We start from the raw sequence: 72,089 nt of genomic DNA, 5'->3' as shown, positions 1-72,089 counted from the left end.
TATATTACATTCATGTAACTCAAATCTTAGTAATGGAATTTAAAAACACATTGAAAATGAGTTCCAATGAAAACTCCCAGAGTCCCATAAACCACGCCTCTCACCAATTTTATTGAGTAGTTTTTAAGGCTGAAATCATTCTGAGAATATTGTTTGAATCCAACTCAATTTTATTAAGTACATTTTACAGATCTGAGAAGTGACTCCAGCCCTTTCCCTTGATTGGTCAAATAAGTTGGTCACATGTTATGCAAAGCATGCTGGGAACAGCATTTTTCTAGGTTTTCAGGGAAATGTTTAAGCTTTCGGGAGCTAAAAATGCTAAATGTATCATATCAATGTGTCTGCCTTGGCAAGATGACTGTCATATGTCAGAATTTGATTTGTCAGTATTTGAGCCTAAACCCTAACCCTAACTGCTAGGCTGCTAGTTTAAGCTTGAGCTCCCTCCCCATGCTAGGCTAAAAGAGAAGAACTCATGGTAACTTTGAGGTTATTGCGTTGGTTTTCTCTTAAATGTTCTGATTATTCAATAATCACTGCTATTGCATATATCCATTATGCATCTGTATGTTGATATTGTAAAACTTGAAACAAATCATCCAGAAGAAAACCTGAAACCGAACTCTTCTTATGTAAATGTAAAAGTATTTTATTTATCTTAGCTTAATTCCATAAAAATGAGTTGAACCAACACATTTACGTTAACATTTGTTTGAGTTGGACAAACGTAAATTAATTAAGTTCATATAATTAACTTGGCTTAAGTTAATGAAAATGAGTTGGACTAATTGAACAACATGCATTGCATTGAATGTAGATTTGACTTGGGACTACATATATCCCATATATAAATTTACTCATATAAAATGGGTGGAAAAGTTTCACACATTTAAAATGTGTTCAACTGAGAGATTATTTTTTTGGGTGCATGTCATCAACATGGATCTGTCCCATATAGCGCCACCATCAGGCAGATTTTTTCAAACACATTTTTGGACACTGCTCCTACACATTTTGGCCTAAAATCACGCTGCGACCTGACGGTCGCTTATCTCCCGATTAGGGAGTCTTACTGGTAGGTGTAAAAGTGTAATAGTGTAATAGGGCAATAAGTGTAATAGTGTAATAAGTGTAATAGTGTAATAGCGCAATAAGTGTAACAATGTAATAATGTAATAAGTGTAATAGTGTAATAAGTGTAATAGTGTAACAAATGTAAAAGTGTAATAAGTGTAATAGTGTAATAAGTGTAATAGTGTAATAAGTGTAATAGTGTAATATGTGTAACAAATGTAATTGTGTAATAAGTGTAATAGTGTAATAGTGTAATAAGTGTAATAGTGTAATAGGGCAATACGTGTAATAGTGGAATACGTGTAATAATGTAATAGTGTCATAAGTGTAATAGTGTAATAGTGTAATAGTGTAATAAGTGTAATAGTGTAATAGGGCAATAAGTGTAATAGTGTAATAAGTGTAATAGTGTAATAAGTGTAATAGTGTAATTGTATAAAAGTTTAATAGTGTAATAAGCGTAATAGTGTAATAAGCGTAATAGTGTAATAAGTGTAATAGCAGCTTTAATAATTACACTATTACACTTATTACACTATTACACTTATTGCCCTATTACACTATTACACTTTTACACCTACCAGTAAGACTCCCTAATCGGGAGATAAGCGACCGTCAGGTCGCAGCGTGATTTTAGGCCAAAATGTGTAGGAGCAGTGTCCAAAAATGTGTTTGAAAAAATCTGCCTGATGGTGGCGCTATATGGGACAGATCCATGTTGATGACATGAGTATAGACATACTGTGTAGCGATTTGCGTGATTTTAGGGCAAAATTTGTAGGAGCAGTGTCCAAAAATGTGTTTGAATAAATCGGCCTGATGGTGGCGCTATATGGGACAGATCCATGTTGATGACATGAGTGTAAACATACTGTGTAGCGATTTGCGTGATTTTAGGTCAAAATCTGTAGGAGTAATGTCCAAAAATGTGTTTTAAAAAATGGCCTGAAGGTGGCGCTAAATGGGACAGATCCATGTTGATGAGATGAGTGTAGACTTACTGTGTACCGATTTGTGTGATTTTAGGGCAAAAATTGTAGGAGCAGTGTCCAAAAATGTGTTTTGCAAGAATCGACCTCATGGTGGCGCTAGAAGAGGGCCATGTGAGAATTGGTGGAGGTTGTGGTTTGGCAGGCAAGGAGTGTGTGTGCAAAATTTGGCATGGATCGGGGCAACGGTTGCGGAGATATGAGCAGGGCAAAAGTGTGACGTGACGTGACAGACACACTGACGGATAGACAGGCGGTGGAGGTTTTGATAGTAAATGCGACCTGACGGTCGCAATTACACTATTACGCTATTACACTTATTACACTATTACATTTGTCACCTATTACACTTATTACACTATTACACTTAATGCACTATTACACTTATTGCCCTATTACACTATTACACTTTTACACCTATTACACTATTACACTTATTACACTATTGCACTTATTACACTCCATAGATCTATAGAACATGGGGATGGGCCTTTAGATCTGAAAACATATGGATGACTCCATAGATCTAAAGAATGTATGGGTACATTTGTAGATCTGTAGCATATAGGGATGGGCCTTGGAATGAGCTCATAGATCTAAAAAACATATGGATGGGACCTTAGAAACATGGATTGGCCCTATAGAACATGGGGATGGATCTGTAGATCTGAAAACATATGGATGACTCCATATATCTATAGAACATGGGGATGGGCATGTAGATCTGAAAACAAAAAGATGACTCCATAGATCTATAGAACATGGGGATGGCCCTGTAGATCTGAAAACATGGATGACTCAATATATCTATAGAACATAAGGATGGGCCTGTATCTGTAAAACATATGATGACTCCATAGATCTATAGAACATGGTGTTGGGCCTGTAGATCTGTAAAACATATGTAAAACATAGGGAAGACTCTATAGAATGTATTAGTAAATCTGTAGATCTGTAGGATATAGGGATGGGCCTAGGAATGAGCCCATAGATCTGTGAAACATATGGATGGGACCTTAGAAACATGGATCTATAGAACATGGGGATGGGCCTGTAGATCTGTAAAACATATGATGACTCCATAGATCTATAGAACATGTATATCTCTTCCATAGGGACAGGGACTGGTGATGGATTTAGCTAAACTTATGGATAGGAAAGCCCAGAGAACTCACTTCTAGCAAACATGGCAACCCTAGCTGGTTGCCATGCCAACACTGCCAGAAGTGCACTTTGAGATTTGAGACTCTGAAACTTTTCAAGTTGAAACTGAAAAAGTAAGAGCAAACATGGCAACCCTGCATGGTTGCCATAAACACTGCCAGAACTGGACCTTGAAACTTGAGACTTGAAACTTTTCATGTTGAAACTGAAAAAGTAAGAAGCACAAAAAAATAATAATAATCTGAAACCGAAAAAAAATTATTTGAATCTGTAAAAATAAGATCTCAGAAAATAATACCTGAAAAAAAAAAAAAGTGAAACACTGCACAATGTCTTGGAAGAATTTCTTCAGAGATACAACACATTTTTTCAGTTTCTAAATCATTTTTCAGTCTTGCAAAAAATATTTTCAGAGATTGAAAATAACTCTCAAGGTTTTGAAACCTTAGGAGTTTACAAGGTTTCAAACATGAAACACAGAGGGAGAAAAGTGCCAAAATGCATATTCTGAAACTGTGTTTCTGATGAAGTTGACACTCTGAAAATGTGTTGGCGAAACTCTGAAAACCGATTTGAATCTCTGAAAAAATGTGTTGTATCTCTGAAGAAATTCTGCCAAGACATTGTACAGAGTTTCAAAATCATTTTTCAGAGACTCAAAAATATTTTTCAGAGATTCAATCTTTTTTTTCAGAGATTCAAAAACATTTTACAGTCTTGAAATACTACTTTCAAGGTTTGGACTATTGGCATGAATCTAATCCCATACTTACCCACAGTGCTGTCCATCCAGATTTCAGTGTGATTTGCTAAGATCTGCGGATTTCTGCCATCACCTAAATAAAAAGGAGCTTAACTCATTGACTGCCAAGGCACAAGTTTCACGAGTTATTACAGTACTCCCAGGCTGCCACAGCCCGAGTTTCCCGAGTTGGAAGCCATTTTGAAAAAAAAAAAAATTCAAAAACTTTTTTTATAAAAAAATTTCTAAAAATGCCTCAAATGTATTAGGCATGATCGCAATTGCGAAATTGCATGTTTAGCCCCATAACAAACACATCTTTCAAAATGTCAAAAATGGCTGTTTTGTCTGACTTTGAAGGCTTGTATCTCATGAATGCCTGAACGGATTTCCAAGCGGATTTTTTTGTTTGAAAGCTGTTAAAAAGTACTACACATATGGTGCATGATCTAGGCATGGGCGTGCACGATCCGTGCACTAAAAATTGATCCGTGCACTAGATATTTAGGAAGGTGGCAGTGTTTGTTTTGTCTGACTTTGAAGGCTTCTATCTCAAGAATGCCTGAACGGATTTCCAAGCGGATTTTTTTGTTTGAAAGCTGTTAAAAAGTACTACACATATGGTGCATATATGGTGCATGGGCGTGCACGATCCGTGCACTAAAAATTGATCCGTGCACTAGAAATTTAGGAACGTGGCATCCTGGTACTTGGCGGCCATCTTGAAAAGGGCATTCAATGAGTTAACAGCATTTTGTTTGTGCAGCTCAAAGCGCCAAAATGTACTTTTGAAAAGAAATCATGACTTGGCTAGGCTATAGCCTACTAAAAATAATCCACAGACCTCGTTTGTCTGAGTTTATTTTTAATTTAAGTACTCGTGCCAACTCTATCTCCAAACCTCTGCAAATAACACCAAAATGATGTAGATGGATAGCTAGCACTCTGAGTATTGGGGTATTTTAGGTGATCTATACTTCTCACTGATGTGTCAACAGCTTTAGGAGAAGATATCTGTAATTTACCTGTATAGCCTAGAATAGGGTTGTACTTGTGGACCATTTTGGGTCGCAAAATGGGGTAACTTTTTTTTTTAGAAGTAAGAATTTCAAAAATCTTTCAAAAGATTTATAACAAAAACATTTTCTTCAGAAATTAAAGTTTCATAAAAAAAAGCTGATATACAAGATACAAGTTCACAACAAGTGGCATTGTAATTTGTTGTGAGCTTAAAGATCGTCTATTTTCAAATAGGCCTACTTGAAATAGGATTCAAGCAGAACTAAGTTGGAAGCCTCCATACATTATAGTTATATAGCCACTGTATGTTACAGGAGAAGTTGAGTGAAGGTTTTTCTGCTCTGCTTGTCAGTTTGCTGTGCTCCTGTATTTGCTGACCTATGTGGGGGTTCAAACCAACGGACTGACACTGGTGATTATGGGTGAGCTGTTGACAACCAATCCAATACACAGTAACACCTCAGAGCATACTCTGTTTCTTTTTCATCTCCTTATATTAATTGGCTTAGGGGAGGACCGGCGGACTACGTCGCCACGCATGTCTCTATGACTCAGTCATAACCGTATAAGTTCCCAACGCCCAATTATGGAGTGTGTTGTCTAACCTCGGTGCATCAGGCCAAACAAATCAGTGAGCTCCATATATGGGTACAAAAGGGGCCATGGCCATATATGGGCATATACTGATGACATCAGTAATCTCCATATACAGGCATAAAAGGGACTGACAGATACAGATATCTTCATATATGGGCATATTGGGTGGATGGTGGTGCAGCATAGGTGTGACCTCTAATTCCCCCAGAGTTCTTTATATTTAAGATGTGTGGTTTATACCAATGTGGTTGCAATGGTTATTTTACCTTTATCTTGGTTTTGCAGGTGTGATTTCTGCTTTCTCCTTGCCTATACTGTACAAAAAGCAGCAGGTGAGAAATGTTGATTTGAGTAGTTGTTATTCAAACATATTGTCTTATATTATTTTATGTTTAACAATGTATTTAACACTGTTTTGGTCACAGGTACGGATAAGAAAGATGGTCCGAGCGGGAAAGGCCTTCGTAAAGAAAATCACAAATATGTAAGTTACAGCTCAGATCTGGTGAAAGAATTCAGTTTGACCTTGTGTGAATATTTTTAGCACTAGCATCTGTAGGGACAATAAGTAAGCTGCACTTGAAAATTCAGGTCAGAATAATCACAGTAAGTAGCTACACAGTAAAACGTGCTAATTTAAGTCTGTGGCAAAATGGACTCAAATGTAAGAGTCCATTTTATAGTGTAATTAACACGGACAGACTTTTATACAGTATGTGAGCCCCACAATATTTTCTTACGCATGCATGTGCAGTATGTAAGGTTTGATGTAATGTGTTGTCACTTTTTTGTTGCAGGTTTGATGGTTTGTTAAGTAAGTTCAAACGATCATCTGCCACTGACGATGAACCAGCAAGTGTACCAGCGATTGCAGCTGCCCCTAAACTGAAAGCAAAGTCAAAGTAATAGGAGTGGTGCGTACTGTACAGTACAGTATAGGTGAAGGAGCACCCACTCGTACATAAAAGGCCCACTGGAACAGGATCGGGAAAAGCTTGAGACAAAGGTTCACTAGGGCTGCTGGAGGCAAAGCAAGATGTGATTAATCTTATAGATCTTAGACTGTTTCTCAGACAGTTTGTCTACTTTATATGTTACGATTCCCTCATATAAACACACTAACAGACAGACAGACAGACAGACAGACAGACAGACAGACAGACAGACAGACAGACAGACAGACAGAAAAAAGACAATACAGCATATTCATCAATACTACACAGTGATCTGGTTTCTGAAATGGTGGCCGGAGACCTCAATACTGATCAATGGACCTGCATCAAGTACAGCTATTGCTCAGACCAGTAACATGGCCTTAAAGACCATAGAACAGCATCATAATTGCATCAACTGCATTTTGATATGCAAAGCACATGGACTGCAGGGATGGATTAAGGTGGTGGAGGTTGAACCAGAAGTGTCTTATCTAATTCCATCATTTATCAAAGTTTCACTATATATATTTTAGCTAATGACGATCGATATTAATCTTAACATGGCTTTCGGTTCTTCAGTTAACTAAAACCTTTCTTTTTATTAGGCTACCTAATGCTCCTTGTCTTAATGTTGATCACTTTGGTTTGTTGCTCAAATTAAGTTGTTTCTTATTTTTTAACCAGGTGTTATGTCAAATGTCACATTAGCGTCACATGTCAGATTTATGTACACTGTGACAAAATATTAATTAAACCCTGGCGATGGGGCTAACAAATTAGTCTTTCTGAAGATCTGGTTGCAAACTATGCCAACATGCCACATATATACGTGTTGTAATACACTCTCTGACAGATGCCATTTCAGGTGTCAGCTGATTGACTGTGTGTGTGTTACATAAAAATACAGTATCATTTATTTTGTTCAAAAGTTCTCTGGAAGGGAATAATGGTGCATCAAATAACTATATCCACGTGTAAATTCATGTGAGCTCGTGACTTGTTACATTTAAATTGTTAAATGTAATCATTTACATTTTTCTGTTATGTTGTCACTTTTAACTTTGTTTAGTATTTTTCTAGTTATTTATTAACCTGTTAATTAATTTTATTTTATGTATACTTTTCTGCTCCCCAAATAAATATTATAAAGATCTCAGCAAGACTTCTCTCTTGACTCCTGGTGATTCCAAATTGTTTATTAAAGCTAAATCAAAGGCACCTGAAAATACAGTGCCTCTGGTTGAATGTATTCTGTACACTACATACACATACAGTGCATGCTTACATACAGGTGAACTGCAATTAACATCCTGTGGTAGCCTCATATTAAAATGCTCTGCAGGCCCAGATGACCTCGGGGGGGAAACGTGTTTCAATAGAAACTGTGACTAAAGTGATATCTGCATGTCCATCTATCTATGGGAGAGACACATTCATTCGATGATCATGACCGCAATGCTTGTGCATTTATGGAAAATCAGAAGAGCAACTCTTCTCTCCAAAGGTGACTGAGAATGTCAATTCGAATCGGGATGTTAGGTTACAATGCAGAAACCCCTCATCAAAGATGAAAGCACATTGGAGAGTAGTGCAGAAAATCTGATGTGGAAGAAAGTGACATGTTCAGAATCAGATAAGTCATATTGTTCTCAAGCAGGCAAAGAGAACGGTACAGGCCTAAATACTTGATTGATCCCTACCTGTCTGCTGGCTCTGTGCTTTTCTCTTCGCAGATGAGTAAGGCTGGCTACGCGAGGCTAGGCTCTGTGAGACCTGAGGGCTGAGGGGGGAATTTTCTTTGGATGGTTGGGTCCTTCCAAATCTGGCTAGCCATCGTCAAAGAACAGTTCCTTTTCCTTTGACGATGGCGTAGCATCTTCTTTCATGTATCTTCGTCCTTAATGATTGGTTGGAGAAATTTTATTTCACAAGATTTCTTGTTACTTATGCATCAGAGAGTCTGATCTTAAGAGATTAGGGTCCTTCTGATGCCTGTTTGGGTTGCATTAGACTTGTATGAACACTAGGTGGAGCCCTTGGAAAGTGACAAAGCTCACCAACGCTGAAAGACCCAGGAGGGAAAAAGCAGTGAATCTTCAAGGATGCTTGCTTATAGTTAGATCTAAATACACATTTTCCTGGAAATTGGGTTGCCTGCCCAGTTGTCAGTTTTGATTCATCAATACATTTTGGTAGTTTTTGCATTCTGAAGATGAAAATTACATTTGTTTTTGCTTTTGAAAACAGCGAATCATTGCTTGGAACATTTATAGGTGAACAGAGCATGTCAGACATGTCTGATTAATGGTAGAATGTTTTTATCAACTGACACAAAAAGTACAAGAAGGCCTCCTGTCTTATTGATGAAGGCTTCCGTGCCTATAAGCACACTGAGATTGCTCTTGAAGGGGTCTGTTTGTTCTAGCTTCTGAACATCATCAGTTGAGCTACCACTTGATTTTACAGAGAAGTTGAGAGGTGTGATTTGGTTTTTCGTCCCTATTTTGAGAATTTAAGTCTTACATTAGCTTAGCCTAGCATTACTACTGTATTATTTCACTGTTTCAGAATGAACCAATAAGTAATTTTGTAATGCATTACATAAAACAACATTAGCATTACCACACAATGTAACATCTTGAAATTGTCTATGACTGTGAATTTGTTGGTAGGGCCTCCTGATCCTTTTAATGTACATGTAGATCCAGAAGTAAGGCTTTCTTCTTTTTGCTCATTATGTCTGTGATGAATAATACAATATAAAACCCATCTGCTTAGTGCTTTGTTATCTTAATAGTCAAGTTTAAAGCAATGTACTGGAGATATTGTTGGTTTATTGAAAGGTAGAAGAAAAAAGTACATTTCAATGTAGCTTAAAACAATCAACAATGTTTTCACACAGTGAGCTTAAGTTTCTCTATATACAGTAAGGCTACAACATAACAAAGCTACAGTATCATAAAGGCTAGTGCAAATTTTGGCAACAATATGCATGACAGACTGACAGAACAATGTTAGTTAATGAATCAAACAAGAAAACGATGGAGAAATGAAAGCAACAGATATCTACATAGAACTTCACCAACATATCAATATGGCACTTGAAATGAGCTGGCGAATCTCTCCATATGTTCACAGTAAATGCCAGACAATATATTAAAAAAAAGTATGATAAAACTAGAAATGTGCACTAAGAAGAGCTCAAATCTCTGCCAGGAGGCATGGCCTACTAGTCCAGGTGATATGTGAAAATATAACTGAAGTTTGGTACATGTGTACAGTTTGGAGCCCTGAACATTTTCAGAAATACAGCCATTGTATTAACATCTTGTCGCGGCCATTTTACTTCCCGCCATAACTTAATGATTTTGTATCATATCTCCTGAACCAAACATGATAACACAGAATAGGTGATGTCTACCCTATGTTTTGATGGTCAATGATTACAATAATACCAGTAAGACGCCTAAGGGCGAAAAGTGACCTCGCCCTAAAGGCTACAAAAAGAATGTTGTTTCATACAACTGTACATTATGCAAGTACAGTAACGGCAGGGGAAGCAGCTAAGAACATAGACAAAAATCTGAGTTATCCGTGTGCAAAAGTTGGAGTCTGTAGAACCAACCGTGTACTGTGAGACCCCAGACATGCTTACTCGGTTACTCGTTATGTGAGTCCTATGACGTCTGAAATCATACATACAATTCATTTTATGCCCATATATGGAGATGTGTCCGTGCGTGTCAGTATCTATCTCTTATTCTCCTTTTATGGGCATATTGTTTGTATCGGCAGTTCTACTGAAAAATGTTTTTGTACAACTGTACATCAGGGATCTCCATATATGGGCATACAAGGGACAAGGATGGAATAGATATCCAGGGTTTGAACTTTGATGAGGTGATGTCACAACAGTGTGATGTCACAATGTCAACGAACAAAGTGACATTGACTTTGAGACTCTGGACAAGATGTGCCGGTTTTCATAGTTGTCGCAACAATATAGCCTATACATGCTGGACAACTTTTCTGCCATAATCTACTACATCTGGCATGCTGTGTGCCACTGTGCGTAGTACGTAATTGCCTCAGTTATTAAACTGTATTCTTTTTAATTGATGCAAAGCTAAAATATAATGATTCAGATCATAGTTTGAAAATCCTATATGGCAGTTCAGTTGCGGCTGTCACAGCCTGTCAAATTCGAGGTGTACAATGTTCTTATTTTTCCCTGTGTTGCGTGTATAGCAATCAAGGCAGTTTGCACCTTCGTAACGCACTTGGCTGTCGACAGGCTTCACCTTTTGAGGGGGAAAAAATACCTTCCCCCTCACAAACACACAACTTACACAAAAGCAAAACTGATATTAAAAGGGTCAAAATTCATATTGTCGGTTAACAATTACTAATTTACATCCTTACTGGGGAACATACAGAAACCTGGAACTTGAGACCCTGAGAACATGGGAACTTAGGACCCTGCTAATATGATCCCCTCAGAACCTAGGCTAGACTTTATAATATCAGTGCGCTGCATGCAAGTTGCATAGTTTTAACACTTAATCCCTTGGCTTTGTTCATTAACCTTGAAAATAACCTGATTGTAAAAAGTACAATATTCACTATGACCGTAACAACTCAGCTTAAAAAGAATGTGCCGAACACAAATATTTACAGCAAGAAATGTAACTCCAGTCTGCATTTGTTATCACCTTAATTGCTTGTCCCCAACAAAGCTTGGTACAGTGCTCTTTTGAGGTGCTACACCAGTGATTCCTTATTTGGGGGGGATTTGATCAATGGTGGGATTTGCTCCATTCCTCTTCCTATGTGAACAACGGCAGAGGAGAAGTGTGAAGTACTCCACAATAGAAATGTGATTAACATTCTCCTCTACAATTGAACCACATAGATCAGGGGTCTTCAACGTTTTCAGGCCAAGGACCCCTTAGTTGAGAGAGAGATGAAGCAGGGATCCCAACACAACGTTTTTGTTGTCCTGTAGTAACTCTGAGGACCCCCTAGGGGTCCCGGACCCCCTGTTGAAGACCCTTGACATAGATCAAACCCCCAAAACTAAGGATGCGCTCGTGCAGACCATATTCACACGCCCACTTTGCTAACAAAATAATGTTGGTTTGTACCAGCAAACTTGCATGCTTGTGATTGTCTAGCTCTGGTACATCCCAATGATCCCATAAGCCGGAGGGACAGGAGCGTTTCAATTGACTAGCCTGGCAGGATGCTTATCCCATAGCTTGGAGGGACGATTGCTCTTAAAGTATAGAAAAATTAAGAAATTACGACAGTTGTCTTGATTGATATGAAAAGATATTTGAGAAATTAGGTCCTTAGCCTGCACAAGAAATGATGACAAACACACGCACGCAAGAAATGATGACACACGCACGCACGCACGCACGCACACAGGGCCGAAGGCATGATCTCCTGGCAGAGATAATAATAACATTTAAATTGTGATTGTGACTTTTAGCTCCCTCTCAGTATTCATGAATCACCATGGAAACCTTTCAGAGCAATTCCGTCAAATTACACATCAATACATGTTAGATAAGCTTTTATATTCCTATAGATACCGTTTAAGTTTAATAACCTGACAGTGTTATTGTCTCTGGTAGCTAGGAGGTTAGAGATCAACATACATACATTCTGAAATGTGCCAATATGCTAGCAGCTATAGAGCTATTCTCTAAGTCTACGGTATACTGCAATAATGTTAGATTAGCATAATAATGAAAATGAATGTTTGTGTTATTCCCTTATGTGTAGGGATGGAGCTCGTTATTTTTCATTGATAATAATGAGCACCTTATGGATCCTGCTCATTGAACCAGGCTTTTATCAAGCCCACTATTGAGCGTTTTCTAACAAATTCTGAACAGAACTGGTATATATTTTTATTGGCCAAATTTTGTTGTGAGACTTGTGACTGAGTTTGTGGCTGACCACCATCTATGAAGATGGCAATTGACAAAGGTAACAAATATTAACATGAAATATCATTAAAACAATCATTCATTAGTGTGCAATAAGTGTTAAATGGCTTTATATTATGAATAGTACTGTAATAATGTCTTGATCGCCTCTTGTTTAAACATGATGTCATGGGCCACTATGCTTGATAAGTCCAAAGCTTATTGATACCAGGTACTCAATACATCTGTTATGGAGTTTGTAGCGGACCCTTGTTTCGAGCTCCATCCCTATTATGTGGACCATTTTCTAGATAGCCCACTTTCTTTGTTTGTGTGTGTGTGTGTGTGTGTGTGTGTGTGTGTGTGTGTGTGTGTGTGTGTGTGTGTGTGTGCGTGTGTGTGCATGCGTGCGTGCGTGCATGCATGCCACGTGTGTGTGTGTGTGTGTGTGTGTGTGTGTGTGTGTGTGTGTGTGTGTGTGTGTGTGTGTATGTGGACTAGCTTCGAGCTGTATGGCTAATTTATAGGCTACTTACTGTGTGCTAGACAGAAATAAGGATTTTCAAATAAAAAATCATTGATTTTCAACTGAAAAAACATTTTTCAATTGACAATCAGCTATGTTTGGCCGACGATAGATGAAATATAGACATTTCATATCAATACTTACTCATCTTGGAATGCATGAGTTGGTAGGAGGCAGACGTTCTGAATACACTTCTGGAGATGTGCCAGTAAATGCAGAAATACAGGGCACTTCATATACAGAAACAAATATTAACAAAGAAAAATTAAACAGTAAATAATGGTCAAAAAGACATCAACCTGGTGATAACTCTATCAGTGTGATTTACAGCGGGGATATGTCCCACAGTGCCACCACCAGCCGGTTCATTTCCAGGAGGGCTGCGAGTCAAGTGGATTTCATGAGCTTGATATCGGTCAGAATGAATGACTGACTGACCGGTCCTTGCTTGATTGTGTGGTCAGGGCGCCTCTCTTCACCAGGGGCGCCACAACTTAGGGGGGGAAAGTGGGACTGAGTTACAAGGACCCAAGGTGGGACCGAGTGCCGTGCTGCGAGCTTGTAGATCTGCCATTTTTGAAAAGTCGTGAAAATGTGTGCAAATCTTTGAACATATGTATTTTTTAATAGAACTTTTGTGGTAACTCAAATTTTGATTCTGGAACTAAATATTTTGAGATGGGCGTCCGTGGCCAAATACATCTAATTTTGGGGGTCCTTCACATGAAAATGTTTTTGCACAAATCTTCAAATCTTTTCAAAAATAGCAGATCTACAAGCTCGCAGCGCGGCACTCGGTGCCACGCTGTGAGCTTGTAGAACTGCTATTTTTCACTAGTTAAAGCACAAGATAACGCGTAATAATAATGCGTTCCCAGTCTAAATGGGTTAAACCCCCTCCCCCTATGAAGAACTTGTACCCCGCAGTGAATCCTTGTACCCAGGGCCCAGCATGTGGTGCGACGACACCCCTGCGTCAGGGCTCGCCTCGTCACACGTAGTGCTCCCGGTGATTGATGTAAACGCGGTCCTCTCCGCTCTGATGACACACCCACTCGTGGCCGGACAGCTGATGGTGGGTGGGGCTCTGCATGGCTCCCTGCTGCTGCACATGGCCATGCGTAGGTGCTCGCTCAGCTCTCTCATACCTGCGCTCTGCCCTGCGGGTCTGCAATGCACATCACATCAAGATGATGTCACTGCAGTCGCTGCCGGTGGTATTTATAAATACTGTAGCTATTTTAAAAGAGAGTGGGCAGTCCACTCCCCATTTGCCTTTAAACAGCGTAGGAAAGCACGGGAGGAGTGATGTGTGGCAGGGCTTGATCCTTATAGGCCAGGAGGGGTTTCATCCTAGGCCAGGACTCTTTTTATACATGCACATTTATGACTTTTATTTATTATGCACTTTGACTTAGTCACATTATTTTGTTATGCAGATCAGTCATATTATGCACTTTAGGCTCTCCTCTCTCTCTCTATGAGATAACTCTTTATATTGTATAACTGCAATGATGAGCCTACACAACTAAGAATTTCACCCACCTTACTTGTAATGTGATGTGACAATAAAGATTGATTCTGAGTCGAGTTACACGTAGTTCAGGAGACAAATGCTTTAAACAGGTGAATATATTTTTTGTGGTACAGCTATTTTACAGTGCTAAATATTAGACTGAATGAAGCAACCACTTTCTGCCTAGAAAAACTGATTTGTAGGCAGGACAAATGAGCAGAAAGGAGGGTGAATAATGAGGTATTGATATACCGGATGATGGTAATTAGAGGCAGAGGCATGTGAACAACATTAGACCTCTTACTTAGACCTCATAGCTCAAAGCTTTAATGTCTGTATTGCATATCATATATTTTGGTAATTAATTGATTTTGTAAGAATATGTCAAATAATTAAATGAAAAATTAGGGAAGCTGTGGGGTTTCTTAAACACACAGTTCACTTCATTTTGGAGGGTGAAAGACTTTCTGGTGTGGTTATACATGTCTAAATTTGATCTTGAAAAGCTGGCAATCCATCTCTACCAGCTATGAACATCCTTGTGTGTACTGTAAGTGTGCTGGAGATGATTATTACCTGACACAGCCATGCTACTTGTGAGGCATGGACTCCAATAGGAATAGCAGGGGGTCTCTCCGTATAGGGAGGAGGGGGCTTGTGAGTTGGGGGGAGATCAATCCTGCAGAGACAGGAGTGAAAGGAGATTTTAGTCACTGAAATGTATATTGTGTACAGTGACATACTAGCCATATCATTTAGAAACAGGATGATCATTAGAATTGTGACCATACACATACAGTAGTAATTTAAGTAAGCAATGGGCTTACTTAAATGTGTTCCCTTACATTTTCAAAGTTGAATGCAATTGTCTTTTCTACGCTGTAAAAGCAGTATTTTCATTAAATAGCCATATTCATGTGGGAGTAGGGTTGATAGACCTGCATATACTACAGTAAATGACATAAAGTAACAATACATTGGATGAGTAATGAATGCTGCAGTTAAGATTCTTCACAGAGGGACCTCCATTTAAGTGAAGTAAGAGGTGGAGGTCAGAGTTCACTATCTCATTAGTTTAAATGGGCCGAGACCTAGATATTGACCCAAGCCATTCATAAAGTGATGTCATCATCATCATACAGTAGCTATTGATTTCCAACATTGGACATTCATTGCCCAGTAAGCCTTATATTCAGGAAGACGACATCATCATCGTGGTTCCGTTACTTTCTCACTCGATGGGATTGTGGCTTTACAGTTCATGTATTCACGACTGCACGCTGCTCCCACATCCATTATGAAATGGGCTTCCATATCTGTGTGGTGGTGACAGAGAGGGATGAGGCCAGATTGCATCCTGTCGACCCACAGGGACATCCATTCAGGGTCGCGTTTAAAGCCGAATTTTTTACGCCATAGTACGACAGTGCTGCTTGCCAAAAATAATGCATTGTGGTTGTACAGTAGATCAGTTCTTTCTGGCAGGCAGCACCGCGGCCTGATGGAGTATTAAGCTGAAAATACGAGGAATTTGAGTTGGGATTAATTACAACCCATCAGACCACTAGATGCAGGCCTCTGGACAAGTGAGGATACAGCCTCAGTACCAAAAATAGACCATTGTTAGAACCGTAGTCTTACCACCACTTTCAGGATATCTTAGAATTGCAGGCTCATTATTTTTAAATGTCAATGTAATTTCTCGAAATCCTGCTAAATGTTGTCCTTTGCTAAACTCAGTGCACACTGATATTTTTACTGGACCCTGATTTAGCCAACAGTTTCTCATATTTCACATGGAACTGGGAGGTATTGCTGGACCAGCCACGTGTGCATCTCAAACGGAATTAGAGCTTTATAATTAAGAAATAAAACACCACACATCATGATGTCAGATGTCAACATGATGTCAACATGATGTGCACTCAGGACTTAATGGGGAAAGTCATCAAATTAATTAAATAAATACTTTAGAAACTCCACCTTGCTTGTGTCACACATACAGTCAAGCACACATACAGAGAGAAACACAGGTGCACACTAACATGTAACACGCACACATTAATGTTAATCCCAGGAGGAGTCAGTGTGTGACCTAGCTCCCAGGTAAATTATTTAACCTAAAAGTTTTCTTTGCCCTGGTCCCTGACACTAACATTAACATGAGTGCAGGTCTAGCATGGAAACAAACACAGCAAAATAGGATAGGCTAAGGGCTTCGGGCTTCCTGCCAAGACAGCAATTACCTGCCACCTCTCAACCTTGTACCATAACCTTCCTGGACAATGGGCCGTACCACGCATTCCCAAACAGAAGCATCCACCCGAATCCATTCAGTTAATGTCATGATGCAATACGCCATTAATTAATAAACTGATCATTTTCTGCAGCATGAATTATTCGTGGGACTCACACTTTGTCAGTAAAGACGGGGGGAGGGGCCTTCCGGGCAGTGAGGATGACGATGGTGAAGACTGCAATGAGAAACAGAGCGAAGACCGCACCCATCACAGCTCCCACCACAGCGATGGAGTTTGACCTCTCCTGTTGAGACTGGTCTGGGGTGGAACAAAGAGGAGCAATGCATTTGAATGTCACAACAACAACAACCACCAAACAACATGACAAGCACAACACATGCTGACCTGTACGCAAGCTGTTGCGAGCAGGCCGGTAATACAAGCAGAATGGCATGGAATTTCTTCCCCATGTTTGTTTTAGTGTTTCGTGGCGGTGTGCGAGTGTTGAGCCGTAACTGACGTGTATTGCCCATGGCAGCTTGATGGCTGTGCCTGGCAGCTCTACGTTGCAATGGGGGATGGGGGAAGAGGGGGTATACAGTACTCTTCCTTCACTGGTGCTCGTGTTTAGCTTCGTCAAACTCTCCACTGAGCATTGCTCACAATACACCTCCATCTCCCATCATCCCACCTCCCTCTGTCCTCTGTATGACGAGCTCAGTGTACCATTATGTCGCTGTTAAGTTGACTTTGTCCGGACCATATGCTTGTTTTTATCCCCTGTGCTGTTGCCCCGAGAGGAGATTAGGATTAATCATGATTAACATGTATTAAAGTCACCCCCCAAAAAACAGGCTTTGGCCAATCAGGAGCCATACATCAACTGTGGCTGATGTATAATCCTTTGGGCAGGTAGTGTGTAAGACTGTGATTGTGGGGCATTGAAAGAAGCAGAGGACATAAGGTTGGGGGTGTTGGTGTGACGGTCAATTTGTGTTGCTTTAGCTGTTGAGGTGGAACAAGGGAAAAATCAATAACGCGCTGAGAGGAGAATCCTAAATAACATCTTAATTATGATGCAGAACAAGCTGGGACTTTAGAGTTGAGCCCCTGAGACCCACTCTGGGACCTACGTTTTTTTTACTCCCATGCCCTTCATACCCATATTAGCTTGTATTGGATTTAGCCGTTGTAGTTTGGTGGCAGATCACACTTTGCAGCAAGGCAGTGGAAAAACATCAGTTGGCAGGGAGAGCCTAAACTAAGCAGAGGATGCAGTCACATAGTCTTTGAAGACATTCCCTCTTTGATAACCATGACAACAAACTTTTGGTTTTGGAATGAGTCAGGCTGAATGACAAGAAGAAATATGTTACTCACGCTGCCCTACATTTTTACCTGAACAAATACACAGCCACGAAGAAATAGACACATGGGGAAAACTAGATTTTGGCTGTAGAAATGCACTGGGCGGGGGCACCCAGGGCACTGCAGGTCCGCCAATTCTTCCCCTCAACACCACATCTCTGAGTTTTTAGATCGTATTGTCACAGAGCAGGCCTTTTGTAGGAGGCAACGAGAGAGAAACACAAGGAACAGATAGTGATGTAATGGTGGGGTAGGATCAGTGTGAACCAGGCACATTTGTTTGCATAGGGAAGGTAGGTAGTCCAACACCCCCATCCCATTCTCTCTGTATTTCAAGCCTAATGTTGTGGTTGTTTTCTGAGGGTGGTAACTTAAAGCCACTGCTACTTTGATCGTTAAAATCAGAATTCCAAACAGATTGTATCAGTCTTTGCTGCCTGTGTAATTGTATCTTTCTGTTGTGTGCTTGTAGTGTAAAGTGTCCCTGGAAACTGTAATGTCACTTGGATTGACTTCTGAATGGAGGTTCAAAAGAAATCAAGGTTTTACTGATTAAAGTCATTGCTAGCCGAGAGCTGCTTTGCCCTTAGTCGTCAGAACAAGCTGGCGTGCGGCTCCAGACTGAGCATGCTCCATCTCAAGGTCACAGCAAGAACTGCTGTGGCCACAATAAGATCTATTGAAGAAACGACAGTGGTGATGGAAGCAAACTGATTGCAAACACATTTCTTGATTACTTGAAGGACTCCAGTGCTAAACAATACCAAGGTCAACTTGACATTTTTGTCTCTTTTGTTTCCCAGCTCAGCAGAGCACTGTGTAGAGCAGCGGATACAAAGGGACAAGTCCAAATCCAAAACAGTCGATTCTATCGTTTAACGTCAGGCCCCTGTGCTCGGCTCCACTAGCCCGTCTCCACTTTGTCTTTTGCAGCCAGGTAGAACCAGCAAAGCCCTTACAAGAAGACAGCCTCTGTCACCAGCCCCTGATGAGCTTGTTGCCATGGGGACAGAGTCAATGGGGCTGGAGAGCGGGGACGTTTGGGCCCAGACATAAACACTCAGCGTTTAATTTTACCAGCTGGTAGACACAGGGAGAAAGGCATGGGGTGGGTTGGGGGGGAGCGTTGGGGGTTCACAAAGGAGACGAGCTGTTTAGTGGAGAGCAAGGGGGAATCCTGTCCTGTCATGAAACAAAATCAGGACAACAGCGAGGGAGGGAGGGAAGGGGGGAAGGAAAAAAAGTGTAAGGGAGGTTCTTCATCTCTCCCGACACAAAAAAGAAAATACTGCTGAGAGAGGAGAGGAACACTCCAGAGTCGAGAGATAAATAAGTGAAGCATACAATCCAATTCCGGCAAATGAGGAAACATTATCGTTGCTGTCAGGAAGAAACCTTGTATCTCCATATTTCAACTTCGTATATTTCAACATAATGAATGGCCTACTTCGTCATACTACTCACAAAAGTAGCAAAAATATGCGGATCCGTTTTTAAATATCAATAACCAATAAAAAAGGATCAACAAGAGCTTGTGACTAAATAATTACTACATTGGATCCACTGGAACACAGGTTCTTTTTCCCCCCATTTTCAGAAAATGTACAGTTTTGGACAAACAAGGATTCCACCCGACAGCAACGATTTGGTAAAGCAGCACAAGAACTGATTCCAAGGAGTAGGTAATAATATACACCCCTTTCCTAGGGGATGGGGTGTACTGTGGGTAAAGGCTGATTGATGCCTTGATGACAAGTGTGTCTCTTATTATAATAATATTTCCAACTGAATTAGTTGTTGACGCGTCTCTCTCTCTCAGCTGAAAAGGTTATTTTTGTCTCACAACACTGTGTTGCTGAAGCATCGAGGAGGCTTTAGGGAACTGCAGATGACGTCATTTCTAGGAGCAGAGTGAGCAGGGAAACATTCAGCGTAACAGGACTCACAGGTGCTAAGGTGCTTTATTGAACAAACGTATCTGAAAACTCTTTACAAAATAACGTGCCATTGTCATTACTGATACAGCTGTGTGACATTTCTTTTTTTTTTCTCTTTTAAACTAATTCCTTATATACAAAACACAAGGAGAAAGTGCTTTAATGTGAAACTGAAGTTAACCCTTCACTCTTACGCAGTCTGATATGCAGACAAGGTTTGATCACCGAATGTGGCTACAATAAGTACAGCATTTACCATCGTTTATATTATTTTAGTTCTTAACTGCATGCATTTGTTCTTGTTCATCGGTTCAAATAATGTCGTCAAATTAATTGGCGTCATAACAATGTAGTGAAAAAACGAATTTCTTGGAAGCCAACCAAAACATGTTCCATCATTACATACCCTAAAAAAAAAGATATACAATATACAAATGAACCAAAATTAAAAAATTCTGGGTTTCTAAGGCACCAGTGTTCATGTTTCTGAACCCTAAGCAGAAGAACTTCATGAACGATAATGCCAACATGGATAATGACAAACACATGCCATGGAGCAAAATACTATTGGCAAATTCGGAATTTCATCATAGATAAAAAATCAACAGAAAGTCTATTCTGACTGTATTCTACTATCACTGAATGTCCTCCTATAATACTTCTCTTGGATCAATTCATTCTACCGTATTCAACAGTGCATCACAGATGACACAACATACATTTAACCCATTCAAGCCTAGAATTATTGAATGCTTTAACCAGTGAAAAATAGCAGATTTACAAGCTCACAGCGCGGCAAGCTTGTAGATCTGCTATTTTTCAAAAAGTCGTGAACATGTGTGCAAATATTTGAATATATGTATTTTCAAAGCGAATGTTTGTAACTCAAATTTTGCTTCTGGGTGGTCCCTGGATCTAAATATTTTGAGATGGGGGTCCGTGGCCAAATAAATATCATTTTGGGGGTCCTTCAGATGAAAAGGTTTGAGAACCACTGACATGGTAGTCTCTCAAGAGCAGACTAACTGAGCTCCATTTAAGTGAAAAGGACCTTTTCTTTGACGATGGCTGGCCAGATTGCCGACATAGAAACATAGGGTGTTTCAAAAAACCCTAGAAGGATTCAAAAGACACTTATAGAATTTTGAATTTTCACGATTTTTCAAAAATAGCAGATCTACAAGCTTGCAGCGCGGCACTCGGTGCCGCGCTGTGAGCTTGTATATCTGCTATTTTTCAATAGTTAAAGCATAAAATAATGATACACAATAATGTGTACCCGTTAAGTATTGGATGGCGACGTCTGCTTGAAAGTTACTCATCAAAATACAAAAAAAAAAAAAAAAAAAAAACTAGTGCTCTATTCACTCCTCACAAAAAGAAAACAATTGGTAGCAAAGAGTGCCTAAGAACATAACTCTAATTCCACTTTGATACCATCAGTTACTGGGATATCTAATTGTTCTAAGGAATCTTTTCTCTCTCTACTTCAGGCTAATAGAAGGCCCAGTCTGAAAAGGTGAGACGTTAGGTTTCAGTTGTCATTCATTAGCCACTACAGTCATAATACATACAATATAAACATATTTTGGCATTTTAAAATACTGTATCTGATCATACCATTATGGTTGGCACCTACTCACAAGACACTTGTGCATGTGAAAAAATAAATACTGTTGAGTTTTCTCCTCCATGCAATCTACACATTTAAAATGTGTTTTCTTTTTTTTCAGTATTACGTGAAATAAGAATCTGTATTTTCTTCTGTGGCTACCTAATCACAGAGGGCTAGAAATCAAATGTGGCTACAGACACTATCATTTCATTTGCAAGTGTAATTACAATGTGATAAATCAGATACCATATAGGCCTACTATGGTTCCTATTTTCAAATGCATCCAATTTGTGCAATTCAATAAATGAAGACAGATCTCATTGAACATGTGGATCTTTCCCTCACTACATTTACAGTATGAGGTTTAAATGAAAGGCAACCATCTACGGTATTTGTGGTAAGAAATAATTCACTGCTGGAACCCCCCCACCCCCCCCACCCCCCGACTAGGAACCTATAGGTTGAAACTATTACCGAAGGCCTAGCTAAACAGATGCTCTAGAATTTACAAATACAATAATCTGTTGCTAGCAGGTGCATATTATCTAGTGGACCACATGGGTGCTATGTAAATGAATTCATCTTCTGCAAAATATGAAACAAAACAAAAACGTACAAAGTTCTTACCCACTTAAACCCTATATACAGTAATTAATTGACGTCCATCCTTGGCCCCACTAATTCTCCCTCTACGTCAAATCTCTCACAACGTGCGTGTTGCGAGCGCGTAGATCGGCAATGTTTGCCTATATGACACGCCCAGAATAGGGATGCTAGGGTTCAAGTGTTTAAGCTAGAAAGACGTAAGAGACCGATGCGTGTTTTCCCAGTAAGTTCGTATATTAAGGCCCGACTGTGTGACAAATGATGTCTGTTACAGTAGTTCCATTGGAGTGGAGCAGCATACAGGCTGAGGCAGACCTCCTGACTGTCCCCCCCCCCCTCCCTCATCATCTCGTCTTATCTTTTCTTCTTCCCATCCCACTCTCCTGGGGGTGACAGCCTATAGGAGCTGAGGACACTGAATCACTCTTCTCTCAAGGTTCCCCGTACGTACTTTCTAGAGCATCCTTTTCCAGGACATTTCCACGACATCGCCGATCAAACTGACCAGTGGCAAATTGACTAAATGCCACATCATTGAAGCTTGTAAAGCCAAACCCCCCAAACACACACACACACACACAACCACCATTTTCTTTAACATGGTGCATTTGGCACCCGCCTACCTAAGTATTAAAACGGACCATACTGGTTATGTTGCATGTGTAGCCCATTGACAAATCACAGAATACTTTTACTTTGCCAGAAAAAGCATGCCAGTTCTCCCTGCCCCAAACATTCAGGCGATGAAACCTACATTAAAACGTATCTGCTTCTCCTGCTGATATCGTCACTGAACTCATGGGTGTCTGAATTTCATTTGTCAAACAATCTTTTCTCCAGCCGGGACTAATTTCGGGAAGACTTTTCAAATAAATGTGCAGTTTCATCGCCATTAAATATGAAACACTATGTAATGTTGACAAACAAAGGCCACATAAAGTTCATGATGTAAAGATTACCTTCCTCATGCCCGCTTTTGAAAGTTAATTTTTAACTGTACTGAAATAAATGGTAATGGAAAGGGTACAACGAGTTTTAGTCAATGGGCTAAACATACCAGTGCAATGGTACTTTAAAGCCAAAATAGACCAAACAGATCATGAGCCGACAACAGCGGGGGATTCACATTGTCAAGGGTCAGCGGACTCAGTAGTGATCTCCTCAGAACAAACACTGTTGGTCCTCATTTGCACAACTGGACTGAAAATTATCTGCATGAAGAATGCCGCTACCACACACACACGTCCCTTCTATTAAACAGTATGCTAATGGACTCAAACTTGACCGACTACAGGCCACAGCGGTGTCTCGATTACATTTTTGAGCCGAGCTCCCGACATCTGTGAGGACGGACTTCAGTCTAAAATGTGCCAACACAACAAGCAGACTACTTCCAATTCTCTTCACCCCGCTGTTTTCCCCCCGACCACTGGCTTGGTGTATTTTAAGCTTTACACAGGTGGCCGTAGACTATAATTAGAGGGTAGCACAAGATTTCTCAAGCAAATCAGTGCAAGTTTTAGCAACACACAGACATACATACATAGCAAAAGACGGTATATTCATGTAAAGAAAAAGTGTTAAAAAAAAAAAAAACATTTATACGCGATTTCAGTTGTACCAAGAATTCAAAGTAAACTGCCAATCCTTCATTAACCTGAACTAAAGCAGACAGTAGTGCATGTGTGTTGAGCTTTAGTTCCAGCATCCAACACACAAACCTGCTATTTTTACCCTTCAACACGCAGTTAGGGCATTCATTGTCTTGGGTCCGTGTAGTTTGGCAGTACACTCTGGCCACACAAAGAACTAAATGTATATACAAAAAATATCAAGTATCAACCAGGCATCTTGAAAACAGGTTAAGAACTACAGATGAAAAATATGTATAGTGTGTGGGTGTGTGCGAGGGAGAGAAAAAAGCCCCCCGCCAAATAATAGATGAATCCCTCCAGTTTCTGTGGTCGTCATCTCCTTGGTCTCACGGTATCCATCCATTTACCACCCTTAAAGTGGGAGTGGTTCAAACGTACCACTCTCTGCGGGAGATGACCGAACCGTCAGTATGGGAGACATAGTCCCCGTCAGGACCACTGTCATAGCAGTCATCCGAAACGTAGGGGGAGCTGTTGGTCAGCGGTTTCGGGGAAGGAGGAGGGTATCGGGCGTGTTTAGTCCGCTGCGGACTGGAATAGTGTAATTTGTCGTGGTGGCCGTTATGGTGATTGCTATTGTGGTGACCGCTTTCCCTCATGGCCCTGGTGTAGCCGTTGGGAGAGCACTCCTCTCCGCCGTGGTTGCCCCACTCCTCTCGGTCGTGGTCCTGGCGGGAGGAGCTGTTGCCAGCCTTGGTCGGGTGGAGCTCGTGCTGGGTGCTGGGTGCTTTCTGGAGGTCGGACGGGCCCAAGTACTGCTTGGCGTAGTAGTTGCTGTGGAAGGTGGTCTGCTGCTTGCGCAGGTAACAGATGCCTCCCAGAAACAGCAGCAGCAGCAGGAACAAGGCCCCGCCCACAGCCCCACCCACTACAGATCCCAGATTGCTCTCAGGGAGGGCTTCGAGTGTTGGGGAGCTGAAGAGGACCTGGCGCTTATCGTCCACTAAGGTGGAGGCAACGCCCGTTAGCACAGGCGCAGTAATGGTGGAGGGCATGGTGGGAGGATCTAATGGAGGGAAGGAGGGAAGGAAGTAGATGGGAGGAAAAAAAGAGGGAGAAAGGAGTTCGGGAGGGGAGGGGAGAGGAGGGAGGGATGGACAGGCAGAAGAGTAGAGAATGTCAATGCCAACTACATCAGCATTTCACTAAGAAGGGGTTGGTTGACATGAAAATACATCAACTCAACTAAACAAGAAGTAAACTACATGCTTACGATAGCCTTTGGTTTGCATTGGCAACACATATGAAATAAACAATACTTTAAGTCTCTGTGTTGATTATTTCTGCAGATCTGCACTTGGTCACCCTCAGTAGAAAGATAATTACTTTTGGTATTTATTTAGGTTTTGTTGCAGAGCACCTGTAGCTCAAAGTTGACAGAAAATTTTGTTTAGAATCATTTAATAGTTTAAAGTAATGTTTATGTAACAAAAACCAATAATCGGCATCTGAGGCATCAAAGGAGGGTGCCATTTTATATATTTTTTTAAACTCTTGTTGCAGAGAAACATCACAGTAAAGTTCAAGGTTAAACAAAAGCAAACCAAAGGCGAAAATATGTGTTATTTGTACACAATTCATAAACACATGGAAAACAATGATGAAAGGCCAGTGTTCCCTCCGAGTTGTCACGGCAAGCTCCAGATATCCACAACCATAACAGCTTAGAGGTAACACTGGATGCTAACTACAGAAGGAATTAAAAATGGAAGTTTAGTCTTAATGGTCTTGTTTAAAATTTGCATCCCTCTTACAAGTCATGTTATGCATCTTGTTGTCACAGTTATCCACCATTGCATGTTCTGCTTTCGAGTCTATGATCCATTTCAGTTGTATAATGCGGTCAACTGGATTTTGTAATAATATTTTAAAGGTGATTGCTATTTATAAACCTGGCATGGTTTTATCTCTCTGACAATGTTTCCTCTCAACTTTTTGACTTGCAGATTTGACTTATGGAGGCAGAAATGCAAAGTTGAAGAAATGTCTCACTCTTCATGATATCCCAATCATGCTATGGCACTTTGCACCATTAGAAATCACTTAATGTCTGCCACTATACTCATAAGTGCCTTAAGGAGAGCAGTTATGAGTATACACAACTGCAGATGCACAACCTGTAGTCAATGAGAATGAGGATAGGAAAAGGGGGTTCTGATGAAGGAGGAGGAGGAAGAGGAGGATATTTCTATGGAGGAAGTCTATCAAGAAAGCAGGACAAGGAATAAAAGACTTTCACTTAAAATTGTGCATGTTTGATATTGAAAAATAGCAGATCAACAAGCTCACAGCGCGGCACCAATTGAAGTGCTGCGAGCTTGTGGATCTGCTATTTTTGAAAAATCGTGAACATTTGTGCACGTCTTTGAATATTTTGACCCGATTCTATAAGTGTCTTCTAAATCCTTCTAAGGTTTTTTGAAAAACCTACAGTATGTTTCTATGTCAGTGGTGCTCAAACTTTGATGATATGTATTTGCCACGGACCCCCATCTCAAAATATTTAGTTCCAGGGACCCCTCAGAAGCAGAATTTGTTACAAATGAGTTTGAGTTAAAAATACATATATTCAAAGATTTGCACACATTTTCAAGACTTTTCAAAAATAGCAAATCTACAAGCTTGCAGTGCCGCACTATGAGCTTGTATATCTGCTACTTTTCAATAGTTAAAGCATTAAATAATTATAGGCCTAAATGTTTGAGTTTTTGCCATTTGCCATTGAGAGCCAACGACTATTGACATTCTAGTTTAATAAATCATGTTGCAGACATTACTTGTTTGTCACAATGCAGAGGAGAACAAGACTAGATTGGATTCTGTAGTCAGTGTCTTCACTCTTCACTGTCTGTGACAGTCACACACCATTTAATGCACAGCACAGAAAGGCATAATAAATTGAGTTCCAAATTCTTTTACGTCATCATCTAAACCTTCTGGCACTCTGCACTATTTTGAGTGCGGAAAATCCCAGCTCGCTCAGACAAATACGTAGGCTAAAAGAAACCTTTGGTATTTACATGCCAAGTTTGACCCACTTCTACTATACAGTCAGCATTAGTTGTCCAGCACAGGTGTAGCGCAGCTGACTTAATGAGGCACGACAAGGCCTTGCAGGAAACCAACCTCAAAATAATCTGTCAGCATCAGGCTTGACAACACCCACAGCAGAGGGAACGCAACACACATAATAGGAAGGATGTTAGAAGTAATGGAAAAGTGTAAAAGTGCAAAGGGTTCTGCATTTCTCTGAAATCATTCTGACACTTTAATTCTTTTTCCAAGCCAGTTGCGAGAGGAAGATTCACATACGTATATTGGGGTAACATCATAAGATTATGGGGTTTAGCTCAATTATGACACCATGCATAGGCGTATGCACAGCAAAAAAGAACACATGAAGGAGAGAGAAAAAAAAAACATACACCCAGGAGAGCAGCATCTTGTACATGCACACTTGCGCACAACCGTACAGCTCATCTCAAAGGGAAAAGATATAAGGATGATAAATAATAAATAGGAGTTGAAAAGAACTAGTGAATGTTTTATGAATCTGGGACATCATCTGAGGCTGGAGGCTTTTGCCTCTCATTGCATGACACGCACCAAAGTAAAAGACTGAAAAGGAGAGAGAGATGCAGCGGAGGATCACATCATACTCAGAGGTTCATTCAGGAGGAGCGATTCCAGAGGCAAGAGGAGTGTAACAACACCTTAGGGACATGCTCATAATGCACAAACACAATCGCATGCCAAGGAGAGAGAGAGAGAAAAGGAGAGGGAAAGAGAAAGAAAACGACAGAGGTAGAGAGAGAGAACGAGAGAAGAGGTGGTGCCGTGTGGTCGACTTAAACATCAGCAGATGGGTTTAGCCCGGAAATTCTCCTGTTGAACATCTGGAGAGCTGACGTTAATCAACGCAAATCAGCCTGTAATTGAGAATAAATCTAAAGGGCCGGAAATAATCGGCACAAATACTAGCAGGAAAGAGTCTTCATAGGCAGTGGGTGTGTGCATCTTTGAGTGTAACTCAACCCTGCATTTTTGCAAGTATGATGTAATGAGCAACAATTCGCCGTGATGATGTCATGTGCGTCGTTGGCCAATGGGTTTGCGCTTGCACAGTTCTTCCTGAGGGAGGGTTATGCAGTCAGCTGTTTACAGAGACTGTATTTGGACTCACCTTGTATTAGAATACGAACATCTCTGCTGCGAAGGTTGATGTCATTGGCAGCCTCACACCTGTAAACCCCCGAATCATTCCGTTGGAGCGGCCGCAGGAACAGCAGCGTGTTGTTCACCGTCTCAACACCTTCTGGCATTTCACTATCCAGTCTGGAAGACACATGGAACACTTTCAGTTACACATGTTCACAATATGCACTTCATGGTTGATCAGTCTGCAGAAGAACATTAACACAGATCCACTCAACTTGGGTATGTGTGTGTTTTCTTTTTTCTTTTTTGCCAACCTTTTTGTACAAATTCTAAGTCAGCTTATCCTAAACAGTCATGCCCTGTACAAGATCCACGCAGACAGTCACAGCTGGTATTCTAAGTGCTTGGCTGGCTATGCTTCAGTCCAGAGCTCTACTTAGCCATCTCAGTGCTATGGAACGCCATTTCTGCCACTGAAGAAAACTAAAAACTGTAAAAAGGCCTGAACGGTGAGCCCTTTTCTCACAATTCTGACGGTATATTTCAGTACATTTCTGTTTGTTTATTTCCTTATAATTGTGACTGGTGTAATTCATAGAATGAACTGGGATTCCATACTACTGTTCCACCAATTTGTTTTCTTTTTAAATAAACCTTTTGCCATTATTGGGACAGGGAAAGAGGCTTCTGAGTAAATCAGGTTGAGAGATAGATGCCATGACTTAAGATGCTGTCCATTCAACTGGAACCACAAGTCAATCACATGCAACAATGAAGTATAATGCATTCTTATCCAGTTTTGCACTTTTTACATTTTTTCGGTCAACATGACATGTAGCATATAGTATTAACTGGTCATGATGTGTAACAATTAGGGGTGTAATGATAAAGTAACTGCATCAATACATTTCAACAATCGAAGTATATCAATATACTTGTATACTTATAAGATATAATAAACAGCAATATATTGTATAGTTTTACTTTGTATCGAATAGTTTTGCAATGCAAATAATCGATTGAATCAATATTAAATACTTAATGTATCCTATGGTTAACTGTATCTTGATACGTATCGCTGTTAAAATGTATTGTTACACCCCTAGTAACGATGCTACCTCACACCAAGAGGCATTAAATACAATAACACATGAGCCACTGTGGATGTTATTACATAGTTATATAAAAAGGTAGCTCAAATCATGCAATCTGATTGGTTATTGATTTAGTTCAATATTACTCAAAATGTTTAAGGCTATCAACTGTACAAATGTCACAAGGTACAAACAATACTCAAAAACAAAACGACAACATTTAACCACTTTGTTGTAAATCAAATAGCAGAAATAGCCCACATCGCATCAAAATGTGCATTTCTTTTAGCTTATAGACTGCTGTTTTTGCCAAGTGGTCACCTACAGTAATTTTCCAGAATTTCCATCTATATTATGACATGCCAAGAATAGGGGCTGTTATAGAGCTGTGCATGTCTCTGTGAAAAATAGCCACCGGGAGCGGCTAAGGAGGTAGATGGCTCATCTGGGAATTGGATGGTCCCCGTTTGAACCTGGCTCCCCCTGGCACCGTGCATCAAAATGTCCTTGAGCAAGATTACTGAACCCAAACTGCTCCAGATGAGTGCGATGGCACATTGAACGGCTGTCTCTGCCATTGTTGAGTGATATATGGGAGCAAAGGGGTAAACGTGAGGCATACATTGTAAAGCACTTTTTTGTAGTCAGAACGCCACGGTAGAAAAGCTTTATATAGTGTAAATGTAAACTTTTAACACCTATAATTTAAATTAATACATTTTCTAAAAAGAACGACTGGCAGAACTGCGATTTAATATATTTTCTAAAAAGAACGACTGGCAGAGCTGTGATTGTGAAAAAAAAAAAGGTATAAGGTAGATGAGGATTTCTGGATCAATCAGTAATTGATGAGGCAAATGGAGTCAGAGAGACATACCGTCTCCGACGGTGGTGCTAGAAGAGGTCCATGTGAGAAATCAGGGGTGGAGGTTGTAATTTGCCAGCCAAGGAGTGTGTGTGCAAAGTTTGGCATGATAGGGGCAACGGTGCCGGCGAAAGAGTATGGGCAAAAGTGTGACGTGATGGACAGAGGGACAGCCGGTGGACTTTCCATAGTAACTTACGACCTGATGGTCGCAATAACTAAACCATATTGTTCACCATTTTCTTTTTATAGTCGTCCATTTGACTAATGACTTAGAACTATTTTTAAAACTATACTTTTATAGTTAGCTTATAGTTAAAGTTATAGTGTGAATGGCTCATATATATACTCATTAGACACACAGCCCAGTGGTAAGGTAGTTCTGCCACAAACAAGAAGTCAGATGGGTCATAGCTATACTCACGGTAAGTTACAAGCTGCTAGTGTCACATGGACAAGCTGTACCAAAGCAATAGTTATGAGATCTACTGTAAGTGAATACATCTCGACTCATATAACATCAAGGCAAAAGATGAGCCGCAAAAGTTAAGATAGATAAAGGCGAACATAAAATTATCATATCTAATTCTACCACAATTCCTCCTCAACGTTCCTATGCAACCTTACCTCTATATTTAGACCCCTCTCCCAATAGCAGCTCCATTCGCCGTCCTTTTTGAAAATATATAAATTTATCTTGTTTATGCAGGGTCATAATTGTTATTGTAATGAAATTGTTATTACATTTCCGATATATCTATAATTTTTAAACTGCCATATTTGGTAACCGTTTTATAAAAGCAATAACTCAAAGCCGTTGCGTGGTCTGTAATAAGTTGTTGCTTAAATATTCATTTGGCAACCTACAATCTTCCCTGCCCAGTTGGGAAGAATATTTGCGGCTGTTCTAGCAGTTAAACTGAAGATAATGAAAACTATAAGATTTCTAATAAACGCAGTATTAAATACAATAGTCTATGACGTATTACGCATGAATCATCTTTTTGCAATCACAGAAAGTATAACAGCTGGTGCAACAAACCCCTCCCACATACATTAAGAATGCATAAAGAATGCATATAACAGAAAAAAGAAATAAACCATATCTCCATATCCAGCAGCCTAGCTGATGCATGTAACATGCATGATTTACAGGGAGGAAGCCTTGCGCTTCTGCTTACACATCCAATAGAAAAGCAAGTAGCATTGCATTGGGAAACGTACTTACTTCAGTGTGAAACGCTACAAGTGATCAAATATGTACAACAAAAAGAATCACGAGTCAGAGTAATTCTTTCCCCCCCAGGAATTTCTACAGTGCTGCCAACACAAAATAGCTGCCTCACACACTGCATGTTTCCAGTTTATGTGTGGTAAATTCTGGGTGCTTGTTTTTGTCGTTGAGGCAAATGTATGCTAGTTCTGCTGATGAACATTTATGGTAGGTACAGTATATCAACTGTAGAGTTCTTTGCTCAGTATTACTTTGAATAGTAACACAATTTAGCTCCCTTTAACCCATTAACCCATTTAGAACGGGTACACATTTTGTGTATCATTATTTTATGCTTTAACTATTGAAAAATAGCAGATATACAAGCTCACAGCGCTTGCGAGCTTGTAGATCTGCTATTTTTGAAAATTGTGAAAATTTGAATTTTGACCCGATTCTATAAGTGTCTTTTGAATCCTTCTAAGATTTTTTGAAAAACCTATGTTTCTATGTCAGCAATCTGGCCAGCCATCGTCAAAGAAAAGGTCCTTTTCACTCAACTGGAGCTCAGTTAGTCTGTTCTTGAGAGACTGCTATGTCAGTGGTTCTCAAACTTTTTCATGTGAAAGACCCCCACAATGATATGTATTTGGCCACGGACCCCCATCTCAAAATATTTAGTTCCAGGGACCACCCAGAAGCAAAATTTGAGTTACAAACGTTCACTTTGAAAATACATATATTCAAAGATTTGCACACATTTTCATGACTTTTTCAAAAATAGCAGATGTACAAGCTTGCAGCGTGGTGAGCTTGTATATCTGCTATTTTTCACTGGTTAAAACATTCAATAATTCTAGGCCTAAATGGGTTAAAACCAGGAAAGCATCCGTGTAATTTTAGATTTCAGTGTTGGCTAACCAAATATAGCAGACATCCAAGCTCGAGGCGCATAATCATATATACTGTAAATATACTGTATATATTCCTGGCACGCCTTCTTCGTCAAACTAAAAAGTATGAGCCTTGGAATCCTCCACAGTGTGGCCAGGCTTCCCAACGAACACAACTGCAGTGTTCGTGGGTGGCAAGTCAGCAAGGGAGGGTGTTCTCTGTGAATGAGCAGTACAACTACCTGCTGAAGACAATGGTTGATTTTTATTATTTACAGTTGTGTATTCCGCTTCTCAAAACCATTTATTGTTAAACTTGAATTTACCCAAGAACCTCGCTTGACTAAATCCAACAGAAGCCCAACGAAGGGGAAAAAAGGTGTCTTTTCAGAGTCACTCCTAGTTCAACATTGCCCTATATGTACAAGCACACGCAAACCCTTGTGGTCATGTGACTTAACCTATGAAACATCTACTGTATGCACAAATGTGGCATTTAGTTTTCACTTGGCAAAAGTGTCAATCATATCAGATGGCGAGAAATAGCACCTGAAAAAAAGGATTTAAGACCTTAGACCTTGCAATACAATTGCTGGATTCAAGGGGCTTCCTACTTTGATATATTTATCCCCAACAAACTTGAATGTAACCTTAAAGGGGAATACCCCGCATTTTCAACATTGAACTCTGCAAGCCAAAGAGTACATTTTCATGATGTCATTGATCACATGACCCCACAAAAAATCCTCCAGTTCTAGGCAACACAGAAGTGGGGGGACTTTTTTTCCATATTTCCACAAAACAACTCAAGGTATATTAATGACATAGTTCAAAGTTGAAAATGAGTGATATTCAATGTTTTAGTTTTTCTTGTTCTGCTCATATGTATGTCTATAATTTTGATTCACTCATGTTATGGAAAAAGAAAAATAATTGATAACAAAAGAAAAAAAAAAGAAAATGAGTGATATTCCCCTTAACACCTAAAATAATCTTCATTGACGAGACAAACGTGTGTTGGCTGTCGTGTCGTCCTTTTGGCATAGTTTTTACTGTAGTGCTGTACTGTTTCAAACTGCTAATAAAGTATCAATCAAACAAACACACAAACAAACAAACAAACAAACAGTAACACAGTGGTGTGTTATGGTATTACTTGGCTTTGACAGGAAATTAGAACTACTCTCAAAGTCACAGACGCACCTGATCCATTAGAACTACTCTCAAAGTCACAGACGCACCTGATCCATCTGAAGTGATGGGCTGGTGGGTTGGCATTGGCTTTGCAGATCAGCTGGACATGCTCTCGGCCCACATGCCAGTCTCCATCGTAGCCCACAACCGAGATATCAGGGGCAACTGAAATACAGACAGGCAATAGATGGAAAATGTGAAACATGCCAGCAGGATGTAAGCCAGACTTCCTCCATACACGTGTACGCACGCACGCACGCACGCACACCATAACAGCGTTTCGGCTATGTAACTACAGTAGTCAACCAAAGAGAGGATGTCACCAAGGTGAACTTTGAAAGTCATTGGTGCCGTCATGCAGAAACCTTGTATCGCCATAACGTTTGATTTTTTTAAAGTGGTCTATTTACAACATCTTATTTAACCATTTCAAAAGTATGAACAGAATACAATTAAGTAATTTTGATCCTTTGGAACACAGGTTATTTCTTCAATTTCCTGAAAAGCAACGTAACATTTTAAACATACAAGGTTTCCATCTGGCAGCGACAATATTTCATAGATGTATTGCTGCGACACCCTGTCAATAGTTAAAGTCAAACATACTGCAAATTAAAACATACAGGGTCTTCCCACAATCTGATTGACAACAGCCTGTAACGTTTTTTTGCTGAAAAGGGGCCAAGTAATCATTATTTTGGCCATGAAAAAGTAAACCTTTTTTACTTGGATAAAAATAAGTTGCATGACGGAAGTGTTTGTGACGTACCATCATGACATAAGACATTCGATCCTGCAGTGGATCCTCAGAACTTGTGCCCAAACAAGGTCCCATAACATGACTGCAGGGTAACTGCAGGGTATTAAGAACATGATCTAAGACAGCTCTGCCTTCACTAGCCAGGTTTCCAGATCACTTGGAAACATTCAAAACAAAAGAGCTGTTATACTAAATAAAGTGGTGGCCTGTTTTTTTTATTTTCCATGGCATAAATCAACCAAGCATTTGTCTTTGTTGCTGGGTATGCAGAATCCTAAGATCAAAATGTCGTTCATTGATTTGCTTAAAATATCACAACTTTTTGGTTGTCAAGGTTTGACAACTTTCTATAATAAGCCAATTAACTGTACATGCGTCTTGTAGAGTGAGGATGCTCCATGATCTCTCCTGGATAGAATGTAACACTTTGGTCAGTTAAGGGCTCACATAGCCAGATTTATCGACGCACAAAAAGCTGAGGAAATGCAGACACAGGGGGAAAAAAAGAAAATACAAGAACAGAAGACCTGCACGTTGGCATAAAAAAGTAGCAATTAAATCCTCCTCCAAGAGGGAGAGACTAGCGATTACATTTAGCTCTGTGCAAGGGACCTTTTCCATTCCACTTGTGCTGATCAGTTTTCTATTAAAATACTTCCTTAAAGTAGTTGCTAGGTATATAATACATTTAATTAATTGTTTTTTACCAGATTTTCGAGGCTCCGTGAACGCATGGTTATGGGGGATGAAGACTACATGATATTGCGCTGAAGGTCTTATAAAATGAATGCTGTTCAGATTATAATTTACTGTAATAATAGAAATTTCACGGCTTATCTACCAACAAGCCATTCTATTTCGGCTGGCGAAGTGTTAAAATATCTTAAAATGCAATGTTAGTGCAACTTCGACAAAGAATAAAGGGCACTATGAAGCAATTTTCAAGTCTCTATTCATAACGTAACAGAATGGAACACAATTGTTTCCCCAAAAATCAAGTGAGCATGCTTTGGAAAAGTGGAAACATTAAGTAACGTGTGAATAATGAGTATCATTCAAAGGCCGAATAGGCTTGTCATTTCGTTATGATCCTAATTAACTGATTTAATGCCAGGGGCCACAAGGTGCCGCTAGAGTGCCAGACATTTCTGTATAGGCCTTCGCTCTAACTTCCATCGACACAGGCAGAAGTGGCTTGGGATTTCACTGCAACCACTGTTATGGATGAAGACCGGAGGAAGTTAGCTAACAGTTAGCTATTAGCTTCTTTATTTTTTAGAAGCCCGATCTGAAGCTATTTTAGCCGCAAAAAAACTTTGTCGCTGCACTGGGAACACAGTTCAGAGAAAAAGGTCTCTAAAGATGTGAGTTTGTATTGGAGTGGGCGGCGCGGTGCGGCGGCGTTGCCCGATTACGGGCCGATGTAAACAGAATCGCGGCCCCAGGCATGGATGGAAAATTAGACCGGGGCTTTGTTGAGGCCTCCGATTAATTAATTCATTTTATTAAATATCCCGGACTAGATCGGGATAGGCACCCCGCCCGGAATATGTCGCGCCGCCGACAGTATAGATTGAGTTTTTTTTGGGGAGCTCTAAACTTTATTCTAAACCATTTTCAATGGAATAAATCGTCGGACCATCTAGAATCACTCGTTGGAAAGCGTAGGACGAGCCAGGACCACCCACATCTCTACAGGCAGCTCAGGGTAAGTAAAATAGCAAAAGAAATATTGTTTTGGATTGATAAAAAGCCGAACTTGTTCGGGATAGGCACAAAAAGGGTTAAGACAAAAACTAAAAGTCAGTCTCACACTGCACGTTGAGCTTGTAGGGGATCCTGAAGTCGTTGTGCAGTGCCGGGTGGCGCACCACGCAGGTCAGGGCGTGTCCCTGGATGTGGCGGGTGGGCTGCCACAGGTAGCGCACCTGCGTGCTGGTGGTGCCGTTGGCCTCGTCAAACAGCTGCACCTCCGACTGCCCGAACAGGTTGGACTCCCAGGAGACCTCGGCGGGGGGGCGGGCACGCTCGGCAATGCAGGTGGCCACCACCGACTCGTTGGCGCCGTCGACCAGGGCTGCCGACCCTGCAGACACATAGACCTTGGGCTCCACTAAGAGCCACAGCAGCATGTTGAGGGGTGGGGCAGGGGTGGAAGAGAGAGAGAGAGAGAGAGAGAGAGAGAGAGAGAGAGAGAGAGAGAGAGAGAGAGAGAGAGAGAGAGAGAGAGAAACACAGAATAGCATTTTTCAGAGTTGCAAGAATAAATAAATCTCTGTTGTCAGGTGGAAGCCTTGTATGTCCAAAACAGTTTTTTATTTATCATAAAAATTAATAAAAAATAAAAAGATTTAATAGTGAAAATAGCCGATCTACAAGCACACAATGCCTCGCGGCGTGAGGCGTTTTGTGCTTGTAGATCTGCTATTTTCACTAGTTTTGTGCAACAGTCTTATATGAGGCAGGGCTTTAATTTAGGAGATTTTTTTTTTAAACATGGAGATACAAGGTTTCTGCCAGACAGTATAGGTTATACAAATTGGTGGTCTATTGAAATGTTCCCAGTACACACTTCATTCACTCATTTTTTAAGCGTGCAAGTAGCAGCAGAGACGATTTCTGTAAATGTCCTTCTCTCTTAATTTTTTTCCTTTCTTGGAAGCGGTTTTGTGCACCAAATGTTAGAGAGGGAGAGAGGGAGTGAGTGAGTTCCCACAGTTCTCCTAATACAAGGGAGTGTCTCACCAGTGATACAAAATCAACAAAGTCAAACATAGTACACTGCCATTATTCTTCCATCTTTACATCACCCTGTTTCTTTATAAAGTACTTACATCCAACCATGCTTTACTGTGAATTCCCCTCTGTTACACTGCCTAGACGGGAGACGTTGTCAAAGTGAGGTCCGGGACCCGCAGGGGTCTATGAGGGGGTTACAGGGGCTACCCAGCTAAATGTAGAATAGTTTAACTATTATTTTATCGAGCTTTTAGCCCGGTAAGAATGACAACTGTATTCCGATCACAGGTTTTACACCGTCTCCAATGTCGTCTCCCCTCAGTGACACTTCTAGTTACAGTTCCCCATCTCTTACAGGGGACCCTTTTAAATGGGGTCCCCAGAACCAATACATACATATGAGGTTGGGGGGTCCTTGACAGGACAATGGTTGAGAACCACCTACCTGTTTTTCTATTCATTCCCCCCTTCATTTGGTCCTAATCATTCTCAGGCTCAGTGCCAAGTACAATATATTACCATAGAACTATTGATTCCATACCCGAGTCACCAGATGGGTGGGTTTCACAACATCAGCACAATCGCTATAGTGCCAGTCAAGTCATCAATCATAAAGGAAGATACTAAATTAAAAGAATTTCCATAAATGGAACCAATATTTGCAATGCACTTTATTCCAATTTGGTGACTAATTAAGTAAAGTATTTGTAAATACTTTTTGGATTAGATAAGACGAGGCACACACAGAAGCACAAGCGAACATGTAAACACTCACCAAGCACAGAGACAGTGGTGGAGGCCTGTGCATTGCCCAGAGGGAAAGTTGCCACCTTGCAGGTGTAGACTCCGATGTCAGAGAAACCAACCTCCTCCAGGACAATGGTAGCGTCATAAGACGAGGGCGAGCGGAAGTGCAAACGGCGGATGTACTCTGGAGGAATGGAGATGCCAAACTGAGGGTGGTAGACCGCCACTGTGACCGAGCCGGAGGGCAGACGGCGCTCCCAGGAGCTCTGGGTGAGACTGAGGTTTGAATCCACCTCGACCCTGCATTCCAATGTCACGTTCTTCCCCAACACAGCATTCACCTTCTGGGGCACCAGCACCTGATTGCTCCATACACCTGCTGGGTACAAATATTCATTTACAACCAGGTACTAGGGCTGTCACAATTATTACATAATCCTCTAATCGAAATTATTTGACATAATCCCGATTATTTGTTAAACAATGTTAATATATTCTTTTGGTAAAAAATAGTGGAAATATTAGATCTACAAGCTCACAATGTGTTGTGAGCTTGTAGATCGGCTATTTCCACTATTAATGTTATTTTTTAATTATAGAGTTGTCAAATATGTCAGTAATTTCTTTGTATTTTTAGGTTATGTCATGTCTACCACGTGCAACTTCAAAGCCTAAAAGCCAAACAGAAATGCAATTGTCAACGACAAAACACAATTAAATCGTTAATCGCAATTATTTGAGTGACAATTGATCGTCATGTAAAATGTGATAATCATGACAGCCCTACCAGGTACACAAGTTTAAACAATCAAATTAGCGAAATTGTAAAACGACAGAAGATTTATCAAATAGAATTTATATAATAAGTTTAGTGCTGTTTCATGTAGACATGTCTAATCTGCTCAGTTTACAATTTCACCAAAATAACAATGGTTGACCTTGTTCCATATAATGAAAGGAAAAGAATTACGAATTTGACTGCCAGGAAACTCATTAAACACAGGGCAACAGATCATTTTAAATGCTGGAAATAAAAATGAGGATAAAATGCAACGTTATAAACAATAAATCAGTGTTGCTTCATCAAATACTACGCAGCTGTGGGTGACTGATGTGCTCCGATATATACGATACATTTAAAAATGCATTTCTGTTGCCCGGAATTAAAACATACGGTCTCCAGATAAAGTTCGACCACCATCTACTGCAACTAGTCATTAATAAGACTTGTCTTTAAAGCTGTGACCTCAGCTGAGAGGGAGGCGAGTAGAGGGGGCAGAGGAAACTGAGAGGGAATCATGTGTTAAAATGATGAAGTCATCGATGAGAGAAGAGAAAAAAAAGGTCAAAAGGGATGAAAAAGCATTAGCAATACTGCATCAAACAGAAATTAAAAAGGAAACGTTCAGTATCCCCAAGATTCTGGTAACAAACTAAAAAAGATAGCGAAATGAGTCAAATTAATAAAAGCATAACAACCCTGCTACACTGTCAGACCCCTCAACGTTATCACTAATTGCAACAAGCTGCCAGTGGGAAGACGTCATCGTAAATCAAAACCTGCCACATTGCTTGGCAACCGACTGAAAAAAATTCTATTGTTGTTTTGCCAACAACTGCTTTGTCCCTGGTCCAATCTCCCACCAAGAAAATAACCCGCTCCCCAGTACTAAACATCCACAAACCACTGACCCAAACCCAGCCATTCCATTTAATGGACAAATTCAGAATTTAAAACAAGCAAGCCTCTAATTTTGTTTTTACATTGGATTTCAGTTTAGTTTGTAAGCTTTAATGTTGTGTCTCCTAGCCATCTCCAAGAAAAGTAGTTAAAAGTATATAAATACTGCATATTTACTTAAACTCCAATAAGTATAACTTTTAGAATGAAAATATTAAACATATTCTCTCCCTCTCTCTCAGACAGACAGACAGACAGACAGACAGACAGACAGACAGACAGACAGACAGACAGACAAAGAAAGATTGACAGAGTATAGATATAAGCAGATAAACTGAACTGACAATGGTATACTGGGGTCACATTATAATCTTGCAATCTTGAAAATGAATGCCAGTCAGCTATAGTAGTTATTGATGAATTGTGTAGAACCTCATTTGACCCAAGGTCAGACTTAGCTCCATTAGGACAAAGGATTTACTGTACATCACACTTAGAAATCTGCTTGCTTGTAGTTCAAACACTCAGGAGGAGTAGACAGAATATTTCTCACAAGGAAAAGGTCAAGTGTAATTAGACAACTGTCAGACTAAAACAAATGTTATTTACAATTCCCTGTCAACCACACTGTGATCAACCAATAAATCACAAAAGGATTAATGGCGCGCAGCCATTTCAGGGACCTGAAACCTGATGGAGGTCTACTCTACGGACTGATTTAGGACTGAGGCCGATTATTAACTCATTGAGTGCCTATCCCGAATTAGTTCGGGATATATGATCGTATCACAGGGTGCCTATCCCGAACAAGTTCGGGATATAAAAAAAAGAAAAAAAAAAAAATTGAAAAAAATTTTTTTGAATTTTTTTTTTGTTTTTTTGGACCCCATCAAATCTGGTGAACATGATTTCAATCGCGATTTTGCATGTTCCACCCCCATACAACCCCATCTAACATACAGGGCAGCCATTTTTGTTTACATTACATGTAAAACATAAGGGCGATTATCTCAAGAATGCCTGAACGGATTTCCAATCGGATTTTTTTGTTTGAAAGCTGTGAACAAACTGCACAAATCCACTCTGGATTGCATTGGATTTTTCAGAGCTCATTCTTCTCTGTTTTTTTCCCATGCATGAGGTGTGCAAGGTTTAATCATGGCTAAGTTGACGAAAATAAGGCTTCTAAAATGCTTGGTAGCCAATAGCTAACTTCAAGCTAACTTCATCCTCTTCCTGTACGCAGTCATGCACAAAGGAAAGTGTTCAGGCAAGTCATGGCTGCAGGGCTTCTGCATATACCAGCATATCTCTATGGGATTTTCTCTGGCCACTGGGCGCCCTCTAGTGGTGAAAGGGGTGGCACTAAATGAGTTAAAAGAATCCTGACAAAAATATATGCTAAAATTACATAATAAATTATGTTGCTAGATACTGTATAACAATTGCCCCAAAAGGGGTTCTCGTCTTGAAAGGTAAAAACTCCATAAATGGGTTGAAACATCATTTTTGCACTTGAAGACAGTGTGTGGGATCTTTTCTTACGTATAGGGAGAACCTTCCGTTCCTAACATGGCAAAGACTAGACAGACTGGTATACAACTATCAGTCAAAATTGGGAAAATAGCCTATAAACTCACAAGGTGAGCTTTTAGATTTATCAGTACTACTGGATTAAAAACATGATGTAAAAATGATTAAAAACTTTATTTTCACAAATTGATTAAGTTCACAAATCTAAACTATGTTAATTTAACTGATGCACCGATCCGACGCTTGAGTGTTGTGAAGTATATTAGGGGATTATGTGTATTACTCTTTCCCTTTCCATATAGTGTTTGTCTACCTTGTGCTTTAGTTCTTATCCATCTGTTTCTGTGAAGTAGAGATGTGCCGATGTGAGACTGATCAGTGAGTGATCGCGATCGGCCGATAATGCCTCTACCGGCTTTGCCGATCTACAAGCTAGTAGCTAGATCAGCTATTTTCACAATATTTATCTGTGGGACTGAATGTAACCTCAGCTTCAACTCCTACAAAGTTGAATTGGATACTAAAGGACCTCAGCCTGCTGCTACAGTAACACAATAAATAGAAGAATTTATGGATTTGACGATCGGTCGGGAATATTGGTATTGGCAGATAATGATTCCAGTTGATCGGTATCGGCCCCAAAAATCAACAGGGCAAGTCGGGAACAGAAAATTTGATCTCCCTATGAGGAGTTTAAAGTTGGGCGGTCGGACGGGCAGTTCTCAAGTTACGCCAACTACAGATGGACGTACAGACGTAGGTACCGAGATTTCACACATTTTTGTAGGATTATGAACTTTGCATCTTTGTCACTTGTGTGTTGTGACTTTGCAAGGAGTAGTGTATAGAACGCACAGTAGAAAGAAATACATGACTTCAAAATTCTAGTGATCATCTTTCAATTCAATATTTAAACTGTAGGTAGGCTACTAGTTTGTCCATTTTGCACACTCTCACTTCTTAAATTGGAGCGACAATATGTAATCTGAGACAGACAATATAAGACCAATAGTTAACCTCGCCTACGAGGCTTTCTGGGGGAAAGCCTGGTGTTCGTTCACAACAGGCCGTTTGGTTTCCGCCTAGAGCGCGGAAACCACTAGAAGAAGCGGCGTCACTTTGATTTGGTTCCCCCGTTTGTTTCCCCAATCCCTATTAAAATGCTCGAGTAGCCTAGTGTAGTCTTGCCAGTCGCTAAAAGTTGGACTAAAAGATGCAAATACCAAACTCATTTTTCAAAAGCAAAACTACTCCGCATCAAGGAGTTTATTAGGTAGGCCCTAAAAGTGTGTCCTTGAGCGCAGGGGAATATTTTGGGTTAAAACTAAATCCGGTTTGATCTTTCCGGCAAATTGTAGTCCTTTGAGTACTACAACATGACGTTTTGTGGTTTCCGCTCCAGACCGGTTACAAACCCGAAAAGTGAAGTGATCCCAGACTAACCAATAGTTATGTTTAATATGTAGCATGTAGCAAGTATACAAATCCTGGATGTACTGTAGCATTCCCCAAAGTATTATACCATAATACGTAAATCCTGGATGAAGTAACTGGAGAGAAGTGCGGCCATAGCTGAATGGGTAGACAGGCCACCTGGGAAACAGAAGGCCCCCGGTTGCTTTCCAGGCCCTGCCTATGTGTCGTAGTGTCCCTGAGCAAGACACTTTACCCAAAACTGCTCCCCGGGCACTGCTCGTAGGGCCCACTGCTCCAGATACTTAGGATGGGTTAAATGCAGAGGACACATTTCATGTGCAACTGTAGCAGTGACAAACACCCCTTAGGAGTGGTCAAATTATTGTAATCATTATTATTAAATCCCTCCTAAGAAGCATATTGTCGTCATTCTCTCGAGATAGTCAGGAAGAGGGACAACCCGAGTGGGCTTTCCCTTTTCTTTGACGATGGCTGGCCAGATTGTATTGTGTGGGTGGAAACCTTGTATGTCCAAAACTGTTCGTTTTGTATTTATCATTTTTAAAATGATCTAAACAGGGGAAATAGCCGATCTACAAGCACACAATGCGAGGCGCTGTGTGCTTGTAGATCGTCTATTTTCACTAGTCTTGTGCGACAGTCTTGTGGGTGGAAGCAGGGCTTCACTTTACAAAAAAACGTAATTTGAAACTTGGAGATACAAGGTTTCTGCCCGACAGTGACGATATGGAGGGAGTTCCTCCAGATTTGAAACATTTACATCAGTGTTCAGTTGAAACACTTTATAGTGACAGCATGAAAAGTTTGAGGAATAGAACCTTACATAAGCTTGTCCTGATTTCCTCCTCTGCCCAGAAAATAGTCAACTGGATAAAGGCAAAAAATCACTCAAATCCTGTGGCTTTTTATAACATGGGAATGGAAACAGCATTTATTCTTATCCTCTGGCATTTGAAATAATGGCAACAAAACATTTTGGGGTTTGATTTGTAAAGTACACCGAGATGACATCATCACGGTGTACTTTACAATACAAACCCCAACAGAAGCGGGGGAACTTTTTGGAAATGGGTGGTCTTCTCCTTTAATTTAAACTCCATCATACAATGTTGTCACTTGCCGATCTACAAGCTCACAACTAGGCGTTGCGTTATCATATCATATGAACAACGCATAGATCGGGTTTAGTGTGTAAGTCTGTGAACGAGTCTCATCCTGAAAGACAATGTTCAAGATAAGTGTAGACACTTTATCCAATGTGCGCATAGCAGATAGAACACACCATCATGTCACAATACTCCACCAATGTCTTTCACACACATGCACACACACACACAATGATGTAATGTCCTGGTAGCAAGGACACATCATTCCCACTGGAAGCGCCACTACACGGTCCCTTATAGTCAGTGCCACTTTCATGCACACGGCTCATGCAGTAACCATGAATGTCTTATTAAAAGTGCAAAGAACATACACCGAGTTCAGTGAGTTGGTGCAGTAGGATGGGCTTGGGCATGCGTGTTAAGTTCTAGAAAAGTGGCATTTTTCCCCCCCAAAGTCAGACTCAGCCACCACGCTAAAATTGTCTGCTGTACAGGCCTGTGATATTACATGATTTCAGGGACATTATGAAACTCACATATGCACTAAACAGACATTTGTGTCAATGCAAAATTAGGCTAATTGGACCAAGACAAGTAGCAATTTTGAATTTACTAATGACTGTGTGATGAGTGATGTGCAAAATGTTACAAGTGTTAAGAGTTGATTTTAATTCAAAGAACTAATATATAGCTAGCTAGATAGCTTTTCCCATTTTCCTTTCCCATTTTCCTTTTCTTATCTAAAGCTGGTTGCACACCGCTGCGTTTTTTGTTGCAAAATGCGTTTTTCAGGGCAAGGAGAGAGAGAGAGAGATAGAGAGAGCAAGGGACCCAGTGGTCCGAAAATAAATACGAAACGGGTGGCAGTGTGCAAAAGTGAATGACATAACATGAGGTTGATTTCTTTATTTACGCGCTCCGAAATTCGCTCCTATATTCGTCCGAAAAAACGCAGCAGTGTGCAACGACCTTAAAATACGCAGGCTAAGGGCCGATGCATACTCCACTTTTAGAGCCGAATTTATTTCTGTTCGGCTCTGTCTAAACTACAATATGACGTCATTCAGAGGTTCGGGGGGAAGGGGGGCAGATACCGTCATTAAGTCGGCTGTTTGGTGCTGCCGAGATTTTGTGACTCCCAGAAACTAACCGAAATGAATTCAGCTCTAAAGGTGAACATCAGTTACTCCATCCAGTGATGTCAAATTCAACTGACATTCCACTCTTTTTTTCCCCCCAACATTATGTCTATACCATTTCCATCTAGTCACCGTCTCAGAGGCAAGCTGTGGCAGATAACAGAGAAAGTGTACTCTGATGACATCAGTGGAGATTACAAAGCAAATGGACTACAGCCTCTCTCTTCCCGGAACGTTAGCATGCTACAATATAAGCCACGACTCTTGCATCAATTAAAAAAAAAAAAAAAAAAAAAAAAGGAGAAGAAAGAAAGTTTGATTAGTTTGTGTAGTGGTATCCCCCTTTAAGGCCTAGGCATTAGCTGTGAGTAAGTATGCATCTATTTTACATTCTAAAGCACACAAGGTCAAACACCTCATTGAAATGTACAGCAGACTTAATGCAGCGTGGAAATATAGGAGACTGCTGGTCTGCGCCAGAACATGATGAACTCTGAACTGGAGATGGTCATTCGAGTGTGAATTAGGGATGCTCTGCTCTTCTGGCTTGGTTCCATTAATGATATACTTGGAGGCATACATTGTTCAAACTTTTAAATGCCCCTGGACAGTGAAGCCAAATATCACAACACATAATATTTTGTACTATTATGTTTGATTTATTGCATAGTATAGCCTATTTGATCAATACCTGCAATTTGATATGCTATTTCATCTGACACATAATCCTTGATTGGTACAGCATACATTTTCAGTACCAGAGTGTCCATAGACATGATAGGTTGGTCACGGCCAGGGTGCAGTCAGTGCACTGCTGCTATGTCTCTCACAACATATTGCCCATATAGGCACTTGGCAGGCAATATCTATACTATAATTTTGCGAATGTCTGTCTGAGTGAGTGTCTGTCTGTCTGAAACAGCGTTTCTCCTCGGTGGCTGGAGCAATTGATCTGAAATCGCATCACCATTAGCATATGAACACACCTGACATAACTGTGAAGCCCGTTTGTCACTTTCACAAATCGTATGCTGTGTATTAGCATTTTAATGGTGTATCTACTATCTATTCTGCATCTAGCATGAGGCACATCTATTCTGCATCTAGCATGAGGCAACATGTTTAACCAGCTCTCTCTCTGTGTGTGTGTGTGTGTGTGTGTGTGTGTGTGTGTGTGTGTGTGTGTGTGTGTGTGTGTGTGTGTGTGTGTGTGTGTGTGTGTGTGTGTTTGTGTGTGTGTGTGTGCAGACAGGCGGGTGTGTGCGCAGGCGGGTGGGCGGGCGGGCTGGGGGGGGGGGGGGAGTTAGCCATTAAACGAAACGGGTATTTCTTACATTGATGCTCCTACATATTATCATGCAAGCACCAGTTAAAGTTACTTTCCATCCCTCATATACTGTGTGCACAGTGCACATCCCATAACCCACACACTGCACATCATTTTGGAGCTCATATCTTTGAACGGGTAAGGGCTAGTGTAATTAATTTGAAATTAGAGTTAGACTGCACTTCTTCTTTTAAGCTGCCCATGGCACTAGCTTTCCTCCCCTAAAGTATGCTTAAAACATAGTATATAATGCAAGCATGTTATTCTAGAACATTTCATGTCATGACTGTGAAGGGATACCCCCCCCCCCCCCCCACCCCCTCAAGAAAAGTGTACAGAAAGTGTCAAAATGTTATGTGGCCACACATGTGTTCATTAAGTATGCCTGGTTGTCAGGTGGGTTGTGACCAGTGGTGTGTTCTAGACTTTTTTTGAGGGCATACTATAATCTATGATCCGCAGCTATTCGTGTGGCCAGGGAATAGGCCTGTGCACATAATGCCTATCAAATACGCTGCTTTGAAAGGTTCAAGAGGGCAGACACTATTCATATTTTATTTTCCAAAAGCAGACGCCGTATACGTGCGTTACAGGTAGAACACAGCACTGGTTGTGACCCAGCTGAATTAAAAAGGGGAGGGGATGATATTATGAATATGAAAGCCTTTTGACCCAAAGGCTTTCAGCTTTCAGGAAATAACCAAAAATACATAGGGAAGACATATTTGCATATTATAACACACCTATGGGTCTATTAGAGATGTTAACGTCATAGACATACAAAACAGAAAAAGCACAAAACTATGGCACCACCTCTTTAAAGACTGTACTACTTGAATGAGTGGCAGTATGTTCACAATATGCCGGACTAATGAAGGCTTGTCTGGGACAATTATCTCAACAAATGACTGCTTTATATGCAAATTGTGTCATTTTTATATATTTTTCATGATTGAGAGTCATTTTAATAGCAGCTGGCATGTGCATATGGCACTTAATGCACGGTTTGGTTTACCAATTAACATAATGCAGAGCGGTAGCGGCACACAGAGACTGTAACTGACCAGCTTGCAAAACTATCATACGTTTCCGCTGAAAACAAAACTAAGAATGAGGTTTGCACAATCAATTAAAAAAGATTCATAGAAAATAATGTTAAGAGAAAGGTCTAGTTGACCTAATCTGGTACTGTACAGTAAAGGGAAATACCAATATACTGTATTCATAGGAATTCAAACCAAATAAATCAAGCATTAATGTAATCTAAAGTTCTGAAAAAGATTATGAAAGTGACCTCATGTCAATATCCAACAAAATTATGAAAATGAACTCATCAATATCCAACATGAAGCAATATGTGTTGCTAAACCATGCAGACTCCCTCTGAATGTGAAGTTTAAAATCAAACCTCGGTTCGAAGTGGAGCGGTGAATTTGAGCAGCTGTACCCTATGTGAGTGGGTGAGTGAGTGTAAACTGTGCCTGTGAGTGAGTGGTGAGTGTGCCTGGCCTGCACAAAACAGCGCCCCTCCTTTAACTAGTGTTTTGTGTGTGGCCACTCAAGGTATTGCCAGACTACGGACACGGCCAGCCACCCAGCCAGCCACCCAGCCACATACCCACAGACATACCTGTTCATTGGGAGCGCTTTCACCGCTCCAAAAAAAAGATAATACAGGTTCTCTGTGGCGCAGGGTTCTACCCACCAACGAGCAGTCTAGAGCAGGGGTCTTCAACGTTTTCAGACCAAGGACCCCTTTGTTGAGAGAGAGATGAAGCAGGGACCCCCACAACCTTTTCATAGAGTCCATATAATTTCATTGTTTGAGAGCACAGTCAGTGTATTTTGGATTCATGTCAATTTGTGTTATCAGATATATGTAAACACTTGAACTGTCAATACTTAATAAACTTGTCCTTTCACTCTGTACTTAGTGTGCTCTTTTTTCCCCTATACACCAAACCTCTGCCGAAAATAGCCTTGTAGATCTGATAGATCTTGTAGATCTGATATTTTTGGCTAAAGTTCTCAGGAAAAAAACTTTCTATCACACAAAGATTTGGAGGACCCCCTATACCCTGCGTACAACAGCAGTGGCAAGCAGTGGGAGGAATGAATTTCTATAATAGAAACAATATGTTGACTGCTCTAAATTCATAATAATCTATGAGTACACATTCCTTTTTTGGGGGGTGAGAGACATTTTTTTTTTCAGAGGTCAAAGGGGTTAGGGTTTGTTGTAATCCCATGAGACAAGTCTATTTTGATATGCAAAAAAATAATGTTGTAGGCTATGCTACTTTTCTATGGGTGTAATGTAGGTTAGTGCAGCCAGTGTGTAGACGACAAGCAACAGGCACTGAGATGATGTTGTACTGGCTGGTTTGTCTTGTACCATTTATTGTGTGCAGTAGGGTTGACTTGGGGTTGACTGGGATGCTCAGCTCTGCTCCAAGAGTTTGCTTCTCTGGGGGGAGGAGTTTGCAAATTAACAATGACGTCATCCTTTTAACTAATAAGGGCATAATGAGTCTGTGATCCACTCTGGGCACCGTGTTGCTGTCTCTATATTCTCACTGACATCCATGGAAGGCCAAGTTAAAATGCTAATATTTAAGAAACCACGTAGGTAGAGGCATGATACCTGGCAAAGGAAGAGGGATGTGATTCTGGAGCCAACATGGCTGCCACTCTACATACAGTGACCTGCTCTCCTCACGGTTTCTATGAGTGTTTCTATGGCAGCCGCGGGACCGGGTCACACCGACCGTCATCTGCGGCGGCGCTATCATTCCACAGCACTGAAGTTCTAAGCAAGTTATCATTGGTCTTCAAATGTCCCTCTTAAAAATTAAAAAATATCAAAAAATGTATGATATGGCTTTAAAATGTATATTACCTTCACTTTACCCAAAGTTATAACTGCACAAATAAATAAACATGCCGAGAGTGCTCCCAAAGACGCGCCGAGGCATCCCCGGGCTGCAGCTTTTCAAACTGCACAAAACTTCTGCTCAAATAAACAAATACAACTACCTGAGCGTGCATTGCATGACGTACCTGTGATGCTGTACAGTACGAGGTGAAATAAAGCCATGTTGCCCCGGCGACGCGGGCAGGTCCACTGACAGGACGATGACATTTTGCAAAGCAGCGTTGTCTTCTTTCACAAAGCAGACGCGTGTACGTTCCCATTGAATGCTATCTGCTGAACTATGGAACCTCCTCGGCAACAACTCCACCAAACTGCATGTGGACCGTACCACCGCGCAGCACCGAGCAGGGAGAAAAAGGCAGCCCTGAAACACGCTCACGACCGTCATGGATCGACCTCAGCCTCGTGTTGAGCAGTTTAGCCAATTTACCACGTACGTCTACTCGGACGTTTAGATTTAAAGAATAAAGTGATAACTGAAGGCTCACACATGTCACAATATGGTTCGCTTAATCAGAATACCTATATCGTCGGTATTGTTTAATAAGAAGCATTTTTAATTCAATCAGTCGAGATTTTCTAAAAACGTTTTAATGTATCAGAGTGCAGTACACGTCTCAACCGATGGGGTCGAGAGAGAAAGATCCGATAAAATGGCCGCCGATCGGATTGAAATGCTTCCTTAATAAACAATACGGAAGATACGGGTAATTCTGCTTGAGCGTACCATAATATAACATATGAGAGCTTTCAGTAAGTACTTTATTTTTTAAATGTGAACGTTTGTGTAGACGTACGTGGCAAATTGGCTAAGCTGCTCCCCACCAGGTTGAGGTCAATCCATGACGGTCGTGAGATACCCCCGTCATGTTCCAGGGCTAATGTGGACGGTACCATGACTAAACGCTGAGCAGGGACGGGGAGCTCACCTAAACTAGAGGTCCACCCACCAAGAATGAACCACCGATGGAGCATTACGTCATGCTTGTTGAGAGCCGCACATAGATTGTGTTTATTCTTTGTGTAACGCAGGCTGCCTGCCACTTCATTAGGCCTACATGCTAAACGATCGTTTGTGTTGAGTGATATTTAATAGGACCAACACGTGGATGGAACCTGGAATGATGTTTGACAATGTAAATCCATGTCAAACAGTGAAATGAAAAACATAATGGTTCACAGACTGCAACATGTATAGGCCTAATTTTAAATATATTTCGGAGTTCTAGAGAAATATTGTGATTAGGCAGCAAACACGAATGGCTTTCGTGAGTGATTGTTACACATGTAGAACAAGGTTTCTTTTCGGTTTGGTCTGCTTTTATTTAGCCTGCTTATTTGTTTTTGTTGCGCCGACATGTAACCTCGCTGTCCGTAGTTGTTTAGCCAGCCTAGTGAAGCAAGTTAATCCTTGTGAAGTAAATGCGGGGTCACCGCTCACCCCTCCTGCTGTCTGCTGTCACAAAGCTAACCAGGTCATTGCTTTAATTTGAGTCGCACTGTTGTCCTCTAGAGAGCCACAAGGGATACAATTACGCGCCTGCTACCCTATTAATCCCCCCTAGATAGTGCATGTGTGTGCATGTGAGTGGGCCTATCTTTCTAGAGTGTGCAATATCAGTGCTCTTTGATTCAAAACGACTTGCACTCATATTCAAGTTATGTTGTGTTGTGCCAGTGTGGTCATAAAAGCATTTCACAAGACAGTCTCAGTTCATTTAGCCACATAATTAGAGGGTTAAAGCTTGAGGTCAAACTTCTACAACCCAAACTGAAGTAATTACAACCCATAAGTTTGGGCTGTAGAAGTTCCATCTGAGCTGTTTCCATTTATTGGACTGTGTGGGGTATATGACCATTATTGCCACCCCAGCTTCACATTTTATCATTGAGGTTATGGTCGCAGTTACTATCAAAACCGCCAACGGCTGTCAGTATGTCAGTCAGTCTGTCCGTCACACATCACGTCACACCTTTGCCCTACTCATATCTCACATGGCCCCCTTTTAGCGACACCATGAGGTGGACATTTTTGGACACTGCTGCTACAGATTTTGCCCTAAAATCACACAAAGCGGTACACAGTATCTCTAAAGTCACAGTCATCGACATGGATCTGTCCCATTTCCCATATTCCCTCCTGATTGGCTACCATTGCCTTCTAAAGTTTGTGTATCTAAAGTTTGTGTATGCAACCTGACGGTCGCATACACAATTCACATAAACTTAACTGATTCCCTCACTGTAGGCTACAGCAGGCCTATATGTCATATAATCTGGGCAACACTGCAAAACACCACTGGTGTAGATTTAGGATCAAGGTTCTTTATTGTTTGTCCACAGCCAGGTACATAAGAGCAAAATGTGCCTTTGTTAGGCTTCTTGGACATTGCAGCAGCATAGTAGGCCTATTAGATAAACAAAATAGTGATTGTTGGGGGACCATACAAATATGGGACCAAATAAAACAATTGCGTGGGTGTGTGCATGAAATGGCTTTAAAGTAACAGAAACCAAACACAACACATGCATGCCTCCCTATATCAGTAAACACCCCCAGTTCTTCTCTCCCCTTGATGCATGCTCCTTTCTCTCTGTGGAATGCTGTTCAAGGCCTCAAGTGCTCTCTCATGAGGGTAAGGACGTATGGAGAGGGGGTCCAGAGTCCAGAATGATCCTGAAGCAAAGATCAGTTCAATTAGACCACCTCTCCCTTCAAACCATTCTTTTGTTCTATGGTTCGGCTCCCCCTGCCTTGTTTTAAGTTGTTTACCCACATAAACTGGTCTCTCTCCTCTGTCCCCGCCACTCTCCTTTTTCTAATGCCATGGTCTACTCTATCGAGTCTGGACCATGGACAGGAGTCAGGCCTTAACGTGTAATAATAACAGCCATTGATGGATGGTTGTACAATAGGTCTATGTACAACATACACTAGACAGTCAAATCCAGTGTCCATTTAAAATCTAAAAATATAGCTGTTAAAATTCTGCTGTACAGAAAAACATAAACCTGCGGTGACTGTTGAGGTACTTATGAAGCTGTAGCGACATCTCCTGGTAAAAACCGGTATCTTAAAATGTTTAATGAACGTTCAGTTTGGGCAATAGAATTCGTGCTATTACTACCATCCAAAACAGAAAATGTAATTACATTTGTATGTCATAATATCACACTTTCAATGCCAGATAGGGTGATACACTTAGCTCCATGGAAGAATCGTTTACCAAATTATCATAAAACTTAGCCCATATTCTTAAAGATGAAAATGATTTAAAAATGAATTATAATAGTTGAATAGTCAAAACCAGTTATATTTGCAATGATCTGTAAGCCTCTCTAATGTTATTGTGAACTGATTACAACATTTATATAACATTTGTTTATGAGAATGCCAAATTAGAACATAGTTAGCTACTTAATATTATTTACATTTCCAGCATGTATCAAACACACACATGCACACACTCCACCATACAGGTCTATGTCCACATCATGCATACAGATACTTTTGCCAGTCATGTATTGTAGTGTTAAAATGGTGTTAAAAAAAACAGTTATGTAGGCCAAATAATCCTTCTTGCAGCTTCACTATTTGTAACACAAGGGCCAGCCACTGGTTAAAGACTACTGCGGCCCCAAAGGCACCATGGACAGTTCCAACTGTTTTTTTTTTTCATGTCTTGCCGACTGTGAATAAGTGTGAAATAAATCACCTCTGTCCAACTGTGGCCTTCTTTGGGTCACAATGTACCTGAATAAATTCACAGTCTAGTGCACTAAAAGTCCTTAGTATGACATAATTATTTTTCGAAACAAGGTAGATTTTTTAACTACAAATAAAAGTAGCAACCTGGCTGCATGAATGAGTCATCACCAAATTAATTGTTTGATGTGAAATATTCACAATGCATTTCCACATTGTTTATTTTGTAAGCTCCCGGTGTGTAAAGACCTTTACTATTCTGTTATTATACAGCGCTAATAGGACACGTTCCTTGTTCATTCTTATTTTTATTTTTACAATGTGATGCAGTGTAGCAAAACATTAAGATGTCTGTAGGTGCTTTTGTTTTTTAATATCCATCTTTAATCATCATTCTTTAAATCCAAAATATTAAACACATATCACAACATTAAATCACACAAAATAGACAAGAAACACTGATTGCGTCAAAGGTATAAAAAAAATTATAATAAGAAAAACATCTTGGGCAAGCAAAGCCAAATCCATGCATTCCAAAGGAAATTAATAAAATAAGGCAAAGCTGGAAGGTGCAATAATAATAATAATAATAATGTTTATTGTACTTTTCTTGAGTTTGGTGTTAAATTGTACGATGATGTCCATGGATCTCCACACGTTTTCTCAATGGCTGCTGGCTTTGTCTATACTGGACACTGTAAATTAGCTGTAAAAGAATGATCAACAACATTACATTTATTTTTCCCCTCATATTTTCAGATGTAATACTTGCATATATTGTATAATATCAACCCTTTGTAAGGATCAGAGATCAGATTGGTGTTATTCAAATACTAATTGCTGTAACCCCAACCCCAACGAGCCAATTCATTAAATGAGTGCAGATCATTCTGGCTAATGTTAATGTTGAAAGCTTTTGCAAAGATACAACTCATTTAGTCTCAAAGCAAGCTCTCCCCCCCACTGGTCAATGCAGATGGTGGCCCACCTAGAGCCAGTTTCTGCTTGAGGTTTCTTCCCATTAAAAGGTGAGTTTTTTTCCTTGCCGCATGGTGGAATTATTGAGTCTCTGAAACAATATGGTCTTGACTTCATCTATATGTAAAGTATTCTGAGAAAACACATTGAGAGTTGGCGCTATATAAATTAAATTGACTTGATTTGATAAATAGACAATTCTACAAAATTAGAAAAAGATACTAGTATGCCTGGTACAGTATGATCAAAGTGCAGCTTGAATATACATCTTCATATAAAATCTAAATCTACCATAAGAACTGTAAACTTAAATAGGATTTGCTCTTACCACAGGTATCCCTCCTTAAATTCTGTGAATTTGTGCCGGACCATAAACGATGCTACAGCATCTGCTACCTGGTGAGAAATAAGATGTTGAAACCAAAGCCCACTGTTACACACTGTTCTCTACAGCAATTCTGAAAAAATATTTTAGCCACAGTACTTGCTCAGGTAAATAAAACATACTTTTTCAGGAACATCTTCATGGACAGCATGGCCACACTGAGGAAGGACCTGCATCTGAAACTTCCCTGTAGAGAAACAGATGAACAATAGTTGTGAAATTATAATAATAATAATTAACACGCCAATGGCGAGTGGCGACCGTCAGGTCAGAGCTTCTAAACACGGCACAAACTTGTCATCGTGTGACGTCTCTTTGGCCAACGACCATGGTGTTTTTGAGATGATGCACTGCAGTAACGTTGATCCGCCTCTCGCTAACGCTGCGATAACGTGATCCACCTCTCCCCCCAAACAGACGCAGCTGACTGAGCATTTGTTGATTAGTGTGACTGACACTCGGCCTTCTCATACTAAATGCTACCTGACGGTCGCAATAATGAATTGCATTTTTATAGCGCACTCAAAGCGCTTTACAATGGTTCATTCATTCATACATTGGGAGGTGAAGCGGCGAACAGTCAACGCCATCGTCCTCACTTCCCACATTCACACACCAATGGTGGAAAGCGAACACCGACGACACATTGGATGCAATGTGGGGTTCGGTGTCTTGCCCTAGGACACTTCGACATGTGGACAGGAGGAGCCAGGATTCGAACTGCCAACATACAGATCATTGAACGACCTGCTCTACCTCCTGAGCCACAGCCGCCCCAAATTATGAACCTGACCGCATTATAAATTGCGATCTAAAGCCGTTGACAAGACAATGGTTACTGACAGACAGAAGTGTGTAACAGAAAAGGGAAGCATAATGAGAACTACCAAATGCATGCATCACTCCTCACCTTGCATCTGTCCAATTGTTAAGTCTTTATCAAGCCTGTCCACTCCTACAGAGAACAGAAATTAGACATTTTTAGATAGTGGTGTTAACAGTGTGTCAGTGACATACAGTAGTACTTCTTTTCAGTGATATTGAACTTTGGCAGACTTGAGTGCAATTATCATGACTATATATAACAATAAAGGTAAAAGACTAAACGTCCTAATACGCTGCAATAATAAACTTACATCTATGACAAAAACAAGTTGAAATCAGTAATAATAACTGCACAACAAATATATCTGTACTCAAAATGTATTTAAAAACATGTTGTGAGGTACAGTATGTGGGTTTGTGCAGAACCCAGTGAAATTAGTCAAATACCGTGATCACATAATTATCTTTTGGACCACACAAACTTGCCCAAACTCGATCTATTCATAACAACATGACTAATACTTTGCATGTCAAGATGACAGCATTGTTCAGCACAAAATGTGAAAAATAGTGAGTGTTTTAAATAACTAACCAGCAAGGAGAAGCAGTTTAGGCACAGAGCAGGAGAGAAAGAGAGCAGACAAGCCTCTAAACCAGCCGTCCCAGTATTTCTCTGTCTTTGACAGGTCCACTCGCCAAGTAAACACACTCTCCTTCTTCACCTGTATGGACAGAGCTCAGTTTAATACACACACAAATGTATATGCACACAGGCACGCATGCACTGACACACACTATTCGTACGGACAATATGCCATTTGTACTCAGCTAGCCTAACCATAACCTCCACTTCCATATCCCTTAAACCTAAATCTAAACTTAAACCTTCACCTCAATCCTAACCCCAAAATGCCTAATCCTAATCTCAACCTGAACCTTTGCTTTTTTTTCTCCTTCTTTCAGAGTAGGAAATAATGTTTTGTCCCTTTTTTTTTATCCCCAATGTGGCCATTATGCCAATCAAATCCTCTCCACACCTATTCCTGTGTTATTGTCACTGCTGTTGTACCTTTCTGGCTCACCTGCCAGTGAGGAGCCCCCACCGGGAGGATGCAACACCTCCGCCCTGCTCCTCCCGCCCAACACTCCCTGCTGACAGGTGCCACCCCAGCCTGTAGGAATACGTGCAGTGACAAATATCGCCCCCAGCCCGGCTTCCCTTCCCCGAACACAGGGCCATTGTGTTCGCAAAACCGGATGGGGGCAGGTAGTTTACCATTGTGCCACCCGATCGCCCCTACAAAAACCCCATAAAGTTTGTAAGACATGGTGCTCGCCACACACACAAATTCAGGAGACACACACGCATCTTCCCAGAAAAAGATGGATACCATAGGAAGGAGAGTGGGAGAGAGAGAGACAGACAGACAAATACAGAGAGAAAGAACCTCTTTGTCATCTTCTTTCATTCTTTTATTGTTGGACCCTTCTCCTTCCCCTTCTTCTTCCTCCTCTTCTTCTATTATTCCTTCTCCGATGCTGGTAGAAACACCTGTACTGATGACTGTCTCCTCCAGTCTGTAAATGTCAGAGAGGATCACAGTTGATTAGCTGAGAAGGGTGAACACATGCATTTGACTACTCAAAATATACTCAGATCATGGTGACAGTTTCATTTAATAAAAAACAGTCGATGATGTGAACGATAAATCAATGGCCACTTACTGTGTATAAGCTATATTTTGGTAGAAGCCTAAAGTGGCACTATGAAACCTTTTTTGAATGAATAAAATGTAATGCTAACCCTATGTTAATACAATACAATTTATACAATTGGGGTGGTCATATTTTGTCTCTCTATTGAGAAATCTAGAGACATTATTTTACAGGTAAAACAAGTCAATTCGATTTAATTTTTACTCCTCCATGGGGGTGATTTGAAAAAGTAACTGTATTGTCTCTATTGCAGTACGCAAATGTAATCAAGCTAAAATACGAGCAGAAAAGTGTAGCATTTTTACAGAATCCGTACAGAATTTTACAAGCTGGCTACAGTCAGAAACCAGGGCAGCATCTGAAGTACAGCTTGCCGTATCCACACCAACATACTTTTTTACTTGGCCTCCCATGGACACCCGTGCTGACTCTATGTTTCGGATCTGTCCACTCTTCACACTGAAAGAAATATATCGTATGGTCATTTAATGCTGGAACATTTCAGTGATTTGTGTGAGTGTGTGAGGATAGATAGATAGACAGACAGAGACACACACCGTATGCACTGTATATATATTATTTCAAAAGATTTAAGAAAGTTTAACATCAAAATCTCACAACCTTTTATCAATTAAAAACAAACAAACAAGCAAAAGTATTTCATAAATAAAATGAAATTTAAAAAAATAAGTAGTGAAAAAATATGTTGTGAGCTTGTAGATTTTCACCATTTTCAGTTTGGTTCCCGGGCAAACATAATTTATTTTGGGGTCTTGAGCTAAAAGGTTTGGGAACCACTGGTCTACCCCTTGAGTTACACTGACTGGTGAAACGGGTCTCAATGGGGTCTCGATGTAAGACCTTTAGCACACAAACAAACACAAACAAAGCTAATTCTGTCAATATATACAATTTCAAAAGCCAACAGAGTATTCTTTTTTTCATGGCATGTCTCTGCGGAAGGCTTGCAGTCTATTATTATACAGGGGCTCTCAAACTTTTGGGTCTCGTGGCCCCCTGCAGGCCTCCAACGCCGGGGCTCGGATTGGGGCTCAAAACATTGGTAATTGTATACATTGGTAGGACTGGTGTTTGTAAAGATTTTTTGTGCTAAACATGTTAAGAGTAAGGCTGTCACGATATGACATTTTACATGACGATTAATTGTCACTCAAATAATTGCGATTAACGATTTAATTGTGTATTTGTCGTTGACAATTACATTTCTGTTTGGCTTTTAGGCTTTGAAGTTGCACATGGCAGATATGACACATAACTTAAATATACAAAGAAATTACTGACATATTATCAACTTTCTACTTAAAAAATAACATTGATAGTGGAAATAGCCTATCCACAAGCTCACAACGCGTCGCGATGCGACGCGTTGTGAGCTTGTAGATCTGCAATTTCCACTATTTCTGAAAATGTTTGTCAATGTATGAACATTTTTCAACATTCACGATTATGAAGATTATGACAAAATATTTGCGATTATGTCAAATAATTACGATTAGACGATTATGTAATAATTGTGACAGCCTATAGTTAAGAGACCTGTTTGTAACTCATAAAGACTATTTGGATTATCACATTTTAATCCATGGAGCACAACACAACACCAACCACTACCAAAGTTTAATTGTGTTTTAAAGCCATAGTCACTACTTTGACAGTCAACTTAAATCACTCTATGTACATTATTGTTTATTATTATTTTATTACCTCCATTCAATGGCATTCTCCAGGGACTTGAAAGTCTTTGGCCGACTCCTGAGGAAATTCTGCATACTGTTCAAAGCATCCATTGCTGTACCTGAACACAATCACAGGTAGATGTTTTTAACACTAATAGTGCCTCTTAATCTGAAGGTTGCTTGGTGCCTCGGTGCCACGCCGTTTCCTCCATAGGCCGCCGCTATTATTTTGAAGGGCTGGAAGGGGGTTGTTTTAGTTTTTTTGGATTATCACTTGACGGCAACGATTACGTCATCTAGTCACATGACAGTGTGAGCCCAGAAGAGAACATGGCTGCGCCCAGCGTTTGTGTACAGTATGGAAGAGTGGAGACCATCCTTTGTATAAGAATGTCCCTTTTGGAGAAAATGAGGTCTCTTTATGGGCCTCTCAATGGATTTACTATGGAGGACGTTAACTTCGCGTGCACGCCCGACGTGCCTTGTAAACAAATCGCGGACATTACCGATGCGGGCGGGACCGGAGCGACGTACAGTAAGTAATAATATCTTTACTGTATATACAGTAAGATTGACAGTCCTCACCGTCAACGGCGCCATGGTATTAACCCTTTCAATGACGGTGAGCGCCGTCAACAGCAGCAGAACAGTTAATAAAAAACAAAAAGGAACGGAAACATCCAAGCATTGAGATCTGCTAGAGTGGAAGACAGCTAGAATTAAGAACAGTTAGATACATGCACAAAAAATAAAGAAATGTCATATTTGCGTACAAGGCATATTACTATCTCCGCGTCATCTATTACAACAAAAGCAAGTGTGTTTACCTTCAACAACATCAATGACACATAGGCCAAGTAGAGATGGTATGTGATTGGCGGCTGCTGTGTGAACTGCAATAGCACCACCCATGCTGTGTCCGATAATCATGATAGGTGGAGGGTTCTCGCCGTACAGAGCCTCCACTACTTTACCAATATCCCTTTAAAAAAAGCAAAATCTGTATTATTTTCCAGGCAAATTTTATTTGACATTTCTTGACAAATCAATCTATTATTTCTGAATATAAACTGACCTGACAGGTATGTGAGGAAAACTGAGCACTGAGATTGTAATGCTGTAAATCAGTGGAAGGTTTTGATGACAAGGACCCCCAAATTGATTGTTTTGACAAGATCTTTCAACTTTATTTTCGAAAATATCCGATCTATCAGCTCACCTCACTGCTCACCTATCGCGATGCGATGGTGATGCCAACTATGACACTTGAAATGGTTCCTGAATTTACACTGTAATGACTTTTAATCTGAAAATCTATACAATTCTCTTCTCTATTGTGTGTGTGTGTGTGTGTGTGTGTGTGTGTGTGTGTGTGTGTGTGTGTGTTATTTTACAAAGTTGTATGCTGGTGGTGAGCCATTACAGAATAAATGTGGGTAACATTCTAGTAAATAGGGGACAGCAGCAGATGTTCACGAACAAACAAACTCTCCAACAGCATAGGAATAATAAACTTCAATGAACTACAGCGTGGAGTCCCTTTTAACATCCCAAAACACTCCCCATCTAAAAGGTCAGATAAGACGAGGCTTTGAGAGTAATGATCATCTGTGGATGCAGCAAATCTTGTTTTTCCCCCAATTCATCAAATAGTCCCCACCTTTAAGTAGGGTGTTTTGGCAGAGGAAACCTTGCCTACCGTACCTATTTTTTTCCCCACACAATCCTGCAAGTCTACATTTGTCTATTGCTTTCCTTTCTATGCAGCAAGGATAACAAAAAGCTATTCTGAATAGAATAATGCAAGGAATGTGTTTGTGTCCATTCCTCTTAATGGCGCATGCCAAATTTGACCGCACAACTTACTTGGCCATTGTGTCTGCAGAGATGTCGTCATCATCTTTCACTTTAGTGTCACCTGCAACACAGCAGAGAAAAGCATTTGACAATTTGTTTCATCTGAGGCTAAACATTTAGGAGGCAGTGACAGTGACACTAAGACTCCACATTCTTCCTTGGGGGGAATGAGGACCATGTAGACTCAACATTGGAAAAAAGGCAATCTTGGCGTTAAAAACATGGAAAAAAGGGCAGGCATGCCTAAGCCGAACCACGATGGCCGTACTGCCAGCTCAGTGCCATGCGAGTGGAATATTGATAGAATGGTTATGAATTATAATCATTCCGTCATCAACATTGTCAACATACAGTATGCAACAGGGCATCCTCAACCTCAGCATGGGACACCAAATGTACATGAAATGCAGCAAAATATAACATAACGAGTAAGGCATGAGCATGCGTTGGTTAGGAATATCCTTGTGGAAGTGTTAAACTCTTGCACAAGGAAAGAGTAAATTCCTAGAGATATTATTCTACTTTGTTGACACACGCTTACTTAATACTGGATTACTAAACTTTCAGGCAACCGTCTCTCACTTACCATGAGATCGCAGATCCATAGCCACCACCCTGCAAGTAATCCTGCTGAATATCACAGACTGCAAATACACGAAAATTTAAAATGGTTAACGCTGATCAAGCCAGACGGAACAGCGTTGAAATGTAATGCAGTATTGCAGATTTGGAGGTACCGTATGTCTTTTATTTTACAGTAACGTGGCTCACAGTGAACACAGCCCAGGAGAGAGCAGAGTGGCCTCCTCCGTGGAGCAGGAGCAGTACAGGACCATGAGAACCGCTGCAGTAAAGTCTGAACAGGTGCACGGAAGTCAAGGAAATAGATGACAGTCTTATGAAGAAAAGGAAATATACTGACGTTAATTCCTACACATGATAATTAATTAAGAGGATAATGTGATCTTAATTAAATATCATTCAGAGCATATTATGCTCTTAAAGTAGCAATATGTGCTAATAATCCCAGGTTCACATTCCAGGGGGTGCCCAGCTAAATTGATCAACCACTTTATCCATTATCCATTATCCCCATCCATTATCCAATGCCGTCACATATATTTGGTAAGAGTGAACATGAATAAGCAAATTAAGCATGAAGGATATATCTTTTCCATTATCATTTTCCACTTCGACGTCTTCCATTGTTTCAAAATACTGACTCCAGGACAGCGGAGTGAAATCTTTTTTCCGTCCAGGTCTATGAGAAATGGGGAACAACAAGAGAGGTTTTAACGTGTGTATTGAACTGCATGTAAGCTGAAATGCTTGCAGGTTACAATGTAAACAAATGAATATAGCAGTATGCAAAACATAAAAAATTGCAGAGGAGAGTGTGGAGACATGTCTGAATTGTCGAGGTGACCACCTTCCAGCTCTCTTGATAGGATAACTAACACTAAAGACAATAATATATACTACCAGTAAGACAGCTAAGGGCGAAAATGTCTTGGCCATCTGGCCAGTGATGTATATCGGACCATATTAATATTGATGACATCAGGGATCTCCATTTATGGGCATAAAAGGGATACTGGGGAATACCCATATATGGACTTTTACATATATGGAGATGAAGGTGATGGTAGTCATCTCCACATACCATAGGGCTCTCCATATATGTGCATTAAAAGGGATTTGGTTCCCCTGGCATCACAGGGATCTCCATATCTCCATATGGGCATAAAGGGGATTTGGTTCCGCTGGCATCACAGGGATCTCCATATTATGTTCGCAATTATTAAATCATATTTCCTATATTTTCAGCTTACAATGTATTTATACTTTATATACCGGTAAGTTTCAAATATATTTTCCATCCACAGATCAAACTTTTTCAGTGTACCCACTGAGCAATAGTCGTTTTTTACACGACTAGTTTTTTTTTAGCCTTAATTTCACCCGGCTAGATTCCGGTTATATTCACACCGAAAATATACTTTGCAATTTATTCCATGATTCGATAACAATTTATTAAAAAAAACAACAGTAAGGTGCTTAACTGATCTCCTAATATTGGACTAACATAATTATAATATCCGTTGATCATTATTAAGTATAGTTTAGATCTAGCCGAGATTTAGCCAACTAATTATAGTCGCCGTATCAACGTTTATATTTACACCGAATTTAGACAATTAGATTTAATCCATATTTCAATAAACATTTCTTTAAAAAAACAACTCCACGTTGCAGAACTGATCTCGAAATATTGGTGTAAAATGATTCCAATAGCCATCCGATCATTAAGCTATTTGTCTGGGTGTAGTCGTTGTATAGCCGGCTTTTCAACGCCTTTTTTTAAACCAATGTCAATATAAAGTCTTTAAAACAAAAATATACGATGAAATGAACTCCTCGTCTGTCAGTCAGACAGTGCAGTGCCGCGTGATTATGGATCCAACTGGGAAAGATGGATGGAAACGGCAAAGAGCGCTCGTTTTCAGTTATTGTCCACGACATTGCAAGCGGCCGGCGGAGCGCCGCGCGAGTTACGAAGCCGTGGTGAATGCAATCGTTATATTTACGGCCTGGGCAAGCGCACGATAAACGCCATGATAATTGGGTTTTGGTGCACCTCGCGCGGTCCAGGTGACTACAACGGAGCGCTCCCTACGTCCGGTTCAGCCAATCACAAGCTTCAAAAATGAGTCCGGGGCGTACACACACACACACACACGCACACGCGCACACACACGCACGCACACACACACACACACACACACACACACACACACACACACACACACACACACACACACACACACACACACACACACACACACACACACACGCTAACATTTAGTTTCCTCAACAATGTGCACTACACTAAAATGAACACAGGTGGGCAATGTCACCTTTTAATACGGCCAGAAAGTCTATACTATCATATCAGCATTGATGGCTGAGTGGATAGCGTCGCCGACTTGAGTGTCAGAGATCAGTGGATCGAATCCCACCGTCGCCCTACTTTTCACTACTTTCGACGGCCGCTAACGGCGAAATGTAGACTTTTTGTATCCGACTAATAGTGGTATATGTAGCAACCCGTGTAAATATAGCCGACTAAACAACTAGTCAAAAATATCAAATCTAGACCTTTACAACACTGATTTTCAACGCGTGGTGTAGAAGATAAAAACACGACTATTAGGCAACTAATACACCTCAAAATGCTTACTGGGTAGTTATTTAATATTTACAGGTAGATGCAACGTTGCATCATACCTCATGTCCTCTTATAGGAGAATGCTTTTCTGTGAAGGGGATGTTAAGCATGATGATGAAACAGTCAGAACAGTAACAAATTATAGAAATAAAAAAACCGACTCCTACTTTTGGTCCCGTCCTGACTGAGTCACGGTCACGACTCACGACACACAGAGATAAAGAAGCTCTATCATCAATAACAACTGCCCACGCACACTTCAAGGTGGAGCGATGTAATTGAGTGAGATAAGCGTCATAGCAGCATTATACACTGACTATATCAATAAGGACATGTCAACGTTACAGAAAAGAAACATGACGCTGATACCAACAGAGCAACAGGGATCATCTCCACCATAAAACACTCGTATTGAAATCCATTCAATAGAACAACTCTTACCATTTATGACACAAGTATTTCAATATTATCATCGTTCCTCGCTGGGAAACATGAATTTATAGCTGTACCCCGTAACTATCGACCTGTGGGGCTGATCGCTTTCATAGAGACCTCTCTCAACCTCGGCTGCCTGTCTGCTGTCACAGAAATACAACAATGTGCAAACACAGCTGCAAGATTTGTGAACTGTTGTGATAAAAGATCTGTCTAGACTAAGGACTACAAACCATTGAGTGACATCTAGACCTACATGCACATATAAACAGAGCTAACGCATTTCAAATCTGATATACCATTTAAATCTTATTGTTCCAAAAAGCTTTATACCCTTTATAACATGTATATAATAAAGACATAATGTGACAGCTCTGTTTACACAATACTGTACCCCCTCCAACTGTATATTAGTAGGCTACTGTATAATTATGTTCCCCATGTTCAACTGTTTTTTATTATAACTTGACACTTGCTTTGGCAATGTAAAGGTAGACCTATATGTTTTCTCGTGGCAATAAAGCTCCTTTGAATTAAAATTGAATGTAAAAGGCTGGCCGCCTGTCACTCTATGTTGAGTGCATAACAGGTTCAAAATAATAAGCAGTCGACAGTCAGCGCTTTCCAAACTCCGCCAAGTGTGTCTCTAATCTCTCTATTCTCTAACATATTATTGTAAAAATAAGCTATAATAACCTAGACTGCTACCTCTCTGTGGCCTCGGAGAGACAGTGCAGATGGCTCTGCTCAGCGGGAACCTACGGATAGGTGGCTAACACAAAGTTGATATAGCATGCTAACAACACAGTGGCTAACACTCACCCCATTCTCATCTTGGAGCCTGACTGCAGACCACCTCCCATCGGAGGTCTGGAAGCTAACAAATTCAAATGTAACTGTTTCTCCATTCCGTCGACGACTGTGTGGAGTTTATGTTCTGTCAAGAACAATGCGATAGGAGGAGCGCCCCTCTTTTTTGCAGCATATGATGATTCCTCTTCAACTTCAAGCCCACACTGATCGAGGCACCAGCTCTCCACTTGAGCACTTGGAAAAGATCTCCGCTATTTCAGGCTATTCGAGTGCTTTGACGTTTTTCAAGCAGCAGCAGTCCACCAGCTCGGCGCTGCTGCTTTTCAGCTCTTTCAGTTATTATTCTGCCGTGGATTCTTCTTCTTGGAAAGGAATCTGACAGATTTAGGAGCATGCAGGGTTATTGGTGCCCTCCACAGGACAGATAGAAGTATTATCAGCAGTGAGTGGTGGAGGTGGACAGTAAGTAGCCCATTGTTATTATTATTTTTTGATATTTTATGACTATATATTGTACTTTTGCATTTTCAGGAAGGGAAGAGAAGTAAGTAGCTTACATGCATCCGTCCATCTTCAACCGCTTATCCGGAATCGGGTCGCGGGGGTAACAGTTCCAACTGAGACTTCCAGATTTCCTTATCCTGAGCAACTTCCTCCACTCCCTCTGGGAGTATACCGAGGCGTTCCCAGGCCAGTTTGGAGATATAATCCTTCCATCTGGTCTTAGGTCTGCCACGGGGTCTCCTCCCAGTGGGACGTGCATCGAGGACCTTCCTAGGAAGGCGCTCGGGGGGCATCCGTACTAGATGCCCGAACCACCTAAGGTCCTAAGCTGACTCCTTTCCAAGTGAAGGAGCAGCGGTTCTACTCCAAGTCTCTCTCGGGTGATTGAACTTCTCACCCTATCTCTAAGGGAGATACCAGCCACCCTTCTGAGAAAACACATTTCGGCCGCTTGTACCCGAGACCTTATACTTACCATGTATGCGCTATTTCAAAGTAAACATAATTTAAATGGAAGATCTACACTACAGGCTCACAACGCTTTGGCCCCTTTTCCACTGTGTTCCTGATTTAAGACATTTTATAAATAATACAAAATAATGAACAAAATGAAATTAATTAATTGAAAAAACATGTCCCCTCATGTATTGGAAGGACAATATCAGTCACTATATACTGAATCAAGAAACTTAAAAACTGTCCGGGGGTACTCACAAAAGGGGGCTGTTAAGTATGACATCATTTTGTAGGCAGAGGAGAATTTCTGCCCCCAGTTTCCGTGAATCTTTTTACTATTTTTACAATTTACAAATTTTTCTTCTCTTTGTTGTTGAAAGGAAAGTGTTAGAATTATACTTTAGTCGTTATTTTTGTCTCGAATCTGTTGAAATAGCGAGGGACAGAAAATGCTCTGGGGGCAGAGTTCTCCTCTGCCTACAAAATGATGTCACGGCTTAAAAGCCCCTAACCCGCACCGGGTGTGTGCTCAGTGTAGTGAGTGCAGTGGGCGTGGCGTTGGAGAGTGCCTTCAGTGTGGCTTATTTACGAACGACCAGTTAAGAGTCAGCTATGTGCTTTTTCACTCTGAACTCTGAAGGTAAACTTCCTTAAAAGCAGCAGTTGCTAACGTAACGACGTTGATATTGAAAGGAGATGTAATTCATAATATTGGCATACCTGCTGTTAGTTTACATGTTGATGCGTGTGAAACTATCAAGCCCAAACGACCAATAAAGCTGTAAATGCTGCATTTGCGGTCATTTCCTCCATTGTTTTCTCTTTTTTTCTCTCTCTCATTTTCTTTTCTTTACATATCTACTGCATAGTACTGTGTTCTATTCGTCTGTCATTCAATGTTATATGAGATACTTTAATGGTTTCCTGTTGAAATAAGCTTAGTCTTTTCAGGATCTCCTTTTAGTAGACCTTGTACCAGTGAACTGTACCGTCATGAAACTGTACCTTTTCCTATGCAAACTTCTAATAAAGCCTTCAATCAATCAATCAAAAGTTCACAGCTGAGAAGCGCTCGAGACACGGCGATGAAAACCAACCAATCAAAACACCACACTGACGCACCACACCGCCCAGAGCCCTAGAATGGAGAGTTGCGTCACTCCCGTTCACTTCATGGGGCCAGGTCTTCTACGCACACATCTATTGGCGTATAGTGACAAACGGCCAACCGGAAGTTTACAAAATGCATTGAAGTCTATGAGGTGTAAAGTGACAATGAACCACGTGACCAGCGCTGTTTCTGACCCCGCGGTGACACCACTCTCTGATTATACTGCTCTGACACCGCCTAACCCCATCTTCTGAGTATAGGGTTGGTGAGTGCGTGCACTCAACACACCAGTGCGCCGCGCACTGGATTTCCGAACGACAACGCACCAAGTGCACCGAATAAACGAACGACAACATGGCACACCAGTGCGTTGAGTGCGCATTTCCGAACGCGCCCAAATGACCCCAAATATTCCTTTAAGTTTCAAGATAAGAAAAAGAACCAGGGAAGGGAAAATGAACGCCCAGTGAATAGGCATATCACGATACATATTTTATTCACTGTTAATTAACACATAGGAAAACCTAATTATCACACAAATTTGGACAACAATATAGTCTTTTAAGTCTCATCTCACAACTTTAATCAGAATGCCTACCACCACCATAGTGTGTTTGTTGATCTGTAACTCAGCGTCCAGCAATTGTTCAATCATCTAAAAAACATAATACAAAAATGCTTCTGCCGCGCTGACCATCTACTTTTCCACCTTAAGATGTGTCTCTACTTCACAATCACAAAATGTTTACACATTTTCCCCAAATATTGGCCTGTAGGTGGTGCAGGGCCGGGCTTAGGTTGCCTGGGGCCCCCACAGTCAGGGCTGTATTTTGCTGTATAGGCAATTTTTTTATTATTATTATTTTTTAAATAGAGATAGAGATGGATGGATGGATGGACAGACAGACAGACAGACACCTGGGCACTAGGGTAGGGACTTGTGGGCACCTGGACAACTAGGCACGAGGGACATGTGGGCACTTGGAGAGGTGGGCACCTGGACAACTGGGTACTAGGGACATGTGGGCACTCAGAGAAGTTCTAGTTAACATAACCTTCGTGAACCTTTTGACATAATTGGCAGGAAAGGCTGGTGATGGAAGCTACTGTAATTATCAAACATATAATTTTCCGAATGTCTGTCTGTCCGTCCGTCCGTCCGTCCGTCCGTCCGTCTGTCTGAGTGTCCGTCTGTAACAGTGTTTCTCCTCAGTGGCTGGAGCAATTGATCTGAAATCGCATCGCCATTAGCATATGAACACACCTGACATAACTGTGAAGCCCGTTTGTCACTTTCACAAATCGTATGCTGTATATTAGCATTTTTCTGGTGTATCTACTATCTATTCTGCATCTAGCATGAGGCATATCTATTCTGCATCTAGCATGAGGCAACATGTTTAACCAGCTGTGTGTGTGTGTGTGTGTGTGTGTGTGTGTGTGTGTGTGTGTGTGTGTGTGTGTGTGTGTGTGTGTGTGTGTGTGTGTGTGTGTGTGTGTGTGCGTGCGTGCGTGCGTGCGTGCGTGCGTGCGTGTGTGTGTGTGTGTGTGTGTGTGTGTGTGTGTGTGTGGCGCGCGGGGGGGGGGGGGGGGGGGGGGGGGGTAGGGTGGGGGGGGGTGGGAGGGGGGGGGGGGGGTTGTCTGGCCCTGTTACAGATGTTGTCCAAAAATCATGCAGATCGGTACACAGTATCTCTGTAGCCATTAAACGAAACGGGTATTTCTTACATTGATGCTCCTACATATTATCATGTAAGCACCAGTTAAAGTTACTTTCCATCCCTCATATACTGTGTGCACGAGTGCACACCCCATAACCCACACACTGCACATCATTTCAGAGCTCATATCTTTGAACGGGTAAGGGCTAGTTCTGCTAATTATCCAAAGATTTCAAAAACTGGAAAAAAATAAATAATAATAATAATTAATTTACAGCACGTTTTTAATATTACTTGCATTGTCACATAACTGACCCTGAAAGAAAGAAATTAATGCTGCTAAATGTGTGCTTGTGCAGTTACTAAACTCAAGTTCCATTCCACCGATTGAACAAAAGAGGGCAGTAGTTCACATGTTACTGAAGTATGTTTACCCAATTTCCATATGACAATTACAGTAACACAAATGAATGCAAATAGGCTAAAGAAGAGAAGAGTAGGCTACAACATCACATATCAAAACAGGTATGACCATTTGGAAACCACATGAAAAGGCATCATTTATTATTATGATTAGTAGTATTATTAATATGCATTATATTATGTATGCCTATTATGTATGCCTATTCTATATTCTTCAAAGTCACTTTATAACATTTGGTTTTAAAACTGCTTTGTTGAAAGACATGGCTTTTCAATCAACCCTGTGTTTTCCCTTAACTTTAGATCAAGATGAGGGCTCCATTTGTGCCTTAGGCCTATTAAACGAGGGTCAATGAGTTAATAGAAAAGACACAGACACAGAAGGGCTCATAAACCCTGCTTATAAGCTTACTATAATGAAGAATGAATCACATCACTGCATAATGTTGTGTGTAAAGCTTTTATTGTATTGCTGAAAGGACATATCTGGGGGGACAGGATGTTACTGAAACACACGCACACACGCACGCACGCACGCACGCACGCACGCACGCGCACACACACACACACACACACACACACACACACACACACACACACACACACACACACACACACACACACACACACACACACAGGGTGTGGGGGCACAATGCTGTTGAAATACACACTGGGCCATTACAAAATCACAGGGGTGTTCAAGAAAGAGGAACTTGGCTGATGCACAGAGTATGATGCACAGAGTTACAGATCCAACGCTAGATATGATGAAATTGATAATTGTATGAATAATATAATTTAATCAGCAGTAGTGATCATGCTGAAGAAATGGACTAAATTATATTAGCACAATATCTGTGATCAAATGGGATATGTATTACTTGGTTGTTTGTTTAAAGGATAAAGATGCATTAATTGGGTGAAGGGTCACTTGGACAAGGGGTCAGACCAAAAGGTATGAAAAACAACTAATGCAGAACAACAAATGCAACAGAAGTAAATTGGTCAATCAGCAGACTGCAGTGATGGGGAAAATGAATCCACCAAATGATGCAATAGACAGATAAACGTATAGGCTTACTGTCTCCTTCAGAAGGGACTTTGGGCTTTCGACCCCAACAGGTCACGCGCCAAAAGGCCTCTTGAACTAATCTGATAGAGAAAGTGAAAGAAAAGTAAGGGAAATTATTTTTATTTTATTTTTTCATTTCTAGCCTTTGAACAGGAGATAAGAACATATTCTGCTTTTGATAATTATTGGTGTAAAAAAAGATTATAAAATGATTTAGACTAAATTTGAAACATTTATACGTACTTTGAATTGTCCAGAGCATTAATATTCTGAAAATGATGTTGAATTTATAGTTAATTATGCTTATTGCATTCCTTTAATAAATTCACCTGTGAAATAAATTATTCTAAAATTGAATTTTTTTAAGCAATGCAATGAAATGTACAACCTTTAAGATCTACTTCACTAAAATAAATAGAGAAAGAGATTTAAAAATATGCATCTGAATTGGATCTAGACAAGTTAATAGATAAAAATAATAAAACCAGTAAAAATGTGTACGTGCTTGTTCATATTTGGTATTCCAATTTGGCCCCAGCTGACGTGTCTGACCTATGCATCTGACGTGATGACGCAAGGCTTTAACCCACACTTTGCATGGTTACCCACTACCCAGTACCCACTTGCATGAAAACAACCTATGCTCCAATAAGCCAAATTCATAGGGTATGTTGTGCTCAGCTTAAATTTAAGAGGATAGCGGCATCCAATAGTGTGTTGGTAAATCCGTAGTTTAAGTCATCCTATCTGCATAGATACTTCAGGATCTGTACAAAAATAACATTGCAAAAAGAAAGGTCAACTAAAAGGATACACCCAAGAAAGCCTATGGCTTGTTTCAATTGAGATCCTTTTTTTTACTCATATGCATGATAGATAGACAAGAGTACTATGCAGAAGATATCATCAGAAAAACAGTCAAAGTACCCTAAAGGTTCCCCCATCCACTGCCATTCATTTGGGTCCAGAACCAGGGCAATGCATCCGGATCCCCATCCGGAAATCAATGGGGGTAAATTTACTATAATCACATTGTTGTCTTAGGAATGTGACAAATACAAAAAATATTAGTAATCAATAGAAAAAAGGTCATTTTGGGGGTGAACTACTCCTTTAAGTCCCAGATGCTATATTTCACTGATCTACTATCCAGGGTATTCAAAGTGCTGATGGGGTTTGGGATAACTAAGCTTCTTGAGACACTGTGGGTACACAGCGATATTCAATTTCATTTGCAGGGCCAGGCAGAGGGTGACCTAAGCGAGGGCTGTTGGGTTCGGCCAAATGACCAAGTTGTTTACCAGTGCCAGCTATGTTCCTCTGGACATTATGTTCCCACTCCCAGGGTAACCAATTTTAGCTGGAGGTGAAAAGGGGTACATGGTGTGAAGAGGACCCTCTCCTGCAATAAGATGTCACATTGTGACGTATTTGTGACACCATTTCTATATCACCTTTAACCCATTAAGACCTGACCCGATTCTACAGATGCCTTCTAACATTAAGACCTGACCCGATTCTACAAATGCCTTCTAACTCAGCAGGACCCCCAAAATGATATTTGGCCGCAGACAGGGTTAACCCTGACCCTGGTCTATTATTATACCATGAGCATTCAGATTGTATGTTCGGTTGGGTTATATGTTGCATTTTTAAACTGTGCACAAAGTTGAGATTTGGGAAGAATTGACACACTTCAGAGATTAAAGCAAATTCCTGACACAAAACAGCAGGTGATTTTTATGGGACAGTTTGTTTTGCATGTTTAACAGCTGGGCATGAGTCTGACAGGGCCATGACCTACGCTACCATGGAAAATCACATGTAGAGAGGAATGCCTGCTAAGGACGTCAGCACACAGCCACCAGTCCTCCCAGCCTTTCTGGCATCTGGACCTTACCCCTCTCTGTACCCAACCTCTACACACTGTCTCTCCTTTTGTTAGGACATGGTTCCTTATAGACAAACACGAATGGCCTGATTCTGACGTAATCAATGTATTGCATTACAGATGCCAGGTACATTCCCCCAACCCAATGCATTGTAGGGATGGGCTAAGAAGCAAGGCGTTTCCCCACGTTAGAACATTTCACATTTGCTGTGTGGGTGCACGTGTACAGATAATTAACCAGATCACCTTATTGTAATGATCTGAAGGAATTTGCATGACGGTTCTTATCCAATGCATCAAGTGAATAATAAACAAGTGCAATTAAACAGACTGAAAATCGATTTCCCGTGGCTTCATAATTAAAATCATGTTATATCAATAAAACTAAATATATCTTCAGCATATTGTACGTTATACTCTAGATCATATCAGTGGTTCTCAACCTGTGGGTCGGGACCCCCAGGGGGGGCCCCAAATTATTTTGGGGGGTCCCCAGATGATTAACTTAATGTGCAACATTGTTTTCTCACTCAACAGTAAACAAACCAACATAAAGTTTAAGTATATAGAGGGTATCTGCACATTT

The 72,089-nt window shown here is 40.6% G+C and overlaps 3 protein-coding genes across 3 annotated transcripts in view; 1 reads left to right on the top strand and 2 right to left on the bottom strand.

The window, feature by feature from the left end:
* rtn2b (reticulon 2b) overlaps positions 1 to 6,495 on the top strand; it is a gene marked incomplete at both ends in the record, with an annotated part of 13,835 nt that extends 7,340 nt beyond the window's left edge. Inside the window, 4 exons of the mRNA XM_080749397.1 lie at positions 5,345 to 5,414; positions 5,875 to 5,921; positions 6,015 to 6,073; positions 6,387 to 6,495. Coding sequence (XP_080605523.1) covers positions 5,345 to 5,414; positions 5,875 to 5,921; positions 6,015 to 6,073; positions 6,387 to 6,495 — 285 coding nt within the window. The remainder of the gene's footprint in view (positions 1 to 5,344; positions 5,415 to 5,874; positions 5,922 to 6,014; positions 6,074 to 6,386) is intronic.
* A 17,796-nt stretch (positions 6,496 to 24,291) lies between these two features.
* Positions 24,292 to 49,641, bottom strand: nectin3b (nectin cell adhesion molecule 3b; the record flags this gene model as incomplete). Its single annotated transcript, XM_080749396.1, has 6 exons — positions 24,292 to 24,929; positions 28,107 to 28,258; positions 33,388 to 33,505; positions 35,914 to 36,213; positions 37,615 to 37,962; positions 49,542 to 49,641. The coding sequence occupies 6 exons, from the start codon at positions 49,639 to 49,641 to the stop codon at positions 24,292 to 24,294; spliced, it is 1,656 nt and encodes a 551-aa protein (XP_080605522.1).
* A 3,201-nt stretch (positions 49,642 to 52,842) lies between these two features.
* Positions 52,843 to 64,707, bottom strand: ppme1 (protein phosphatase methylesterase 1). The gene is made up of 14 exons (XM_080749609.1): positions 64,395 to 64,707; positions 61,076 to 61,169; positions 60,680 to 60,772; positions 60,495 to 60,552; positions 59,918 to 59,969; positions 58,879 to 59,033; positions 58,080 to 58,170; positions 56,748 to 56,813; positions 56,087 to 56,216; positions 55,231 to 55,360; positions 54,724 to 54,768; positions 53,936 to 54,000; positions 53,757 to 53,824; positions 52,843 to 53,156 (listed from the first exon to the last, which is right to left on the bottom strand). The coding sequence occupies exons 1-14, from the start codon at positions 64,478 to 64,480 to the stop codon at positions 53,153 to 53,155; spliced, it is 1,137 nt and encodes a 378-aa protein (XP_080605735.1). The 5' UTR covers positions 64,481 to 64,707; the 3' UTR covers positions 52,843 to 53,152.
* Between the last annotated feature and the right edge of the window lie 7,382 nt (positions 64,708 to 72,089).

This window comes from Nannobrachium achirus, assembly GCF_963921795.1.
Source record: "Nannobrachium achirus genome assembly, chromosome: 19".
NCBI lineage: Eukaryota > Metazoa > Chordata > Actinopteri > Myctophiformes > Myctophidae > Nannobrachium > Nannobrachium achirus.
This window is presented reverse-complemented; position numbering and strand designations above follow the sequence as displayed.

Coding starts and splice junctions, on each gene's coding strand:
- ppme1 (XM_080749609.1), bottom strand. CDS start 64,480: ATGGAGAAACAGTTACATTTGAATTTGTTAGCTTCCAGACCTCCGATG. Junction 60,773..61,075: donor AAAATGATAATGGAAAAGAT/ATATCCTTCATG, acceptor ACTTCCGTGCAC/CTGTTCAGACTTTACTGCAG. Junction 56,217..56,747: donor ATGGGAGGCCAAGTAAAAAA/GTATGTTGGTGT, acceptor TGACATTTACAG/ACTGGAGGAGACAGTCATCA.